Source organism: Rhinoderma darwinii, chromosome 11 (assembly GCF_050947455.1).
Source record: "Rhinoderma darwinii isolate aRhiDar2 chromosome 11, aRhiDar2.hap1, whole genome shotgun sequence".
NCBI classification, from domain to species: Eukaryota; Metazoa; Chordata; class Amphibia; order Anura; family Rhinodermatidae; genus Rhinoderma; species Rhinoderma darwinii.
In genome coordinates, this window is record NC_134697.1 from 80,562,439 (window position 1) to 80,634,527 (window position 72,089).

Sequence of the window (72,089 nt, forward strand, 5' to 3'; positions counted from 1 at the left end):
TCAATCAGCCAACTACCATTATCTAGGCACTAATAAAGTTTGAAAAAAAAACAAAGACAATTTTTTTTATTGAAATAAGAAATCCCCAACAAAACCCTCGTTAACCATTTTATTAAAATTTTCTAAAAACGTAGATCTACGAAGTAGTCCAACGAATCGAAGACGTAGTCCAATTGGTACATCAAAATCTGCAACAACATAAAAAAAAAGTTATCAATGTGAACAATACCGATACTTATACTCACCTACACACACACAAACAACCACACACAAACATATACACAAACACATATAAACACACACCCATATATTACACAAACACACACATAAACACACAAACACATACACACAAACATATAAACAAACACACACATATACACACAAACATATACACAAACACATGTACACAAACACCCATATATACACAAACATATACACACAAACATATACACAAACACACCCATATATACACAAACACACACACATATATACACAAACACACACATATACACAAACACACACGTATACAAAAACACACAAACATACACAAACCTATACACATATGCACAAACACACCCATATATACACAAACACACACATATACACACACACAAACATATACACAAACACACACATATACACACAAACATATACACAAACACATGTACACAAACAAACCCATATATACACAAGCATACACATATACAAACACACACACAAACATATACATAAACACACCTATATATACACAAACACACCCATATATACACAAACACACACACATAAACACACCAAAAAAAACACACACACACACACACACACACACACACACATATACACACAAACATGTACACAAACACACCCATATATACACATACACAAACCCACACATATACAAAAACACACACACACACAAACATATACACACAAACATATACACAAACACACCCATATATACACACACACACACATAAACACACAAACACACACACATATACACAAACACAAAAATATACACACAAATACACCCATATATATACACTCACACATAAACACACACACACAAATACACAAACATATATACACACAAACACACCCATATATACACAAACACACACACACACACACACACACACAAACACACAAACACACACACATATACACAAACACAAAAATATACACAAACTTATACACACAAATACACCCATATATACACTCACACATAAACACACACACACACACACACACACATATACACAAACATATATGCACAAACACACCCATATATACACAAACACAGACACACACACACACTTACCTTTAGCGGAGCGCAGACTTCTCGCGACGGGTGCCTTCCACTGCATCTCCTTGCATCTCCTGCGCATGCGCCGAGATGCGCCGAGATGCGCGTTCATGAGTAAATGACATCCTCTGCTCAGGACGCAGAGGATGTCATTACGCATGCGCGGCCACCGCTAAAGGTAAATAGCGGTGGCCGGGAACCTAGGCAACGAGCAGGATACAAAGAGGGACCGACCGCAACTTCAATCAACGATATCAAGAGAACGACATCGCTGCACGACGGACAGGTAATTAGAATTCTTCTTATTTTTACATGGGGGAGCTTTATAGCTCCATTTATCAACTTGGGACAACCCCTTTAAACAGTTGATAGCCTATTGTATTTAGGCCCCATGCACACAACCGTAAAAACGCCCGTAATTATGGGCCCATAGGTTTCTATTGGCCATGGGTACCTTCCCGTTTGCATACGGGAAGGTGCCCGGGACATTGAAAAATATAGAACATGTCCTATTTCAGGCCGTAGTTACGGCACAGGCAGGCCCATAGAAGTCTATGGGGCTCCCGTAATTACGGGTGGCTACGTGTGTGCACCCGTAATTACGGCAGCGTTGCTAGGCGATGTTAGTGGATTTCTTTTTCTGAATAAAGAGAAGCAGAGAAAATGGCGTCTGAGCGATCATGTGACATCATTTCCAGCCCCCTTTTTTTACGGGTCCGTAAATACAGGTTAAATATGGGTTAAAAACGTGTGACAACGGACCCATATTTACGGCGAGTATTTACGGCAGGGAAAAAATACGGTCGTGTGCATGCGGCCTAATCACACGACCGTAAAAACTCCCGTTATTACGGGTCGTAATTACGACCCGTAATAACGGGCTCATAGACTTCTATTGGCGACGGGTGCCTTCCCGTTTTCTCACGGGAAGGTGCCCGTGCCGTTGAAAAAGATAGAACATGTCCTATTTCAGGCCGTAATAACGGCACGGACAGTCCATAGAAGTCTATGGAGCTCTCGTAATGACGGGTGGCTACATGTGTGCACCCGTCATTACGGCAGCGTTGCTAAGCGACGTCAGTAAATAGTCACTGTCCAGGGAGCTGAAAGAGTTAACTGATCGGCAGTAACTTTCAGCACCCTGGACAGTGACTACCGATCAGTATAAACCTGTAAAAAATAAAAATAAAAGACTTTCATACTTACCGACAACTTCCTGCTTCCTCCAGTCTGGTCTCCCGCCCGTTGCCTTGGTGACGCGTCCCTCTCGACATCCGGCCCGACGTCCTGGATGACGTTTCAGGCCATGTGACCGCTGCAGGCAATCACAGGTCAATCACAGGCTGCAGCGGTCACATGGACTGCCGCGTCATCCAGGGATGTCGGGCTGGATGTGAAGAGAGGGACGCGTCACCAAGACAACGGCCGGGTAAGTATGAATTTCTTTAACTTTTATTACAGAAAGGGCTGCCCCTTCTCTCTATCCTGCACTGATAGAGAGAAGGGGCTGCCGATTAGTGCAGTGCTATTTTGCCGCCAAAAACGTGCCCGTAGATACGGGTGGAATACGGGTGACACCGGACCCATATTTACGGGCACGGGTTCGTAAATACTGGTGCAAAACGGGTGGAATACGTGTGACACCGGACCCGTATTTACGCCAGTATTTACGGGTGGGAAAAAATACGGTCGTGTGCATGAGGCCTAAGTGAGTAAAAAAGAAAAACAAAACAAAGGGGACTCCATATCGTAGCAAGGCATGTTACACGGGATATTAAGATGCAGTGATTAACTACATTCATCTTGTAAGAATATACTAATCCAGGCACATGAAAGCATAAAGGGAAGGGTTCCCTACTGCTGCTGCTCTCCCCTGGATTCACAGTTGTGTTTTCCAGCTGCTGGAAGTACTATACTCCATGTAAGGGCTTATTTAGACGAACGTGATATACGTCCGTGCAACGCGCGTGATTTTCACGCGCCTCGCACAGACCTATGTTAGTCTATGGGGCCGTGCAGACTGTCCACGAGTTTCACGCAGCGTGTGTCCGTTTGTCCACTGCGTAAAACTCACGACATGTACTATATTTGTGCGTTGTTCGCGAATCACGCACCCATTGAAGTCAATGGGTGCGTGAAAATCAAGCGCAGCACACAGAAGCACTTCCGTGTGACGCACGTGATTCGTGCAACAGCAGTAAAAAGTATGAACGAAAACAGAAAAGCACCACGTGCTTTTCTGTTTACAAACATACAAACAGAGTGTCATCATGATGGCGGCTGCGCGAAAAACACGCAGCCACGCATCATACGCGGCTGACACACGGAGCTGTTAAGTACCTTTTGCGCACGCAAAACGCTGCGTTTTTTGCACGCGCAAAACGCACACTCTTGTGTAAATCCGGCCTAAGGGTGAGAACAAACAGAGTGGCAGCCACCCATGGCCGAAACCACAACCCGCGTCCTGTGGCGAATGGCCACGCGATTTTTCCGGTAATACCACGGTTTTACTAGAAAAATCACGTGGCAATTCGCTGCCGTTCTGTTTGTTCTTAAAAAACAAAGCTCGAAATTGTCGACTTGCTGTTTTCCGCAAATGAGTTTTGCCTTTAACAATCAATTTGAAACCCGGGTTGGTTTGTGGTGAAACTACACGTTGGCACGGTTTTTGGCCGCACCTTAATCGCACTGTGGCCGCTACATGTTAATATCCTAAGGCCGGATTCATACGAGCGTGTTCGGTCCGTGATATACGGACCATATGGCGGCAGTATTTCCCAGACCGAACACAGTGCAGGGAGCCTGGCTACAGTATGGGTCAGTTTTCCCGCAGCGGGGCAGGTCCTCCTAGCGTCATAGATAACCATGACGCTAAGAGCCCAGCTCCCTGCAGTGTGTTCGGCCTGGGAAATACTGCCAGCATACGGTCCGTATATCATGGACCGAATACACTCGTATGTGTTCACATAGGCAGGCTTTGTGGCTTTTTTGTTATGATTATTGCAGAAGTTTTTACCAAAAGTGCACTGGTTTTGCAGTGATTTTGCACAACCACTGCGTTACGTTAGGGGTGTTTTGAGGATGTGTGGTCTCTATAAAAGGGCAGGGTATACTAGTCCTTCTTGATGAATTAGAATATCATCAAAAAGTTAATTTATTTCAGTATATATATATAATATATATATATATATATATATAAAATGGGACCACATATCTATAGCAATACGACCCTATAGTTATGGATAGGATTAGGATGAGACAGCATATCTATAGCAATACGACACTATAGCTATGGATAGGATTAGATACAGAGGCTCAGCAGACAGTATCACACATTATAGGATTAGATCCAGTGGCCCAGCAGACTGTATCACACATTATATTATTAGATATAGGGCCCAGCAGACTGTATCACACATGATAGGATTAGATGTAGGGCCCAGCAGACCGTATCACACATTATAGGATTAGATACAGTGGCTCAGCAGACAGTATCACACATGATAGGATTAGATATAGGGCCCAGCAGACCGTATCATACATTATAGGATTAGATACAGTGTCTCAGCAGACAGTATCACACCTGATAGGATTAGATACAGTGGCTCAGCAGACAGTATCACACCTGATAGGATTAGATATAGGGCCCAGCTCTCTGACACTGCAGCTTCAGCACTGGACCTAGGAAAGGTAAGTATAAGAATTATTTTCCTTTTTTATGTGTTACTAATTATTTTGTGTTTGTGTTTTTTTTACAAGTTTGGTTATTGGATGACTTCAGATTCGAGGATTACTTCGATAACTGCGTTTTTTTATTCTCAATAAACTGGATAACGAGGGTTGTGTGTGGGATTTTTATTTCAATAAGATATTTTATCTATATCTTTGTATTTTTTTTAACTTTTACTACCGCATTGGTAATGGCCGCTGGCTGATTGACAACGTCCATTACTAAGGCTGGTCTTAATGTTAGACATGAAGAGGCTAACACTAACCCCCATTATTACCCTGGTACCCATCGCCACCAGGGGTACCTGCAAGAGCCGGGTACGATCCAGTACCCGACCATCTGTAGTGACAGAGGGGCACTGGGGCGGCCGCAGGCTGGTATTATTAAGCTAAAAAATGCCCAAAATCATGCTGCTGCTGTGTTGTATCTGGCTGGTTATGAAAATGTGGGAACCCCACATCGTGCTGTCCAATTATTTATTAAAAAAAATGACGTGGGTTCCCCCCTATTTTTCATAACCAGCCAGATACAACGCAGCAGAAGCAGCAGTCTAGCATTACCAGGGCGGGAAGGGCCACTGTTTTTGGCCTTTCCCAACCTAAAAATACCAGCCTCCGGCCGCCCCAGTCCCCGACCATTACTACAGATGGTCAGGTACTGGATCGTACCCTGCTCTTCCTGGCACCCCTGGTGGCAGTGGGTGCCAGGGTAATAATGGGGGTTCGTGTTAGCCTTTTTTACCGGCTAACACTAAGCCCGCCTTAGTAATGGACGCCGTCAATCAGTCAGCGGCCATTAGTAAGGTGGTAGCGATAAAGTTTAAAAAAAATACAAAGACCTAGAAAAAATAGGTTTATTGAAATAAAAAAAAACACACAACCCTCATTAACCATTTTATTGAGAATAAAAAAGCAGTCATTGAAGTAGTCCTCGAATACGACGTAGTCCAACGACCGAATCTGTAAAACAACACAAAAAAACATTAGTAAGGGCCTGTTTACATCACCGCTGCCCTTCCGTTGAGAGGTTCCGTCGGGTTAACCCCTCAACAGAAAAGCAAACTGAAACCTCCGCTTCCAATTCCCTCACCATTGATCTCAATAGTTGCGGAAACGTTGCTAAAGGTTTACGTTTGTCACCGCTGTGGCAGGGTTCCGTTGTTTTGCATTGTCGACTGCGCTATTGATTCCGCCAAAACAACGGAACCCGTTCACAACGGTGACAAACGGAAACCATTAGCAAAGTTTCCATCACCATTGAGATCAATGGTGATGCAAACGGAAGCTAAGTTTCCATTTGCCTTTCCCTTGAGGAGTTAACCCAACAGGACCCCTCAACGGAAGGGCAGCGGTGATGTGAACAGGGCCTTAGATACAGGGCCCATGTGCATGTGTGATACTGTTTGTTGGACCCTATATCTAAGCCTAAGATAGGCTTAGATACAGTGTCCAGCAGACAGTAATCCTATACAGTATGAGATTACTGTCTGCTGGGGCCCTGTATCTAAGCCTAACACAAGTTAAAGGGGTTGACCAGTCCCTAAACATTGATGGCCTATCCTCAGGCCTATCTCTGGTCCTTGACGCTCTCAAATCGGATTCGCCCATGCTAGGGCATTGCCAGAAAGAAGCGAGATAATGAAAGCGATCCTTGCGCCATCAGAAGGGAATTTTAGAGCACTTCATGCTTCCCTCTGCTGACGAGCTTTATGGAGATACGGATTTCATTTTCGAGCAGGACTTGGCACCTGCTCACACTGCCAAAAGTACCAATACTTGGTTTAATAACCACAGTATCACTGTGCTTGACTGGCCAGCAAACTCGACTGACCTAAACGCCATAGAGAATAGGTAGTGCAGGTCTGATGAAAAGGGTTAGAGGGCTGTAGTGAGGCGCTTGAGTGTTTGGACACTAAAAGGGGTAAGACGCCTGGAGAAATGGACAGAACTGAGGAAAAGGCGGAAAAGAGGTAACACAACTCGGGTGTGGTCTCAGACAAAGTGCTAGTTGTAAAGAGCAAGTTATCTGGTCCATTTCTCAGTAACGTTGAAGCACTGTGCCAGTAGTGTTGTCACATTGGGTTCGTGGACCCACTGGGCCGTACTGGCTTGACGGTATGGCAGCTGGCCAACAGGACACAGGTCACAGTCTATAGTTCGTATAGTGTACCTGTGGCAGCTCAGACAGTAGCAAGACAGGCTTGGCTGGAACTAGGCAGCAGGTAGACATCAGGCGTGGAGAAGCAGGACAGCACGACTACAGCTCAGCACGGCACATGACCAGGATACAGGTACAGGAACGGGGAACACTGGGAACTGAAAAACACTAGGAGACCATTTGCATAGACAAACTTTGGGTACGACAACAACGCTCAGGCATGGGAGGAAGGGGCACAGCCCTTCTTAAAGCCCAGCGTGCTCTGGGAGCAATCAGCTCATTCTCCCACCTGCGTGTGCTTCAGCTCCTTGAGTCTGGACTGAGCTCGCAAGCGCACCCTGGTGGTCACTGTGGAACAGAATGGCCGTATGTGCAGACATCTCTGGAGAGAAGGGTGTCGACTGGATGGAAGGAGTTTGTGGTCAGCGACCACGGACGTTACAAGTGTAATAACCACTCAGCATTCAGTGCCTCTTAGGGTATGTTCACACGTAGTCAACAAAAACGTCTGAAAATCCAGAGCTGTTTTCAAGGGAAAACAGACCCTGCTTTTCAGACGTTTTTTTACCAACTCGCATTTTTCGCGGCGTTTTCACGCCGTTTTCGCAGCGTTTTTTACGTCCGTTTTTGGAGCTGTTTTCATTGGAGTCTATGAGAAAACAGCTCCAAAAACGTCCAAAGAAGTGTCCTGCACTTCTTTTGACGAGGCTGTATTTTTACGCGTCGTCGTTTGACAGCTGTCAAACGACGACGCGTAAATAACAGGTCGTCTGCACAGTACGTCGGCAAACCCATTCAAATGAATGGGCAGATGTTTGCCGACGTATTTGAGACGTATTTCCAGACGTAAAACGAGGCAAAATACGCCTCGTATACGTCTGAAATTTGGCCGTGTGAACATACATAAGAACTTACATAAGAAAGTAAGTATGTTTTTGTACCACTGTAAAATCAGTTGTGAATTCAGTAAAAGTGTTGTTCAACGTTTAGCGGCCTGTGATTGTTTTTTTTCTTAAAGGGGAACCACTCAAGTAAACCTCACATATACATATGTGGTACTAGCAGTAGTACACACATAGTGGTACCAATAGTAGTACCCACATACATTAGTGGCTACAGCAGTAGTACACACATAGTGGCATTAGCAGAAGTGCCACCAGCACAAGCATCAGTACACACATAGTGGCACCAGCTATCTGTAATTCACTGACTTAAAGTGATACAGTTAAATAGTATGGTTGAAAAAGACATATGTTCATCAAGATCAACCAAGGGATGGCGGAGGATGTAGATGAATGCAGTGTCAAACTGGAGTACCTTGGGCCCACCAGAGGAAATAATAATTCTTGGGGCCCACCCTTCAGCAATATAGAAATAACGTGACCATTCTTAATTGTGTAGTAAAGCAGAGACCAATATTAACACCATACAGTGACAATATAGTGTTAGATACCAGTCCTACGCAGGCGCTCTGCAGACCGTATAAGTTAATACAGTACAGTTCAATTCACTGACTCCCCAGTAACTTCTAAGATTGGAGTCGTTCACTTTAACCTTTCTTCTGCATCCGACCCAGACAGTAATGACGACTTCTTCCAGCCACGAATCACCTCTGCAGAATTTAACACAAACATCTTTGTCTCCTTACTTTTCCAGCACCCTCCCCACCTATTCCCCACCCTCTACAAAAACTCGCCATTTATAGTGCTCCTGATGGAAATAATGCACCCTCTTGGTGCACCACACTGTAATAGTATCCCCCTTTAGGCCCCACACAGTAATAGTGTTCCTCTTAGTGCCCCACACTGTCCCATAAACAGTAATAGTGCTCCCTTTAGTCCCCACACAGTAATAGTGCTGTAAAGGATATGGCAGACACAACTTCTGTGTCGACGCCCGTGGGTTATCAGTCTGCACCTGCTCCTAAGTCTCAGAGAGTGACACGATCTTCTACCAGTCAGGCTGGGAGGCTGAGGAGTGGGAGAGCCTATCACAGCCTGGCCAGACGGAGCTAGCTCCCGCCCTCTGTCTATTTATACCTGCATTTCCTGCTCCTCCTTTGCCTGTGATTCTGTTTGTGTCCTGGTGCTGCTGCTGCTTGAACATTTTGTCCTCTGCTTCATTTTGACCCTGGCTTTACTGACAATTCTCCTGCTCTGCGTTTGGTACCTCGTACACTCCCGGTTTGACTCGGCTCGTTCACTACTCTCGTTGCTCATGGTGCTGCCGTGGGCAACTGCCCCATTTCCCTAACTTCTGTGTATCCTTGTCTGTTTGTCTGTCGTGCACTTATTGAGCATAGTTGTACGCCGTCGCCTAGGACGGGCCGTTGCAAGTAGGCAGGGACTGAGTGGCGGGTAGATTAGGGCTCACCTGTCTGTCTCCCTACCCCATCATTACAAGTGCCCCTTTGTACTCCCCACAAAGGAATACCTCCGTATGTGCTCCCACACAGTAGCACTGTCCCCCCCCATATAGTAATTGGGTCCCTTTTGGTGCTCCATATAGTAGCTGGGTATCATAGTTTGGACCCTTTTCTGCCCCCATGTAGTAGTTTGGATCACTTTGTGCCCCCATATAGTAGTTTGGACCCCTTTGTGCCCCCATATAGTAGTTTGGACCCCTTTGTGCCCCTATATAGTAGTTAGGTCCCCCTTTGTGCCCCATATAGTAGATAGCACCCCTGTGTTCCCCACTATAGTAGTTACATAGTACAGTTGAAAAAAAGACAAATGTCCATCAAGTTCAACCAAGGGATGGGAAAAAGGGATGGGATGAAACAAAAATTCTACACATTGACATAGGAGCTGATATTATTTTGTCTATGAAATTATGAAAGCCTTTTTTAAAGCCATCTACTGTCGCTGCTGTGACTAGCTACTGTGGTAGGCTATTCCACAGATTGACAGTTCTCACAGTAAAGAAGGCTTGTTGCTTCTGCAGATTGAACCTTTTCTTTCTCCAGATGGACAGAATGTCCCCTTGTCTTTTGAGGGGATTTTACATTGAACAGCTTTTCATTATATTTATTGTATGGGCCATTCATGTATTTATGTAAGTCAATCATGTCCCCCCTTAGTCGTCTCTTTTCAAGGCCAAATAAGGTTAATTATTTTTAATCTTTCAACATAATTTAGATTCTAAATGCTCCTTATTAGCTTTGTTGCTCTTCTTTGTATTTTTTCCAACTCCAGGGCATCCTTTCTATGAACTGGAGCCCAGAACTGAACTGCATATTCTAGATGAGGCCTCACTAATGCTTTGTAAAGTGGTAATATTATATCCCTGTCCCACGAGTCCATGCCACTTTTAATACACAACAATATTTTGCTGGCCTTAGACATTGCATTCTGTTGTTTAGTTTATGATCTACAAGTACACCCAGATCCTTCTCAACATGTGACTCTCCCAGTTTAGCTCCCTCTAGGACATATGATAAATGCAAATTGTTGGTACCCAGATGCATCACTTTACATTTATGAGAAGTGGATGCCTAAACGCTCAGTGTGTCTAAATCGGCTTGTAATTTATGAACATCTTTCATAGACTGAACTATAATACATAGCTAATTAAGTTGAATAATAGTGGTCCCAGCACAGAACCCTGGGGTACACCACTTATAAACCGGTGATTATTCAGAGTTGGAATCATTGACCACAACTTTCTAGATACAGCTCTTGAGACAATTTTCAATCCAATTACAAACAATAGTTTCTAGCCTTATATACTCTAATTTACCCATCGATCGTCTGTGAGGGACAGTGTCAAATGCATTTGCAAAGTTAAAAAATAAAATATCCACAGCGGCCCCTCTGTCTAGGCTTCTGCTTACCTCTTCATAAAAACAAATCAGGTTGGATAAACAACTTTTGACCTAAGTAAATCGGTTCTGGCTGTCACTCATAATAAAAAATGTATGTCACATACTCCTGTATATAGTCCCTTAATAGCCCTTCAAACATGTTCCCCACGATGGATGTTAAGCTTACTTTTCTATAATTACCCAGGGAATACCTAGAGCCCTTTTTGAAAATCGGCACCACATTTGCCCCGCGCCAGTCCCTTGGAACTACACCAGTTACTAGAGAATCTCTAAATATATAAAATATTATATAAAGAGGGGGACAGAAATACATGAACTAAGTTCTTAAAGATATGGACTGTGATTTCAGGTGCCACCTCCAGGAGCGGAATCCCTGGCCAGAGCGTCGGCAACGCTCTGGCCGAGAATTCCGTTCCTGGAGGAGCCCTTGATGGGAAAGTGACATCAGGGGCTCCTCCAGGAGATGAATCCCTGGCCAGAACATCAGCAAAGCTCTGACTGGGAATTCCACTCCTAGAGGGAGCCCCAATGGAGCTATCTACAGTGAGGGGGGGGGGGGGTGTAGCACTGTCGATATGGTGGCATGTCTGGGGCATTATCTACAAGGGGAGTGGCACTAGCTACAGGGGGCATGAGGGGCGCTATCTACAGGCGGATGCCACTTTCTACAGGGGGAGTGTGTGGCACTTTTTTATTACAGGGTGTGTGTGTTTGGCCCTGCTGTCCCGAGTGTGTCTCGGGAGCTTCGGTGCACAACTGGCCGAAGATGACAGCTTCAGGGGCCACATGTTTGAGACCCCTAATCTAGAGCATATGTAGTTAAAGACTTTTCTCCCAGCATTTTCCGTAAAAATTGTGAGAAAATATTTTTCTGTAATTTTTATAAATATGTAGCAAGAATTTGCAAAGGAAATGCAACTAATAAACATATGCTTTGTGCAAGTTCCCCTGTTTTCCTATGTTCCTGAAAGGCAAACCTGCAAAGCTAGAGCAAGATTTGGGGGCAGAAAATGTTCAGCAACATGTGGATTTTTTTAAATCTCATACACTTGCCTGCAACATTTTTCCGCTGCAGATTTTCCACCCGCAAATCTGGAAGGAAAAATCTGCAACAAATCTGCAAATTTGCACATTTGTTGTAGATTTTGATTCCGATTTTAGCTTAAGCCATTAGTGATTTCAAAATAAATATGCAGGGCCATCCTTAGCCATTTTAGGGCCCAGGGTAATGGTTAATGGTGGGGCCCCCCTGCACATTGCAAGGATCTGTCACTCCGGCCCATGTTTTTTCTTAACTTACCTAGTCTTCACTGAATTACTAGTTTATCCTTCTATTCTCTTCAGGCGCCAGCCAGGTCCCAGTGATCACATCACATGGCACTTGCTGTCTGTATCTAGTAACATGATTAGCGGCGGTGTAAGATGGCATTGCTCTTTCCTCAGGGCCCCAGCAGACTGTATCATACATGGTATGCCTAGATACAGGCCCCCGGCAGACAGTCTCACACATGATAGGCTTAGATACAGACCCCAGCATACAGTTTCAGATATCATAGGCTAATATACAGCGTCCCAGTACATCGTATCACACATAATAGGATTAGATACAGTACCCTAGCAGACAGTATTACACTGTGGGATATTCAGAAAAATGAAGAAAGGAAGGAGGCTGGCACTACCTGATTCAGACAGAGCAATCGTCCTGTATAGAGGTTTTGACTGGCGTGTGATAATGTATGGAGTCGGCTATGTGATTGCCCCCGACAAGTACGGCACGTTTTTTTTAAATAGATAAAATAGAAAAATCGAGGCACTCCCCGATGGTTGCAATAAACTTATTTTATTGACTGATCATGGTTTGAGAGATGTGGAGTAAGCCTACGGCCGTTTCGCCTTAGCACACGATTTTTCAAGGCCCTTGAAAAAGCGTGTGCTAACGCGAAACGGCCATAGGCTTACTCCACATCTCTCAAACCATGATCAGTCAATAACAGAAGTTTATTGCAACCATCGGGGAGTGACTCGATTTTTCTACTTTATCTATTACACTGTGATACTCTCTGCTGGGGTCCTGTATTTAAGACTATCATGTGTGATAATCTCTGCTGGGGTCCTGTACCTAAGCGGCCTAGATACAGTGCCCAAGCAGACAGTATCACACATGATGGGCTTAGATACAGACCTCAGAAGGCAATATCACACATGATAGGCTTAGATACAGGGCCCCAGCAGACCGTATCACACTGTGTGATACTGTATGTTGGTGCCCTGTTTCTAAGCATATTATGTGTAATACTCTCTAAGCCCCTCATGATTCTTCTCAAATCTGTGTCCATATTTAAATTTAGCTGTGATCTCCTTTCTTCTTTCCTCTTTCTCATTCCTCTTCCTGCATCACTGAATTTAATGCTTTTGACTGTAAACACCATTTTTTATTTTTTGCATAGAAGAATGCAAGTGTAGTATAGTGCAAGATGTATAGCATAAGGATGCTTGTGCTGCGTACTATACAATTCGGCTAAGCACAGCAAATAAACATTTATTACAAATTCTTCCAAGCCTGCGTTGCGTCACATCACACTGTATGTTTGGCCTTGGTGTCTGTCAATAAAGCGATTTTTAAGGAAAAAAATTAGCCTCTGTGCCATGACAAAGCAGGTCAGCTGCATTTCAATGAAGTGCTGAACAATATTTTTAAAAAATATTTTTTGCCCATAATGTGCCGCAATACCGCCGGTTAATACCAAATGTTGCTCTCAAGCTAATGCAAAGTTTGCACGCCAAAGCCAAAATTAAACCCAGACATGAAAAATTTTAATTGGGAAAGTTTTAATTTTATTGCAACTCCAAGATTAACTATGTTAAACTGATTGATTGTTATTCATTTTTTATGCTAATATGTTAGAGAGAGATTAGTGCATTAGTGATAGAGTCCCCTCCAATCATCCCCAAAAAATAAGCCCCTACCCAAATAATATCCTAAACTCACTGACTTCCCACCTAACCCTTCACTCTATAAACTCACTGCTGAGCTGCGCCTAGCTCTCTTTTGCCCTTTTCTGCCTCCTTTAGAGCATTGATGACTGGTAGCCAGGGGGATGGCAAGTCTGGGAGGGTCTTCTTGGCCTGTGTTATGGCCGTGTAGAGAGCACCTCGTGGTCCGGCTTCTTGTTGTGAATAATACATTTCCAGATCTGTTGGAGAGCAGTGCTTGTGCTGTAAGAACAAATGCGCAGTTAAATGAAACAATATTTTATTACAATTTTTCCATTCATATACAACAATAATCATAAACTCATTGACGTTATATAATGACAAAATATAAAAAAATGCTAACAATAATTGTGCAAGTTTAATATAAGGGATTTAATTCGTAAACCCACCCCCCTCTCCAACTGCTACCTACAATAAGCATCATGACCCAACTGGACCTTCCCAAATCTAATAATTTTAGGGGGGCTGATTTAGGATCTGATAAATCTAGGGGTCTAATCTAAGGTCTGATTAATTTAGGGAGTCACTGTGTAGTCCAGGACTAACTGGGTGTTACCATTCCCCTTGTCAATAGGATGTGACAATCAAATACTGATCGGAATGATTGGAAAGTGACCTTTCTCCTTTGACAAGGAGAATGGTAACACCCAGTTGTCAAATTATTCATACATTTCTAGTAAGAATAACAGAGGAAAGGCACAATGGAGAGTTCTAAGACAAGCTGCTTCAGAATTGTTGTAATAATTTACGGCCGACTACGCTAATGTTTCCATGAAAAAACGGAAACCTAATGGAACGGAGGCAATCTGAAACAAAAAAATACCATTGAAATCAATGGTGATGCAAATGGAAGTGATACTTTCAGTTCATCTTTTCTTCTGACGGAACAGATGAACGGAAAGGCCCAACGAAAGGCAAACGTGATGTGAACAGGCCCTACCGGTTGACATCCTTTAAGAAATCCGAATATCATCACTTCAGAGAAACTGCGGAATTTACACCCAGACTTCTACTTCACGGACCAGGAATATAATATGATCACAGGAGCGATCAATTTATATTTACCGGACTACTGATTCCATTATGGAGAATATTATGAATCTATTTCCAAATTTACTCCAATAAACCATGCTATATCGAACATACATAAATTGTTAACAAGTGAAGGAGAGAAACCCTCCTTTATTATAAAATGGGAAAAATAATTCGATATTAAATTCCACCCATTACAAATTAAAAAGATTTGAAAAATGTCCATTTTTTCTCCATATCAAACAGAATATAAGAGATGATTTGTGGTATCACGCTGGTACAAAATTCCAGAACTGTTACGCAGGATAGACACGAATTTCTCCCTGAACTGCTGGAGATGTAATTCAAACATAGGCAACATATCACACTTATGGTTTACTTGTGATTTGATTAGACCCTTTTTGGATAAGATCGGTAAAATCATACATTTCTGGAGTCCCAAACCTTGTTCTGACCACCGAATTGATTCTCCTTAATTTGAAAAACTCATAAAATTTTAAATCATAAATGGATAATACCACATCTACAGTAATCAATGCAGCGAAAGCACTAATACCCAAATATTGGAGGGACGCTACCATACCTTCGATGAAAGAATGGTTAGCAGAAGTCAATACAATAAAAACATATGAAAGAATTGATGGAATATAAAAATAGCTACAATTATTATCTTAGAATCTGGAATAACTGGACGGAGATATTAAAATCTAATAGAATAGACCCTTTCCTGTAAAACACAATTTATGTTTTCAGGAACAATTTGGAATTTAATGCTAATATATGATGTAGATGGAAATTTGTTATTTTTTTTAATTATATGAATATCTGTATGCACAATGTAACTTTTAGTATTCAAAAACATAACATTTTCATCTACATCATATATTAACATTAGATTCCACATAGTTCACACAGGGCGGATACGATGCGTAAAAGCACACAGCGTATACACTCTGGATGTCGCAGGGAATTCCGTACGAAAAAAATCTATAATTTTCCGTAGCCATGGCAACGCGTCCCCCTGATGTCTTGCCGCCCGGCCTCCTGGGATGATGTTTCATCCCATGTGACCGCTACAGCCTGTAATTGGATGCAGCAGTCACATGGGATGAAACGTCATTCCTGGAGTTCGAGCTGGACGCAGGAGCAGAGAGTTCTGGGTAAGTACGAGATTGTATTTTTTTTTTAGCTGCGATTTTTGCGGCGGAATCACAGCTTTTCCGCCACAAAAATCACAACACCTGCAACAGACGTTTTCTCAGCTATTTTTTAGGCAGCGTGTGGATGAGATTTGTTCAAATCTCATCCACTTTGCTGCTACTTTAATATGCTGCGGATTTTATGCAGTATTTATGCTACGTGTGAATACGCCTTATAGTTATGGAACAGAGAGATTTTATGTTTACCCTCCCCTCATGTTATTTCTCGCATTTTCTTTTATTTGAAAATATAAATAAAGAATTTACTAAATGAATTTGCCGCATCACACGCCGCTATTTTTCCGCACCCCCTAGGATTCAATTCTGTATCCGCTCCGTCCCCAAAGCAAGTCTCTAAGGTGCTCTGTACAATATTGGTCCTTAAAACCCCAGGTAACTGCATTTAGCTGCATGTTACTGTTAAAAACTATGCTCCCTTCTCTGATATCACTCAGTGCTCTGTAGCTATTAGCTGAAGCTGCATCACACAGACCTCCCGCTACCTGCCACCTGTATGCACTGTGCACATGATACTGTTAATACTGGGAGCTCTCTGCCCCCTTTTAGGTGTTTTTTTCTGCACCTAGACCAGAAAGCAGTGGAAATCAGACACCTGTCGACTTTATACGTAACTTTTAGCATGTGTTTGCTAAATTACCTAAAATTTTACCATTTAGACAATTTTTTCAACCCCTTAAGGATTGTACCATTTTTGGGTTCAAGGACGATTTTGTTATTTTGTCTCAGTATTCCGAATTGTATAACTTTTTTATTTTCATACCCCGATGTGTATTTTTTCTTTATTTATACAAAATTTTAATTTTATTGTCCTATATTGAACTTTTAACTTTACACTTTTATTAACAATTATGAACAATATACTGGCATATTTCTGCATGCCAGCATATGGATTACTGTAAGTATTTAAAAAAAATTTGACTGAGTTTCTGCTGAAGCTTGGTGAAAAACAAAATTAACTGTTTATTGCTATATAACACTTGGTTTTCTACTTGTCTTCATTAAGTTTATATTTCATCTTACAGTTGCTATAAGAAAATAAGCATTGTCCAACAATACCTTAAAAATGAATCCTTCAGGACAGGTGAGTTGTTCATACCACAAAGCTTTGTACATCACCAACATCAATAGGCAAGCGAGGAACACCATGGTGATCAGGATCAGGCCAGTCAGCTGATGGAGAGCCAAAGATTGCATAATTCATTAGTATTTTTGGAAGCAACTAATGAGAATATTAATATGTTTGATAGAGGTGTTAAAGGGTAACTAAATGTTCATCAAACTTCTGACATGTCATAGTGACATGTCAGAAGTTTTGATTGGTGGGGGTCCGAGCACTGAGACACCTACCAATCGCTAGAACGAAGCGGCAGAAGTGCTCGTGTGAGTGATCAGCTGCTTCATTTCTGTTCGGCTTTTTCCGGAAAGCCGATGTAGCGGAGTACAGGCTCATAGACTTTGCATTGAGTCCGTACACCGATATATGGATTTCCGGATAAAGTCGAACAGAAGTGAAGCAGATGAGCGCTCACACAAGCATTTCTGCTGCTTCGTTTTAGCGATTGGTGGGGGTCCCAGTGCTCGGACCCCCACCAATCAAAACTTCTGACATGTCACTATGACATTTCAGAAGTTTGTTGAACGTTGAGTTATCATTTTAAGGGATGTGGTACCACTTAATGTTGGGCAATGAGCTAAAAGGGAGGGATAGAAAAGTAAAACATTACTACAAGGGGTTGACATTTTAGAGCTGGTGATGGGATAGAGCTGTCAAACATATAATATACAAATAGTATATGCAAATGCTGCCGATTTTGCGCTTGCTGCAAAAACATCCCCAATCAGATAAATGCAAAAATATATGCAGCGTGTGCAGGGGACCTAAAGGAAACAAAATCACTTTGTAAGTTTGCAGACTTTTGTCACATTTATAAATTCGACATAGTTTTCTTTTCTAGGTACCTCTCAGCAGTAGATCATAATAATAGTACTTTGTTATCAACATACTTATTACTTATACTCACATTACTTATATCGTGCCTACAAATTCAATGGTGAGGGACAGCAAAACCTTTTTTGACAGGTAGGGTATGCTGCAGAATGCTTTAAAAATTGTACAGATTTTTTTTTGCATTGTGTAAATGGGATTTTTTTTCAGTTCTCAGGTGGGTGAACATACCTTGATAGAGAATGCTGCCCAGCACTTTCATCTATCAAGGTTTCTATATTTCATTGCAATCTTTTCTTCACTGCCAGTCAGAAGTTTGGCTTTATTTCCATCCCTGTGTCTCAAAATATCCCTGCTGAGCCCAGGGAAGGAATTCAATGGATGTTTGGTTAGCTACTCCAGTACCTGCTTACTAAACTATGATTGAAGATATCCTTTGTTTGATGGACATGTAAAAACATATAGTAGATATTAGTAGAACCACTCCTGGTAAGAATTTACAAAATAACCATAATATTGCACACAAAATTTGACATTCTTTCCTTTTATGAGACTAAATTGCAGTTAATGACACCAAACACCGTTTTGTAAACTAGTCCATTTTGTAACATTGAAATTTATTCTTTGATAGATAATTTAATATTGTGAAATAGGGATTTTATTTTGTCCATTCTTTTGTTTGCAAACCAATCGACATCTATCTGTCAGAATCTTTTCATATATAGAAAAATGTACTGAATGCTACATAAAAACACTCTGACTGTAGCTGTTCAGACGATGCTGGCTGTGAATCCGGATCCTACCAGGTTCTTCCAAAAAATATTTTTTATTAAAGAAATGTAGCGCGTTTCGCACTAGTCCTCCGACCTTCACCAGACAGGTCATCCATATTTGTATAAAAAATGGTGAGCGATTCTCATAAACCCGGTATATATCCTAATTTATAAACATTTCATAAAAGGATTCTACTTATGGTAAAAAAAAAAACCCTGAACAAAGAAAAGAGAGTTTAGAGGTGTTTATCGCCATTACATTTGTATTTAAAGGTTGCTATAGCAAGCAACGCGATTCTCTAACTGCCGTGGTCTACTAGAGACAAAAAGCGTCTTTGCTTCATCCCTTAGATATCAATATGTCTGCAGCGATATTTAAGTGTCCAACAATGCGAAAATCGCGGTGATGTTGCTCGCCCTAGACCACAGAAGTGTCAATCACCAACAGATGCGAGATATTTATTAGCAAATAACGACAAAGGTTACTATATTAGTCCGAAGTATATAGTATATAACTGCCATAGATTTATTGGGACAAAGCGATAGCACTGCTGTTTCATGTTTCAGAGGACACTAAATTGTTTTGGCTAATCTTTCTGGTCTAGAGTCTTATTACATTTGCAACAAATGTCTGTTATTTCGGTAAAATATATAATAATGTGTCTACATTAGTGTTGCCAACCTCAAATTTTGTCAGCTTTCTAACAATTCTCTTTTACTACGTAGTATTTGGGTGCACATGCACTAAAACGTTAAGTTAAAAAAAAAATTGCATTTTTCCATTTAAAATCTTGGACCAGTGACCAAACAAAACGCGTGAGAAAATCACCTGTATAAAATTAAATAACAGGGTCAACATGTTCTGTAGCAACATTTTTTTAAAGGAAGAATATGAAGCATTGATTTTAAAATACATTGGAAAAAGTAATTTTAACTTGTCCATGAAAAATATTATTACCCGCAACTCTATGTATTTGTTGAGACCATCAGGATAGATGATCAAACTTTTTCTGTAATGAACCCTTTTCTTATATATATGAACAAACTTTCCTCCAATCAAAAGGAATGTACCCTAGCGGATCATGACAGCTGCTCTCTGCTACTCGGCCTATGGAGGAAAATAATGGTTTTATTTTACTAGTGTTGAATTTGTTAAAAAAAAATATTTCTCTTGTAACTTTTTCCTCAAGCCTAAAACATTTATGAAACTTTTTTTTTTCCAGTTTTTCATATTTTTTCATTGTGCATGTAACCTAAAGAGTCTTACTTTCTCTTATGTTTTTTTTTTAGGTGAAGTGAAGAAGGACAAAATTTATTTTTACTTACCTTGACTTTCTCGGAAACCTCATCATAAAGGTTGATGTTCAGTCTCTTTATGCCTGGAACATGAATCTTCCTCTTCTTCTGCTGAAGCAGATACTCAGTTCTTGTCTTTACAATGAGCTAATGGAAGAAAGTCCAAAATCATTTAGCAAGAATTTACCAAACGATCACAATTCTTAGGACAACATGGGTTTTTGTATTGGTCACAGTATATAAATTATTTCTTTATCTTTATTTCCTTACCTGTGAAATAAAAGCATCTACCAATTCTAACTTCTGTTTGCCAGGGTAAAAGCAATTGTGCATTCTTTCTAAAAAGACTTCCCACAAATACTTAGAGCAGTGCCAAGGTGGAACTGCCACAAACATTGACGTATTAGTTTGTACCTTGTGCTATTTCTATTCCTCAATAATATTTATTTAGTTTTGTGTTAAATTCTCTAGCAGTTTTGTCCAGAGTCTGTATTAACTTTTTTTTTTTTCCTGCGGATTAAACGGTACAATTGGAAAAGGAAGATCAGACTCAAACTGTAGACTAAAACCATCAGCAGAAGTCTTATTCAGAGGGGCATGGACTGAGCTCAGAGCGAGTGGACGTACTACAGAGGAGCTCCACAGCTCATCTGTGGTAATCCTCCTTCCCAGCGATATCCATCCACCACTCGACCCCTGGGTTGTTGCTGGCCAGCAGTGAGGACTATTTTGAGACCATTCTTGATCGGTTTGGCAGTCATCGCAGTTGCAGCCTACCTCCCCTGGTAGCCTAAATTTACACCTGGTGGAGCACGGTCATGGCCGACACCACAGCTTCCTGGATACCTTGGAGGCCCTACAGATCATATCTACTGCCTCCTGCAAGCCTCTCACCTGCGGCCTGTGCATTTGGCCTGACGCAGCTTGCTGGGGCCTACGGCTCCTGGTAAGCCGCGGTCTCTGTGTTGCTCCCTGGCCTCCTGCTCCTGTACTCACCTGTCACTACGAGCTGCAGCCCACGTTACCACTGTCTGTTTTGAACCCCTCCTCCACCCCTGAGGGCCTGAGCTTACAGTTAACCTCTGGTGAGGTTGCCTATCCCCTGGGGGCTGACTGTTGGAGAAATACAGACTTGGCCCAGTGTGCAACTTTGTAGCCTAGTGTGGCCTACTCAGTAACTGAAGGTGCGGCCTAAATTTTGGTGGCTCCATCGCTGCTAAGCCAATGTACTGTTTATTCTGGACCCTCTGGGGGTCAAAAATACAAATGTAGCCATCTTTATCTTGACCAATAAGGCATTAAATACACAGTGGCAAGAAATTTGACTTTTTCAATTACTTTTCAATAGCTTTTGTTGTGTGATATCACGCTGCAGCAAGTTATCAGAGTCCAGATAAACTTGGCTACATCTGTACGTTGTTTGAATACTGCAGCCTACGTACCTTTTGGACTCCTTGTTTATTTCTTACACCCCTGCCTGACGGTGTTCCTGCTCTCTGGCTGTTTGTATAAATTCCCGTGGGGAACTGGTCATGTTTCTCTGAATATGCCGTAATTCCTGGAGGACTCTCTCCCCATGCTGGTGTTCCTTTGATTATACTTATTTGTGCACTAGTCTTAATTCCTTCTACTGCTTTTACATCTACATGATTGTTTTGTCTAGACCTATGATGACTCCTTCAAAGCAGTCTAAAATCACTAACAAACTGGAGAAGACTGTTCTTCAAGCTGTTGCTGCGACTGGAACCTGCAACGTCCAGACCTCCTGATACCTCTACTCCTCCTCCTCATACCTCCGCTGAGTCACCTGCGGAACTGCCCATGCTGGATGTTCTTAGAGCTATTACTGAGTCTTGTACTGTGCACAGGAAAGACAGACACTCTCTAGATGGACTTTGGCATCCTCAGGGCAGGTGTCCATACCCTTCATAAAAGGGCTACTGAATCTGAATGTAGCATATCTGATTTGGAAGATGTGGTTGCCCCCATTAGATCCAAAGTTGACAATTTGGAATGTAAACAATCTGCATTGCGATGATATGGAGAATCATTTGCAATATCTGCTTTGTTGGTCTCCCTGTAGGGTTGGAGGGGCCTGATCCTGCTGCCTTTTTGGAGGGTTCACTCAAGACGGCTTTTGGGCATAATGCTTCCTCTCCTAGATCTGTGTGGAACAGGCACACCGCATCCCAACTCGAGCCCCTCCACTTGGTGCGCCTCTGCGACCGTTCATAGCTAAGTTTCTAAACTATATGGACAGGGACAAACTGCTAGAATTGGCGAGGAAGCAAAGCACTCTAAAGCATGCTGCTTAGGATTTTTGAGTCTTTCCGGAGTACATTCTGGAAGTGCAGAAAAAGCGACAGAAATTTACGGAAGCCAAAAGACGTCTGAGGGCCATACAAATCCCCTAATCCGTGGTCTACCCTGCAAAACTCAGATTGGTGCATAATGGCTCTACAGTATTCCTTGACAAGCTGGAAGATGTCTTCCCCCTAGATGGAATCAAATGGGATTTAGTCCCTTTTGTCACCAACATCTCATAAATCCTTCTCAAGTGATGTAGACGGAGTGTCTCTAATATATTGTATATTGCTATAATACACAGTCGAGTCACATTATAATGCGACCCTGTCATGGGCTGGCTTGGTGGGTATATAAGGTGTGCAATAGGCTGTCTGATCACATATCACTCATTGATGCCATGGGTAAAAAGGGTGATTTATCAGAGTTGCAAAAAGGGATGATTATTGGCTTTCAGGCCAAGGGAGGCAGTATTTCTCACACAGCGCAGTTTGTGACCTGTTCGCATGCTGTTGTGGTGAAAGTGTATCGTGAGTGGACTAACCGACCCGGAATCTGCGGAGCACCACGTGCCATTGATGTGAGAGGTGAACATCGGCTACGAACATGCGCAAGGGCCGAACGATACGCTACAGTGGAAAAGCTCACTGTGAAAATCAAGCAGGGGGCTACCAGACGTGTGTCTAAAACAACAGTTCAGCGAACCCTACTGCATATGGGGCTTTGAAGCAGATGGGTTGCCACTGCTCCCATGCTAAAAAAGGTGCATCGGAATAAGAGGCTTCAATTTGCACAACAGTATCGGAATTGGACAACCAATGATTAGCAAAGGGTTGCCTTCTCCGATCAGTCACATTTTCTGCTTCCTCGAATGGATGAATGTTGGCGTGTCAGGCGAGAAACATCAGAGAGCAAACATCCTGCAACCATTGCTGGAAGAACACAAGCGAATGGCGGCAGTGTGATGGTCTGGAGAATTTTTTCATGGCATTCTCTTGGCCCACTCATCCAAGTAGAAGGCACTCTGAACCAATTTGGGTATGAATCCATCATTGCAGATCACATCCACCCATACATGCTGTTTGTCGTCCCTGGGGTAGATGGAATCTTCCAGCAAGACAATGCGACATGTCACAAGGCTAGAAATGTCTGACAGTAGTTGGAAGAGCACGACCAAGACTTCCAAGTACTTCCGTGGCCCCCTAATTTGCCAGACTTGAACCCAATTGAGCATCTTTCTGACTATTTTGATTGTCTTGTTCGCTCTATGGATACTCCACCACGCACCCGCCAGCAAATGTGGGATGCACTGCAGTCAGCGTGGCTCCAGATACCGGAGAAAACCTACCAACACCTTATTGAGTCACTCCCAGCCCATTTGGCTTCTGTCCGTGCTGCACACGGCGGTTACTCTGGATATTAGCTGGTGGTCATAACGATGTGACTCGACTGTGTATGATAGCCATGTCTTTCAGTCTATCCTCTAAAAAGCATTGTGTGTGTGTGTGTGTGTGTGTGTGTGTGTGTGTGTGTGTGTGTGTGTGTGTGCGTGTGTGTGTGTGCGTGTGTATGTGGTTTCCCATAAGCATCTTTGGACCCTTATGGATCAGCAGATTGACCTCTAGGGCCACTGGACAACCAGTTTTTTTATGTTTTTTATCTTTATACTTGAGGGTTGCATGTAAGGGGCCTTAATGATAAATTCAAAAGGATACAATATAGTATCCCACACAAAAGCGCCCATATAGTATTCTTCAGGAAACGCATCTGCTAGGTCTCGAAGTTTGAGCCGTTAAAGGCCCATAGGTGGGACATAGCGATCACTCAATGATATATATATATATATATATATATATATATATATAGTAAACAGTCAGTAGGAAGACTGGTAGAGGGTAGGTATGTGCCACTGAGACTTCTTATCTCAGTGGTGTAAATCTCAGAGAAGTTTGTTGCTCAGCAAAGTTAGTTGGTGAGCAGGGGTTTTTAAACTGGATTTCAGGGTCCAGGATTTAGGAATGGCTACAGAGAATCTGGGTGGGATGGCCATTCCCATACCTCCACTCCAGGTTTTGGTTCTAGAAGTTCTGAGTGTCAGCTTGCCCTGATTAAAAGGGAAGCTGACAGTGTGATAGGGAGAAGTGTGGTTTTCCTCCAGGGAGACTCTGCTTCCAACGAACACCTAACAAAGGACACTTGCACGGTTAGGTGGGGGCTGCTACTGGGTGAGGACTTTCCATATTGTTTTTCCATAAGTTATATTGTTTTGTTTGTTGCTTTACCCGGTGGAGAGAAGCCCTGTGCAGAAGAATCTGTTTATTTGGTGCAAATAAAAAGTACCCGCTGCTGATCTTTATTCCGTTTCCGTGTGCGTTACTGCCCAAAACAGCAGCCCAAGTGGGACGCCGACTCACAATATTTATATTTATATATATATATATATATATATATATATATATATATACACTACTGTTCAAAAGTTTAGGGTCACTTAGAAATGTCCTTATTTTTGAAAGAAAAGCAGTTTTTTTCAATGAAGATAACATGAAATTAATCAGAAATACACTCTATACATTGTTAATGTGCTAAATGACTATTCTAGCTGCAAACGTCTGGTTTTTAATGCAATATCTACATAGGTGTATAGAGGCCCATTTCCAGCAACCATCACTTCAGTGTTCTAATGGTACATTGTGTTTGCTAACTGTGTTAGAAGGCTAATGGATGATTAGAAAACACTTGAAAACCCTTGTGCAATTATGTTAGCACCGCTGTAAACAGTTTTGCTGTTTAGAGGAGCTATAACACTGACCTTCCTTTGAGCAAGTTGAGAATCTGGAGCATTACCTTTGTGGGTTCAATTAAACTCTCAAAATGGCTAGCAAAAGAGAGCTTTCATGTGAAACTCGACAGTCTATTCTTGTTCTTAGAAATGAAGGCTATTCCATGCGAGAAATTGCCAAGAAACTGAAGATTTCCTACAACGGTGTGTACTACTCCCTTCAGAGGACAGCACACACAGGCTCTAACCAGAGTGGGAGGCCCCGCTGCACAACTGAGCAACAAGACAAGTACATTAAAGTCTCTAGTTTGAGAAATAGACGCCTCACAGGTCCTCAACTGGCAGCTTCATTAAATAGTACCCGCAAAACGCCAGTGTCAACATCTACAGTGAAGAGGCGACTCCGGGATGCTGGCCTTTAAGGCAGAGTGGAAAAGAACAAGCCATATCTGAGACTGGCTAATAAAAGGAAAAGATTAATATGGGCAAAAGCACACAGACATTGGACAGAGGAAGATTGGAAAAAAGTGTTATGGACAGACGAATCGAAGTTTGAGGTGTTTGGATCACACAGAAGAACATTTGTGAGACGCAGAACAACTGAAAAGATGCTGGAAGAGTGCCTGACACCATCTGTCAAGCATGGTGGAGGTAATGTGATGGTCTGGGGTTGCTTTGGTGCTGGTAAAGTGGGATATTTGTACAAGGTAAAAGGGATTTTGAATAAGGAAGGCTATCACTCCATTTTGCAATGCCATGCCATACCCTGTGGACAGCGCTTGATTGGAGCCAATTTCATCCTACAACAGGACAATGACCCAAAGCACACCTCCAAATTATGCAAGAACTATTTAGGGAAGAAGCAGGCAGCTGGTATTCTATCTGTAATGGAGTGGCCAGCGCAGTCACCAGATCTCAACCCCATAGAGCTGTTGTGGGAGCAGCTTGACCGTATGGCACACAAGAAGTGCCCATCAAGCCAATCCAACTTGTGGGAGGGCCTTCTGGAAGCATGGGGTGAAATTTCTCCCGATTACCTCAGCAAATTAACAGCTAGAATGCCAAAGGTCTGCAATGCTGTAATTGCTGCAAATGGAGCATTCTTTGACGAAAGCAAAGTTTGAAGGAGAAAATTATTATTTCAAATAAAAATCATTATTTCTAACCTTGTCAATGTCTTTACTATATTTTCTAGTCATTTTGCAACTCATTTGATAAATATAAGTGTGAGTTTTCATGGAAAACACAAAATTGTCTGGGTGACCCCAAACTTTTGAACGGTAGTGTGTATATATATATATATTAGACCCCCCTCCAGGTTACTTCTCAACTCCAATGAACACTACTTTGAAAGTTTGGCAGATGTATTTTCTGCTATTCCGCAATGACTGGGTAATGTGATCACCTGCGACACTGTTCTGGTATAATCCAGTTTCTAGCACATGTACGAAGACTCCATGATCCTGGTGTTTGGGAAGCTCTAGGAGTTCGGACGCTGGCTGATGTAGTTGTGAATGACAACGTAGTCACTTTCGCACAAATTAGCTCTAAATACGAAGTTCCTTCCCACATGCGGTTTAGATACTTTCAACTTAGGCATGCTCTTTGGTCTTTGCGGGATATAATGTGGGACTATGTACATCCCCTCTGGAGGATTGGATGACACAGGACACACTGCTGAAACCCATGTCACTGTTTTATGCAGGACTAGCATCTTCCTCAGGCCTTCCAGGAAGGCCTGAGGAAGATGCTAGTCCTGCATTGAAACACGTTGCCACTGTTATCAATAAATCATTTTTTCGTTACGTGACTCCATTCCACGGTTTTATCTGCTTTGAAGTGTAGCAGTGCCACAACAAGATCTGTTTTCTTCCTCTCACTCTAGTAAATCTAAATGGTAACTTTAGATTTATAACACCTGTAAAGTACAAACAATGAGAGTGCAAAAAGAACCAAACAACTATGTGTAAGCACCAAGGACAAGCCTTGGCTTCAACAATGTGACATCATGAGAGCTTGTAGAAGTTTCCAGAAAAAAAAGGTATTTTTTGGACCGAGGGGGTTTACAAAAAATATACATATGACCAAAAGTAATAGAAAAATAATGTATGTAGATATATACTACATATAAGCAATAGTATTCATGACTTGAGAGGACTGCAGCCTGGAATCTGCCCCACGTGTATTGTTGCGTCCTAGCACAGCTTAATCAGGGGTAAGCGGGTACAGCATGGCATGGCAGCGCCTCACTGTCATTTATGGAAAGATGGTGTGAGGGAAGTGGCAGAAAGGAGGTGAATTGCCGTTGTGAACTAGGAGCAGGTCTGCTAAGTCATCTGTGGAGACCTCACCAGCTCAGTTCCCTTGTGTTTGTGGAGCAAACTGTACCTTTGGCTGGTGTACACCGGCACTAGATTGATCCATGTGGCTGTAACAGACATACTGTCCCTGTCCACAGTCCCATCTCTATGGGTCACAGGTGATCTGCATCTGGGCAGAGAACAAATCCAGCGATTACCTCACGGCTGCAACATGGTTGATTATAGAAATAGCGGCATTGTGAGGATCTTCCACCCTGGCTCAACTAGTGCTATGAACTTGTGGAAAGTGTCAGAATCCACTAGCTGGAACTGAAAGTAAGGTGTCACCAATAATCTAGCTTGGTGAATATTAAGTTGATACAACAGCGGTGTATTGCATTTTGCAGGACAGGAATTTCTGCCTTGCACCAGCACTTACACTTGCATGAGCCAAAGTTCCTCTGGCAACCATAGTTCGTACGGTTGAAAAAAAGACACATGTCCATCAAGTTCAACCAAGGGACGGGAAAAGGGAAGTAAAACATTTCTACACATAAGAACTTATACTTTTTTGTTCTAGGAAACTATCTAAGCCTTTTTTAAAGCCATCTAGGATGGGGAGGAAGAATTGCTAGTCCCAAGGATCTGTGAACCAAAAATGACGTGATCCTTCTTGTGCAGGGGTAGCAAGATTTGGAGCTGGGAGCCTTTTTATTCTATTGTGTGTGTGTTTCACAATCAACAATGAGATCATAATGCATGGCCGTACTGTCTACATGGCCTTGACTGACCTGCTGTGTGGATAGCCTGTGGATTGGGAAGAATGGGTAGTCTGGAGGGGTGAAAAAGAAATGCCACACTGGGGACATATCTACCTGGGCACCTGTACTCCCTGGCCACACTTTTTTGGAGGGAATACGGAAAGCCTTAGGATGCTTTAAGAACAGGTGATTTTTCTCATGCCATTAAAAATTTGTGCTTTGGAGCTTCCCCAGGGCCAAAAACCACGGGAAGAGCACTTCCGATGCTCTGGACAGGGACTCTGTCCATATATATATAGACAGTGATGTCAGGCTTCCATAATTTAAAAAAACGTATACCATGCAGTATACCTTTTTTGGGGGGATCCTTCAGGATGGAATAGCATAGTCTACTATGCTATTTGATGCTTCAAAAAAAAAGGTATACTGACGTATATTAGCTTTACGGAGACCAATGTACACATTAAACGTAGGGCACAAACGTGATGTGTACCGGCTCTAAACCAGGTGTTTCTGGAATTTAGAGAGAGTAGGGAGGTTGGCAACAGGGCAATAGTTGGCAGAACAGAATGGTTTAAGGGAATAAATCATGAGCAAAACCAGTATTATTTTTACTTATTTGTTAGTGATAAATAAAACAACATTTAGTTTAAGAATTTTATGTTTAAACGTGAATCTTTAAGGGGAAAGAAGAGTAGTACAGAAAATAAAGCAATCCATGTATAACTAACCTTGTCAGGAAAAGGTTGCTCCAGTTGGTTGACATCTAAAGGTGCTATCAAAGGTACCTTGTCCTCACCCAGGCCTTGTTCATTGTCCCCTTTCTCTGTCAAGCGGGTTCCCAGTTGTACCATGGTCCCTGGTACAGCTAAAAAGAAACAAAAAACTATAATAGTATTTCTATGTTCACATACACATTGAAATAATAAAACAAAACCCTATTCTCTAGAATATACTATGACCGCATCTTCCATTATCATTACAACAGTGTTATATCTTCTGACATTTCAACAGTGGGACTAGCTTTAGAGGGATCTATATAGTAAAGACCTCCTGATGTTCTTATCGATGCTATCTAAGTCTACTTTTCTCCAATATTGTCTGATCCCCTGATAAACCCAAGGTTGCAAGGCGAAACACATTGGGACTGTTTGTTGGTTTCTATGTCTTGTCATATATTGTATGTTCTTATATATACATACATACTGTATACACACAAAGAGGATGAGCCATAACATTTATACCACCTGCATAACATTGTCCCACCAAAACAGCTCTGATTCTTCGAGACATGAACTCCACAAGACCTCTAAAGGTGTGCTGTGGTATCTGTCACCAACACGTTAGCAGCAGATTCTTTAGGTCCTGTAAATTGCGAAGTGGGGTCTCCGTGGGCCGGACATTCCTGAATTTTTTTTTGCAGTGTGGCAGGCCGATTATCCTGCTGAAAGAGGCCACTGACATTAGGAAATACCATAGTCGGCCCAGTCATCACCCTCTAACCCCTATACATTGATCTGGTCTTCGCTGCGGGTAGGCTACCAGGTCGCTACTTCTTGAGGTGGTCGCGGCAGAGTAGCTGCTGTCCCAGCAGATCAGGAACAGGCACTGGCAGATGGTATGTTGATGGTTGGCAGCTTCAGGCTTGTCACCTACACTAGGAGGTAGACTGGCAGCTGGTAGATGGATAGCGGCTGACAGCGGATCGCTGGACACATGTGAATAGCGGATAGCTGGACACAGGCAGACAGCAGGTGGCTGGACACAGGCAGGTATTGGATAGCTAGACACAGGCACGGAGCGAGTAGCTGGAGACAGGCTGACAATAGACGGCAATAGTGGACTGGATGCAGGCTGTTAGCAGATAACTGGATACAGGGTGACAACATAGCAATAGCAGTCTGTATACAGACTGGTAATGGATAACTGGGTATAGGCTGACAACAGATCGCAATAGCGGACTGGTATTAGATGCACACAAGATCCTTTGCAGGATACAACTAGGTTGTTCCAATGTTTCTCAAGCACCTGGTGGATAGTGGTGGAGAGGAATCTGCGGCTTGTCCTCTCTGAAGTGGTGAAAATCGGTAAAGGAGTTCTGTCATCCTGGTTATCCACGCAGAAGGGGGGGCAATGATCTACATATTTATACTCTTATGCGCTCTGACATGAAGAGATTTTCTTTGGAGTGTCTACATTTCCCAGGGGCCCCGGAATGGTATCGGGAATGGTACTAGTATGGTTTAAGATCATCCCCTGCGTGGTGTGGCAGAGTGTAATGTCCGTGGCTGCGGGCTGTCAGCTCCAACCTCCCCCTGACAGCCGCAGCCACGAGTCGGCAAGCGCTGGCTCCAGCCTCCTCCTCAGGAGATGCCAGCGCTCGCGTCCACTCACCTCTGCCGGATCCCGTAGGGTGCGCGCGCACGCTCGTGCCCCCTCTTAAAGGGGCCTCACGTGCACCGGACCTCATGGACGAACTTTGACCCGTGAGTACCCTGCACTATAAGAGGGGTCCAGCCACCTAGTTCTATGCCTGAGCGTTGTTGTGTTCCCTATAGTTTGTCTATGTGATGGCCTCCTAGTGTGTTTCCTGTTCTAGTCCCTGTCCCTGTACCTATACTTGTTTCCAGTTCCTTTTCCTAGCAATCCATACCTTCCTGGTCGAGCACGGAGCTGTGCCAAAATCGTGCTGCGCTACATCCACGTCTGACCTGCTTCACCTCGCCTGACGTCTGCCTGCTACCTAAGTCCCAGCCGAGCCTGCCCTGCTGCTGTCTGAGCTGCCACAGGTACCTATGGAACTATAGACAATCACCTGGTCCCTGTTGGCTAGCTGCCTTACCGCCAAGGCGGTACGGCCTAGTGGGTCCACAGACCCTTCGTGACACAGGGTGCTCGGGAAGGGGAAGCAGTGAGGAAAGCCAGACGTACCACTAACAGTTGTATCTCCAGATTTGTCCGATCTCGTTCCGGGGTGGTTCTACGTCATCGCCAACTTGAAGGCGACAACAGCAGTTGATGAGGCCTGACAGTGTGCATTTCAATGATACTGGGACTGATATATTTCTCTCTGGTCTTCAGGACAGAGTTGACCAGGCACTATTTTTACTGGGTGGGGGTCTGAGCATGTGTAGGTATACAATGGTTCCTTGTTGTAAAGCCGGCGGCAGGTCCCGCTCCTGCCAGCTATTGCTACCACTTATCAGCCCTTTATCCAGTTGTTTGTCCTGTTTAGTGTTGTTATCCGCTACCAGCCAGCAGCCAGAATCCACACAAGCCCATATTGTCACCTACACTGAGGCCACCACATCTAACTTCTTTACTTCTCACAACCATCTCAACACAGTTATTGATTGACTGGAAAACCAAGACAACAGAGGACGACAAAACAATCTGAGATTAAAGGGAGAACCTGAATCCCTTGCCTAAACTGTTTAGCTGATTTTTATCAAAATCCTAGAAAATAACTACCCTAAGCCTTAGGCTACATTCAGACGAACGTAGCCAACCTCAGACGTGCTGCCCGCGTTATCACGCATCACCCATAGACTAGAGTCTTTGGAGGGATGCATGCAGCGCAAAAACATAGGACATCCTATTTTTTTTCACGGACTCTTCACACGCTCCGTTGAAACAATGGTCGTGTGAACGGCCCCATTGAAGTACATGAGTCCGTGTGACGTCCGTTGTTTCAACACAGGAAAAGGAAACAAAAGCCGCAAGAGATCTATATGAAGCTCACATGTAAGAGGACTAACATGGACGCTACCCGATCCTGGCTTCTGCGTATGTAATTATTGTCTGCCATAGGAGATGCTTGTTTAGACTTACCATGGTGGTTGCTTATTTAGACCCTTTAACTTGAGCACACACCTACCACATGCTCATTGAGTGGTTGGTTTTGTTTTTCCTACCAACTGACACAGGTTCTCAGCCGTAATACTCTCATCTGTGAAGATTTTAACCCCCGTGTGCCAACGTTTAACCTACACGGTCTCCTACCTATGCTCTAGCATTTCTGTATCCCTGCGGTTCTCCTTTTTCGTCCAGATTCATGTGGCCTAGGTGGTTCTCCCGCATGGAGTACGATGAATCTGGACAATCCACTGCAAATGTATAATATATTTCAATTATATTACAATTGAGGTTTTCCACCTTCCCTCTCCTCGCTGATAACCAGGAACATTTGCCACATTCCCGGGTATGACTGGAGACAATCCAAGTTTCAGCATTATGATCTGACGCTATTTGTTCAAACTGGTATATATGTCATGTGTCTGGCAAGATTTAAAGTGAACCAAAGCCGCAGCGAGATGGTGCCTTTTCTATTAGACTTGGAGAATCAAACAGAAAAAAAGAAATGGGAGGAATAAAGACCCTTTGCTGGATGTACATAAAAATCAATGGAGCCCCATAAAGATATCTTCAAATAGATGAGTATATTTTATCTGCCATCTATGTGCACAAACTGCATCTATACATGGAACATTTTTGTTAAAACATTTAGTGGGACATTTTGGGTCGTTATTGTCATCCTGGATTTATGATAGACATTTACCTAAATTTTATGTCTCTTGCACTGCAGCTATAAAGCTCCAATTAATGGGGTTTCACAATGCAATGTCGTTTATATTGGAGGATTTAATTCCAATGCAATTGCTAGCATGTATATCAGTGGTATTCGTGATTCTTTAGAATTAGCTGGCCAGGTGACTTACGCAGTCCTTTTTAATAATGCACTGTTTTTTTTTGTATAACTAGTTTATGGAATTAGCCAGGAAATGGTATTTATATGAAATTCCTATTAAATGTATACCATATTTTCCATCTTAGTGTGTGCTGGTTATGTCCTGGAATTGTTTTTCTTTTTGTTATTCTTTATTCTCTTCTCTTGGATGGCACCTTGTGATACTTGTTACTTAATTGGGTGTTGTTTTTTTTTTTACTATCCTTCACCCTGTTAGGGCTTCCATTTAACGTATACGTCATGAAAAGCAATTGAAAAGCACGCTGTATGGCATGCGTCACAGACATCGGTCACCCATAGGCTACCGTTCAGTATACTTTTGCATGGATCCTGTTGCATGGAATAGCCCTTAGAAAAGGGGACATGACACCACTGAATTGTTGCGCTTTTGTTTTCTGCTCCAAAGCTTATGAAAGGCTACAAGATATCTGTGCTAGACTTTACTGTCTATGAGCAACGATCGCATGCTAAAAGATATGTGAATGAATATGTAACGTGGTCATGCAAGTCATTAAAAACTAAGGACTTTGGTCTGTGATTTTTATTCATCCTGAATATATGCAAATTTGCAACACATAACTCCCATTAATGAACGGAAGGTTAATTCTTAGTGTCAAGACCAGAAAGTCAGACGGAAACCACAATAGACCCCATTACCAGTGAACAGAGCCTTAGTTTATAATAAAATATGTTTGTTTTCAAGGCATTGCAAAGGCATACATTTAAAAAAAATAATTTATGTTATATTATGAATTCATATAAGTTGTGCATAATGGTGAACTACAGTAAGCAACTAATCAGCTATGATCCAACAAGCCAAAGACTATGAGAGAATTAACTAACTTTTCTACGCCAATCTACGGAAGCCCCTGATTGGAGTAGATATCACACAGTGTCGTACGGACAGCCGAAGATGCGACAAATTAATTAATAGGCGTGCACATCTTAATAAATTTGTTGCATCTTACTCCAGCAGATAGAAATCTAAGATTGGCGTATGAACCGCTAGTCTTAGTAAATCTGCCCCAATATTATTTTCTCGAGTCAGTAAATGCCATTTTACATGGGCCGATGTTCGGGCGAATGAGCGCTCGTACGAACACTTCTTCCTAATCATTAACCTGCGTAAACAGGACAGTCAGCTGCCAAACAAGCAAACGTTTGTTTGTCCGCTGATTGGATCTTTTATGTGACCCCAAAATAATGGTCACTTGTCGGCAGCACATCTCCCTGTGTAAACCGAGGATGTGCTGCCATCAAGATGCAAATGTATGGGGACGAACAATTATAATAACGATCATTCGTCCACATACGTTCCCGTCATTGCTCTGTTTAAATGGAGGAAACGAGTGTCGACTGACTTGCTGTATTGTCTATCAGTGCTCGCTTACCTGGAAAAAAATGTGCCCGTGTAAAAGGGCCTTAACACATATTTGAAGTGATCTAAACCAATTGCCATGTTCCGTGTTCTATTTGTCCTGCGTTCAGCAAATTATTGCAACATAATTACATTTGACAACAATAGATATTTTGTGGCCGTAGAAAACTGGAAAATGAGGCGTGCCTGTTATGGCACTAGTAAAAGGCATACCTGATTTAGGATGACGTCATGATATATAGAACTATGTAAACACTGCAGATAGAGACAATGCCAACGCAAACAAAACCACAGCTACCAATATCCCCTATCGTGCCCTCCCATATAATGTCGTGTTATCACATAGACATTCTGTTCATATTATATAATTCTTTGCTTCCTCATCTATAACCCATATTTTGCATATAAAATAACATTGTCAAACCCCAGCTTCCATATCTCAGCATAAATTTACATAAAGCCATTACCTCTTCTCAAAAAGAGAAGGGTATAAGAATAACGCTAAAATGTATTTAGTGCATATGGAGGGGGCTTACCCACATCAGAAATACCGGTAAACATAAATAAGATAGGGTTAATGCCAACACCTAAGCACCAGGTCAAACTCACAAAAGGCAATCTATGAATTCCCTAATCAAGCTAGGCAACGTCTTTGCATAGGGAAAAAAAACAAAACGGATACTTTATAACATGACTGGCAGGGAAAGGGTTATAGCAGACCACCCCGACCCAATGATTACCTCTCACTCCGGAATGATGAGAGAGCCGCTGTGGAGGTTCGGATGCTCCTGTTAGTATTTATGTATATATGTATGTATGTATGTGTGTGTGTGTGTCTGTGCAGAATCTGACGAAGCCTGGTTTCCTAGGTGACGCTTTCTCAGACTGTCTCCCAAAGGGTGGGCTTAGAGAAAATGGTTTCCGTAATCCTGACATAGATAGCAAAGCCTGCATGAGAAATAAAAATGTGCAGCCTTATTTATGCAGCAAATTTGCAGTGTCACGTAACATGCTACTGTATAATTATGTAATAAAATGCTCGATCATATCTTGCAAGCAGTCAATAGATTCCCAGTTGGGTCACAGAGTAAATACAAAGGCAAAAACAAACAAACAATAATATTGCTGGTAAATGCTTGAAAGATCTGAATCTCTTCATATGTAGATATTACATTATTCATATGTAGGCACAACTGACCACAATTACTGGAGGTTGGGGAGGGGACCAAATAGCTAGAGGGATGGCCATTTGTGTTTTTTTCAGTCTCGGTAACGAACCACAGAGCTGGTCAGAGATACCTTCTGCTGAACTGCTGGTTATGAGTGTTATTGTCACCCTACTTACCCTAACACGATCATTGAAAGATTGTCTCGCTTTATTAATCAGACGGTGCGTTTTTTTATGCAGTTCTCGGCAACGCAGCAAAAAAAGCGGCAAAACGATACCGTGTAAATACACCCTTAGGCATCTTTAAATGAGACCTACCTGGAGTTATAGCATTTGGACTATTTAATTTGCTGTCACATGTGGCGTACTTGCTTTGTATTTCCGCAGCGTAAACATACACTGCAGAAAACTTTACAATGTATGTCTATGGGGAAAATTATTTCGCAACGAAGAACTAGAGGAATCTGTCTCAGTTGGGGAACATTTTTCACATAGGCATACAATGTAGTTTTTACAAGGCAGCGTGTGAGTGCATTTTAAAGGGGTTGTACCAGTATCGTCAATTGTGACCTATCCACAGAGTAGGGGAAAATGTCATAATTGCTAGGGGCCCCACTACTTGGCTATTGAACTTCCCATTCCTCCTTACTGTACCTTCCGCGGTAAGGAGGAGCTTGAATGGAGTAGCGGTTGAGCATGCGCCCACCGCTCAATTCAATGTCTATCCTTACCTCCCAACTTTCAAGCATCGAGTAGAGGCGCAACTGATGTGGCGCGTGTATCACAGCAATTTTCCCTTTTAAGCCACACCTCTAACCACGCCCATTCCCCAACGATACACACCCGGTTCAGCCCACACAGTATCATGCTCCCATAGTGCCTCCCCTCAGTAAAATGCCCCCACAGAACCCCCACACACAGTATAATGCCCCTACAGCTGCCCTCCCACATATAATGCCCCATAGTGCCTCCCATACTGTATGCCAAATAGCTTCCCCCACACAGTATAATGCCCCTATAGCTGCCCCCATACAGTATAATGCCCCCCATAGATGTACCCATGCAGTATAATGCCCACAAATTCCCTCATACATTATAATGCCCCATAGCTGCCCCTATACAGCATAATGCCCACATAGATGCCCCTATAGCTGCCCATAAACAGTATAATGCCCACACAGATGCCCTCATACAGTATAATGACCACACAGATGCCCCATACAGTATAATGCACAACATAGCTGCCCCCAGACAATATAATGCCCTCATAGCTGCCCCATACAGTATAATGTCCACACAGATGCCCCTATAGCTGCCCCCATACAGTGTAATGCACACACAGGTGCCCTTATACAGTATAATGACCACACAGATGCCCTGATACAGTATAATGCCCCCATAGCTGCCCCAGACCGTATAATGCCCCCATAGCTGCCCCATACAGTATAATGCCCACACAGCTGCCCTCATGCAGTATAATGGCCCCATACAGTATAATTCCAACACAGATGCCCCATACAGTATAATGCCCACACAGGCCTCATACAGTATAATGCCCTCATAGCTGCCCCCATACAGTATAATGCCCCCATAGCTGCCTCCATACAGTAGAATGCCTCATAGTTGTCCACATACAGTATAATGCCCCCACAGCTGCCCCATACAGTATATTGCCCCATAGATGCCCCATACAGTATAATGCCCCCATAGATGCCCCATACATTATAACGCCTCCATAGCTGCCACCATACAGTATAATGCCCCATAGCTGTTCCATACAGTATAATGCTGCCTTAGCTGCCTCATATAGTATAATGCCTCCTTTGCTGCCCCCATACATTATAATGCCTCTTTAGCTGCCCCTTGAAGATAGCACCACCCCATGTAGATAGGGTCATTGGGGCTCCCTTTAGGAGGAGATCCCCAGCCAGAACATCGGCCACGCTGTGGCCAGGGATTCCGCTCCAGTGATGTCAGGAGTGGAATCCCCGGCAACTCTCTGGCTGGGGATTCTGCTCCAGGAGGAGCCCCTGGCGCTCCAGGAGGAGCCCATATATGGACAGTGACATTCCCCGGGCTCAGCTCTTAAAGTAGACTTGCGTCCGGGGGGGCTTCGACGAGTGGAAGAGTATGTGTAATCGACACATACAGAGATTAAAAAAAATGGCAGCCCCCATAGAGAAGTAAAAGTAAGAAAAAAGAAAATAGTACAACACAAAAACACAAATAAAATTTATTTTAATACCATACTAAAAGCAAAAACATATAAAAAAATATTTTTTCGTGACACCTTCCCTTTAAGCCTATCTGTAAGTGGACACTGATCAGACAGACAGATAGCAAGGGGGCGGGTGGATGAGGTCGACTGCCTCTGTATAATCAAACAAGAACCAAGCTGCAGAGAAGAAGCAGTGCTTCCTCTCATCTGGAGAGAGCCCGCTTACCAGAACAGCATCAATTTTAGTTTACTGTTTAGTCTGTGGTGGTGGTGGTGGTGGTGGTGGCACAGCACCAGCAGATTTCACAGAACGCATTAGATAAAAGAAAGTACAGTATGTACAGTCTATGGAGGTATTATTTATGTATACAGTATATATGGCGGCATTATGTATGTGTACAGTAAATGGTGATCTTTTGAGCTCAGCCAGAGTGATCATTGGGATCTTGGTCACCTCTCTTACCAAGGCCCTTATCCCCCGATTACATAATTTGGTGGGGCAGCCAGCTCTAGGAAGAGTCCTGGTAGTTCCAATCTTCTTCCATTTAAGAACTATGGAGGCCATTGTGCTCTTTGAAACTTTCAGTGCATCAGAATTTTTTTTGTACCCTTCTCCTGATCTGTGCTTCCACACAATCCTGTCTCTGAGCTCTACAGGCAGTTCTTTCCTCTTCATGGCTTGGTTTTTGCTCTGATATGCATTGTCAGCTGTGAGACCTTATATAGTCAGGGGTGTGTCTTTCCAAATCATGTCCAATCAAATGAATTTACCACAGGTGGACTCCAATCAAGGTGTAGAAACATTTCAAAGATAATCTAGAGAAACGGGAGGCCCCCAGAGCTAAATTTCAAGTGCCATAGCAAAGGGTCTGAATACTTATATATCCATGCGAAATGTTTTTTTTATTTTTAATAAATTGGCAGATATTTCTAACATTCTGTTTTCACTTTCTCATTATAGGGTATTTGGTGCAAAATGATGGGGAAAAACGTGTATTTTTTTTATTTTACCACAATTCCTCAACATAACAAATGTGAAAAAAGTGTGAAGGTCTGAAGACTTTCCGAATGCACTATATATATATATATATATATATATATATATATATATATATATATATATATATATATTTCAAAAAGAGATCCTGCAGCACTCCGGTAGGCAATAAAAAAGTGTCAGCATCAAGAAAAAATAGCAGGAAGTTTAATAAAAGCAAATAAAGCTCAAAATCATTATAATAACTTTTATTTGCCTAAATGCTAATGCACTGGAAATACTACACATTCAATTCCAAATCAAAACAACCATATTTATCCCGTTTGTGTTAATCCTTTACAGAAAGTAAAGAAAATGCTGTTAAAAAAAGTAGCAGTGCTAGCATTTTTCTTTAAAAACTCAAAAATGTAATGTTTAAACTGATTTTTTTTTTCAGATTTTACTTTGCTGAACTAATATTTAGTGGCATAACCATTGTTTCTGTTTGACATCTGGAGTCGACCAACTTCTGATCCCTCTGAACAGGTATTTATTCCAGTCCAGGAAGATTGGACGACATTCCACAGTTCTTCTGCATTTTTGGGCTTTGCCTCATAAACCACATTTTTTATGTCACCCCACAAGTTCTCTATGGGATTGAGGTCGGGGGATTGTCTGGCCACTCCATTACCTCAATCCTGTTTGTCTGTAACCAAGATGTTGTTCGCTTACTGGTGTGTTTTGGGTCATTGTCGTGTTGAAACACCCATTTCAAGGGAATTTATTTTTCGGCATAGGGCAACGTGATCTCCTCAAGTATTTTGATATATTCAATCTGATCCATGATCCATTGTATGCGATAAATAGGCCCAACACCGTGGTAAGAGAAACCTCCCCATATCATGATTTTTGCAGCACCTTGCTTTACTGTCTTCACAGTGTACTGTGGCTTGTATTCAGTGCTCAGGGGTCGCCTGACATACTGTCTGCGGCCACTAGACCCAAAAAGAACAATTCTGCTTTTATCAGTCCACAAAATGTTGGGCCATTTCTCTTTGGGCCAATCAATGTGTTCCTTGGCAAATTCTAACCTATTCAACAACGGGATTTGCGGGGAGTTCTTGCTGGTAACTTGACTTCACTTATTCATCTTCTGATTGTAGCAGAACTCACTGGTAACTTCAGATCTTCTTTGATCTTTCTGGAGGTGATCATTGGTCGAGCCTTTGCCATTTTGGCTATTCGTCAATCCATTCGAACAGTAGTTCCCTAATTTGCTGCACTTCTTTTTTTCCCTCTCCAAACAACTTTTTAATCAAAGTAGGTTTTTCATCAGAACAATGTCTGGAATGACCCGTTTTCGCCAGTATTTCAGAAGGAAATGCACTATCACCAACGTGCAACATTTGTCACCCTACTACCTTAAATAAGCGCCACAATTGACACCTGTTATTCCACAGAATGAATGACTTCACCAATTGAACTCCTCACTGCTATTATTTTGAACAAACCCCTGTCAATTAATGATTCAATTACTCAGAATGAGCGGCACGCATGTCCTAATTGTTGGCTCTGTCCTTTTTTTCTACTACACATACAAGTAAATTATTTCCTATGTAGAAATATCACTTCTACCAAAAACATTGATTTATCAGGTTAATGATGTTGGACTGCTATTTATTTTAATACTACTGTGTATATGTATGTGTATGTGTGTGTATATATATATATATATATATATATATGTGTGTGTGTGTGTGTATACATATATATATATATATATATATTCCATAAAAAGATGACCACGCCACAGAAACCATATAAAAAGTAACAGCACCAGAACTTCAGAATCAATAAAAAAGTTGGTTAATTACGTGAACGACGTTTCGATTCACATCTGAACCTACGTATCTCATGCAAATACAATGTGCAAAGTGCCAAGTATAGATAGGAGGTACATACAGTGATCAATAAATTAATAATTGACTCACATTTCATAATATATTCAACTTATCAGCTATATGCATATATAGAATACGTACACATCTTAAGGTGTATCTATATAGAAAATACAATGAAGTGTATTATTTCAAAAACATAATGAATAAATGTAAAAAAAAAGTACTAAACCTAATAATCTTGAATGCCGCAGAACAGCACAGTTATGGTTTTCTGATGCCATGTCATACCCCTCAAGGAATTCATCTGGGTGTGTAGTGAGCATTTTGATGCATGGCTACGCGTTTCAACACAGAACCCGTGCCTTCATCAGGCAAGAGAAAACATACATCAAACATGGCGTATTTATACACATACTGGGCAGGATCACAGAATTCAAAATCAACCAAAAAGACCCGCCAAAAAACATGGCAAGTCATGATAGAAGTCTGATGAATAATTCTGGTGAATAATAGAAAAAAAGAACGACCAGATTCTGGCAAGACATCACCTGTGAGTGACTGAATGTAAATGTTTATTGTCTGACTGCATTGTATCAGTACTGCAGTCAATGTATGATCTGAAGCGAGAATATAGATGGTAGCATTCCATTTTGTGCAACTTCCAGCATATTCCTACAGTTGTTCAGGTCAAACTGGAAGCTGCCGTTTTATGCCGTAGAAACCTATATGGCAGGGTTTAAACTGAATTTGAAAATGATATCTCTACTGAGCTGCATTTGTGCTGGTGTTACATATATATACTGAGCTTGGTTCTGTGCTGTATATATGTACTAAGCTTGGTTTTGGTACTGTATGTACTGAGCTTTGTTCTGGTACTGTATGTACATACTGAGCTTGGTTCTGGTACTGTATATATGTACTGAGCTTGGTTCTGGCACTGTGTGTATATATATATACATATATACTGGTTCTGGTACTGTGTTTATCTAGTAAGCTTGATTCTGTATATATGTACTGAGCTTGTTTCTGGATATATCTACTGTGCCTGGTTCTAGTGTTGTATTTATTGACTGAGCTTGTTCTGGTGCTGTATTTATGTAATGAGCTTGGTTCTGGCACCATATCTGTGCACTACCCGGGGGATTTGGCACGCCGTACTGTCCTCCACCCTTCTCACAGTGCACAGCCTATCTAAATGGGCTGAGCACGCTGAGGATATTGAATGTGCACATATAGTCCTACACATAATGGGTGAGTTTAATATAAATAGTGTGCATAGATATGTATGCTTATGTCATTATATACATAGTGTGGCAATCTAGTTAAACATTCTTAACAGGAGCCGCACAATTGGAATTTTCTAAGATATTACTGATAGAAAAAAAATATGTATTTAGAGTCCACTTTAATATTCGGTGTATTTGGAATATTGTTATTGTTTAATTTAATTATTAGAATAATTTTCCATGATGTTACACAAGGCGACACACCCCTCGGGGGCATGTATGTCTTTGTCGGCAAAACAGAGAACCTGTTGAAATTTTGACTCCCACCCCTGGTGCCACTCATAGAGCGCCCCCTGTAGATAGTGCCAGTCACAATGCACCATGTAGATAGTGTCCCTCATGGAGCCCCCTGTAGATAGTGGCCCTCATGGAGTCCCCTGTAGATAGTGCCCCTCATAGAGGCCCCTGTAGATAGTGCCACGAATACTGCCCACTAAAAAAAAAATACATACTCACCTGCCCGCATTCTCACGCCCTTATCCAGCGATGCAGGCCTGGTCCCTTCTGACCAGGTCTGCTCCAGCTAAATGACGCAGGTGTTGCAATGACGTCATTGTGCCGCCTGCAACCTTGGTAGAGCGCCAAATGGCAGAGCAGGAAACTGATAGTTCCGTTGCTTCGCCAGTACTAGACCGATCAATTGAGTCCAAAGGGACCAGTTCTGGCTCTCGTTTCCACAATCCAGCTGTAATTTTAACAAGTGGTTTCGGGAGATCCCATTCCTATGTCTGTATATCTATATATGGAACTTTTATGTATGTATTTGTGTTCCAGTATGTGTGTATAAATATGTCCATAAAGTTTTAATATTCTGAGGAATCTGAACTTCGCCTCGATAGAAGAGGAATCCAATCTGCATAATATTCTCACTAGGCTATTTTTATTGTGCTGTTATTGTGGAAGTTTCTCTAAAAATTTTATAAGCTGTTGGCAGATGAATAATGGTTAATGGTTGCTTCTAAACTGATCAAACATAATCATCCTCCCTGATGAATATTCATAACACTTCAGTGCTTTCTGTGATAGAAAATGTGTGAAAACACCTGCATGATAGCTCTACTTTTCTCTCCTGACAATGTCACTGTTTAACTAGAACTTCAAACCGTTAACCCACTCGTGTGATCAGTCTCTGCCAGTCCACTGTACTGTTTCCTCATGCAATGTTTAATCCTGTAGCCTCGTTCTTCAGGTGCAATTACAGTTCCCTTAGGAGTTTTCGTCAAGCTTTTCCCTGACTCCTGTGAGGCATGTCTTCCCAGTTACGCAGAGTAAAATACTGCATAACTAGTAGATTTGTCTGGAAAAGCTGTATGAAACAACCTCTGGGAACTGAAATTGCAGGTATCACGCAGCTTTCGCAACGGAAGTAACCGCGTATGGTTTTACTGCAGCGATGGTTTTTGGTTTTTGGATGTGTAGCATGTACATGTAAAGCATATAAAAGCAGGAGCTTCATATGTACATGCGGTGAGGTCAAATACTGCAGCAATTTGCGATAAACTACTTCGTTTGAAACACTGTTACGAGCTCTCCAGCTCTCACCGATTTTGCTCTGCGAGTTTGCGTGGTCTATTGCTTTGAGGCCAAGTTGTTGTTACTCCTATGCTTCTACTTCACAATAACAGAATTTACAGTTGACCAGAGCAGATTTAGCAGATAAGAAATGTCAAAAATAACGTGACAAAGCTAGCTATCCTATGACAGTGCCACTTTTAAAGTCACTGAGCTTTTCAGTATGACCCATGCTACAACCAATATTTGCCACTGGAGATCGCATGGATGCGTGCTTGATTTTATGTAAAAGTTTGCAATGGATGTGGCTGAAACACCTGAACTCAATAATTAGGAGGTATGCTTACACACTTTTGGGCATATAGTGTACAATTCTCATACCTCATTGTGAGAACTAGGAAAGGACTAATGATGAGAAAAAAAAAGGACAAGAACAGGAAACAAAAAAGTGGGCTAAGGGGGTGAATCCATCCAATACCTAAGAATTTTTATATTCCGGATACATTAACCTCTTCCCGCCATTTCACGTACAGTTACGTCATGGGAGATGGCTTTTTCCCGCATCTCCACGTAACTGTACGTGATGGAGATGAAGCTGGCTCAGGAGCTGAGCCAGCGACATCACCGCCGGGTGACAGCTGTATGTTACAGCTGGCACCCTGAGGTATCGGCCAGGACCGGAGCTAGCCTCCGATCCGACCGATTAACCCCTTACATGCTGCGTTCAATAGAGATCGCAGCATGTGAGGAGTTTATAGCCACCGGCGCCCCAGCAACGTGATCGCTGGGTTGCCGGTGGCTGCAAAGGCGATCGGAGGGCTAATACTTACCTCCCGGTCCGCCAGTAACGGAATCCTCCTATGCCCCGTCGTCGGCGGGGCCCAGGAGGCTTCCGGTACCATCGGCAAGATGGCGCCGGCTCAGCTTCCGGCTCAGAATCTGAGCCGGCGTCATCAGCAGTGGGTGTCCGCTGTATGTTACAGCGGACACCCCGATCTATCGGCAGGAACCGGAGCTAGCTCCGATTCCTGCCATTAACCCCTTCAATGCAGCGATTCAATGCAATCGCTGCATCAAAGTGGTTTGTATGCAATCGGCAGCCTTGCCATGCGATGGCAAGGCTGGCGACTGCTACTATGGCAACAGGATGCCTAACAATGGCTTCCTATCTGCCATTACGTTAGCCGATTAGGCCCCGCCTGGAGGCGGAGCCTGATCGGCTTGCTGTCAGTGAACAACTGACAGTTCTAATACATTGCACTACATAGGTAGTGCAATGTATTAGAACATCAAAAAAACAGTTGGACCTTCAAGTCCCCTAGTGGGACTAAAGAAAAGTGTAAAAAAAAGTAAAAATAAAAGTTGTAAAAAATACAATAAAAGTTTCAAATAATAACACAAAACACAATCGCCCTTTTTCCCTTATCAAGTCATTTATTATTGAAAAAAATAATAAAGCCATACATATTTGGTATCGCTGCGACCGTAACGACCTTAACTATAAAAATATTATGTTATTTATTCCGCACAGTGAACGCCGTAAATAAAATAACTAAAAAATACTGACGTAATTGCTATTTTTTGGTCACTTTGTCTTCCAAAAATTGAAATAAAAAGTGATCAAAAAGTCGCATGTACCCAAAAATGGTACCTATAAAAACTATAACTCGTCTCGCTAAAAACAAGCCTTCATACAGCTCCGTCGACGAAAAATTTAAAACCGTTATGGCTCTCACAACATGGCGACAGAAAAAAATCCATTCTCTTTACAAAAGTTATTTTATTGTGCAAAAAGTTGTAAAACATAAAAAGTGCTATAAATTAGGTATCTGGTATTAGGTATCTGACTGACCCGCAGAATAAAGGTAACATGTAATTTATAACGCATGGTGAACGCTGTATAAAAAGAACTAAAAAAATATGCCAGAATTGCTGTTTTTTGGTCACCTTGCCTCCCAAAAAAAAAAGGATAACAAGTGATTAAAAAGTCGCATGTACCCCAAAATGGTACCAATAAAAACTACAGCTCGTCACACAAAAAAAAAACAGCCCTCATACCACTACGTCTATGAAAAAATAAAATTAGTCAAGGCACCAATAAGCCAGGAAATAAAAATATGCAGTTGTGCCGGCCCGAGGGGAACGTTTCTTCTGTTTCAAGTGGCGAATTATCAAGGCCCCTAAAATTAGGGAACCAGGAAGGGGAGGGCCCAAACATATCTGCTGGAAGTGAGGGTGCCCGTATTATACCAGGACAACACTTTCCCAGCAAAATTCCCCAAACTTCAAAGGTGCGGACCAAAAGGGGAATAAGTAAAGACCATTTATTAGTGCGACACCGGCCTGTGCAGAAAGGATTGTGTCACAGCATAACACAAATCCATGGATTATTTTATTGTTTTTTTTTACCCCACTATACCACCTGACTATGCCCCTTATATACTCCGCCCGCCTTACATGTACCCCCACATTATAAACGGAAACACCAGTAAGACTCAAAACAAAACTACTACAAGCAAAATCCACGCTCCAAAAGCCAAATGGCGCTACCTCCCTTCTGAACCCTACAGTGTGCCCAAACAGCAGTTTACTTCCACATATATGGCATCGCCATACCCGGGAGAACCCTTTTAACAATTTTTGGGGTGTGTGTCTCCAGTGGCACAAGCTGTGCGCCACATATTGGCATATCTATTGAAAAAACATTTTCACTCTGCAACATCGCGTGCACACCAATTTCTGCCAATCACCTGTGGGGTTAATATGCTCACTACACCCCTAGGTGAATACCTTGAGGGGTGTAGTTTCCAAAATGGGGTCACTTCTGGGGGGGATCCACTGTTTTGGTCCCACAGGGACTTTGCAAATGCGACATAGCGACCAGAAACCAATCCAGCAAAATCTGTACTCCAAAAGCCAAATGGTGCTCCTTCCCTTCTGAGCCCTACTCTGTGCCTAAACAGCAATTTATGACCACATATGTGGTATTGCCGTACACAGGAGAAGTTGCTTCACAAGTGTTGGGGTGCTTTTTTTCATTTATTTGTTGAGAATATGAAACATTTTCAGCTAAAACTACGTCTTATTGAAGAAAAAGGATTTTTTTTATTTTCACTGCCCAATTCTAATAAAATCTATGAAACACCTGTGGATTCTTCAAGGGGTGTAGTTTCCTGAATGGAGTCACTTTTTTGGTGAATTCACTGTTTTGGTCCCTTAGTGGCTTTGCAAAAGCGACGTGGTCTCCGCAAACCATTCCTGCTAAATTCGAGCTCCAAAAGCCAAATGTCGCTCTTTCCCTTCTATGCTCCGCCGTGTGTCCAAACAGCCGTTTATGACCACATGCAGGGTATTGTTTTACTCGGGAGAAATTGCTTTACAAAAGTAGTAGTGCATTTTCTCCTTTTAGTCCTTGTGGAAATTAGAAAAAATTTGCTAAACTTACATTTTCTTTGAAAGAATGTAGATTTTCATTTTCACGGCTACTTCCAATAATTTCTGCAAAAAACCTGCGGGGTCAAAATGCTCACTATACCCTTAGATAATTTCCTCAAGGGGTATAGTTTCCAAAATGGGGTCACTTTTGGGGGATTTCCACTGTTTTGGTGCCGCAAGAGCCTTTCAGACCCGACATGGAGCCTAAAATATTTTCTAATAAAAAGGAGGCCCCAAAATCCTCTAGGTGCTCCTTTGTTTCTGAGGCCGGTGCTTCAATCAATAAGTGCACTAGGGCCACATGTGGGGTATTTCTAAAAACTGCAGAATATCGGCAATAGATATTGAGTTGCTTTTCTCTGGTAAAACTTTCTGTGTTACAAAAAAATTAGATGAAAAATTAATTTCTGCAAAAAAAAAAAAGACATTTGAACATTTCACATCTACTTTGCCTTAATTCCTGTGAAACATCTAAAGGGTTAAGAAACTTTCTAAATGCTGTTTTGAATACTTTGAGGGGTGAAGTTTTTAAAATGGGGTGACTTATCGAGGGTTTCTAATATATAAGGCCCTAAAATCCACTTCACAACTGAACTGGCCCCTGTAAAAATAGCCTTTTGAAATTTTCTTGAAAATGTGAGAAATTGCTGCTAAAGTTCTAAGCCTTGTGATGTCATAGAAAAATAAAAGGATGTTCAAAAAACGATGCCAATCTAAAGTAGACATATGGGTGATGTTAATTAGCAACAATTTTGTGTGGTATTACTATCTGTCTTACAAGCAGATACATATAAATTTAAATTTTTCGCTAAATTTTGGTGTTTTTCACAATTAAATACTTAATGTATCGAGCAAATTTTGCCAGTAACATAAAGTCCAATGTGTCACGAGAAAACAATCTCAGAATCGCTTGGATAGGTAAAAGCATTCCGAAGTTATTACCACATAAAGTGAAACATGTCAGATTTGAAAAAATTGGCTGTGTCCTGAAGGCCAAAACAGGCTGTGTCTTGAAGGGGTTAACCAAGTGCACACAAATTTGTTCTGGGAATCAAAGACTTCTTCCATAGATAGGATGTAATGCAAAATAAAACTAAATGGTAGTAACGTTTCAGCAATATCAGATCAACTTTGATTTGATCAGAAGGGCTTAGAAGATCGCTCAGGAGCACACAGAAGCTGCTGCACACCAAGTCGTCAGACCAGACTAGCTCATTGGCTGATTCGGCTGACAGCGGAGTTCTGGAGCTTCCATGTACAGTGATGCAGTGAACAACATTTTTAAGAAACGTATATTACAAAAGCTATTTTTATGCTAAAAACATACATTTGATTAAAAAAAAAAGTCACCAGAGAGGTCTCCATCCACTTAAACATGCCCTACAAATGTGCAAGGAAAAAATTGTGACAATTGTTTTTTAATTTACTATTATTTAAGAGGTTAGTTTTTTGTTTTTGCCTTAAAGGAATGTGTTGCAAATTAAAAACATTTTTTAAGTAAGTTACTTATTTTTTATTATATTTTTTACGTTTTTTTCTGTATTGTTTTTTTTCTTCCACAAGGTGGAAAGTAATAAAAATTAATAATTTGACAGGTATTCCTATGTTGGCCACCAGAGGGTGCACTTTCCAGAATTACAGCAAGGTGAATCAGGCAAAGCAGCCTGACTTACAGTTGCTGTAAATGTGGGAGGGAGATTCGCCCCCACTCTCTATTTTTTGGCTACAAGTCAGTTAAAGGTGTCTTTAAATTGCTTAGCAGTGTCCAGCTCCCATTTTGGGAGTATTTTTAGCAGAAGATACAGGACACACCAAAAGGCTAAGGCCTCCGACATACGAGCGTGTTTGGTCCGTGATATACGGTCCGTACGACGGCCACATTTCCCGGACCGCACACACTGCAGGGAGCCGTGCTCCTAGCATCATAGTTATCTATGATGCTAGGTGTCACTGCCTCGCTGCGAGACAACTGTCCCATACTGTAATCATGTTTTCACAGTAGGAGCAAGAAACGAAGGAACAGCGGTGCTCGTCGCTGATCCTTCAAAACAGCCGCCAATCCATCACTGCTCCGTCGAGTGCCCCCCCACCCCGTAAACACACACACATCCCCCCAAACATGCAACCTCGCCACACACACAAACCCCCACACACAAATCCATGCACGCACACACCTTACCTGCATGTTTGGGGGTGTTTGTGTGTGGCATGGGGCACTCGATGGAGCAGCGGTGCTAATCGCTGATCATTCAAAACAGCTTGCTGTGAAGGATCAGTGGCGCTCGTGTGCCGCTGATCCTTCATAGCCACCAATCAGCTATTTTGAAGGAACAGCAGCAAGCACCGCTGCTCCGTCGAGTCCCCCCCACACACACCCCCACACACAAACCCCCCCAAACATGCAACTGCGCCACACACAGACCCCCACACACAACCCCCCCAACGCGCACGCGCACGTACACACCTTACCTGGAGCCGGTCTTCTCCAAAATGGCGCCGGCTTTACCCCTACAAACCAGCAGGGTCACTGGGTCACTCTGAACTGCCCATGTGCAGTACAGAGCTAGACGACAGAGGATGTGACGAACGGCTCCCGTTCGTTATGTCCTATGCCCTGTAGCTGCCATATTTAATCTGTGTATATGTCTTTAAGAGACACATACACAGATGAAATAAAACATGGCAGCCCCCAGTGAATTAAAAAAGTGTTAATAAAAAAAAACATTTTATGTGAAAAAATAAAGTACGTATAAAATTTTATTAAATAAAAACACTAATTAATAAAAAGAAAACTTCATGACACCTGTCCTTAAAATATTTTTTATGATATAACAAGACAAGAAACAACAATAGACAACAAGAATAAAACACACATCATTTAACATAATACATAAATCAGATCATTTTACACCAATCAGGTTCCCTGATCAGAAGGACTCTGGACAAAAAAAAGGAAGGTGGTGTGAGGGCATTTAAAATGTTTGCATCCATTCCGCCATCTCTGTGCTCTCTCTAAATTGCGCCCAAACACTCCAACGCTGAGTAAACTCCACGGTTCTGTCATTATCTCGCACCACCAGGTTCTCTAAATACAAACAATTATTTACTTCTGTGACCCATTCTTTTAGGGATGGAACCGCTATCCAATTCCAGTGGCGAGGAATAATCATTCTTACTGTTATTAGGAAGTGATGTAATATATCTTTCTTAACTGATGATCGAGATCCCGGTATTACGGAGAATAAGCCTATTTGTGATGAGGTATTAATATGATTATTTGTCAGCTTGTTAAACAACGAAATTATCCTTTTTCAAATATATATAATGGGACATTCCCACCAGATATGTATCATGGATCCAACCACATTGCCACATCGCCAACCCATTTCTGACACGGAAGAGGAGAACTAATGTAACGAAGTAGGACAGCGATACCCCCTAGTAACGATCTTATAGCTTTTTTCCTGCTCATGGCATGCCAAAGGTAGCTTATGTGTAAATTTTAAGGTTTCGTACCACTCTTCTTTGGAAAGTTTTATTTCAAGATCTTTTCCCCATAAACCCATAAACGGAACTTGTGCCTTCTTTGCGCAATCTTGTAAAAGGCCATATATATACATTTTCATCCGATTTAAAAAAAACATCGGATAAATTCAAAGGTGAACAAGAGGAAGTAAAAAGGAGGAAATGGCAGCGCGATAGCGAGGATTATCGCAGAGGTCATGTCTACAATTGGAACGATGACCAACGAGGAAAATATTCAAATCAATTGTTTGACAACAAGAAACAACGAAGGAGACCTCAAGATTTGAAACAACAAACCACGGATAACCTATCCTCACCTTTTTTAGGAACCCCCACACGGGCTCCAAAACCATCAGGAGAGGCGGGAGGAGACATCACCGACTCAAGAGGAATCAAGATTCCAAAAGCACAACCATTGATGACATGAGGAGCTATACAGAAGAAGAAGACCTAGTGGTCAATATATCATCCCGAATCCTGAGTCCTGCGGAAAAATCAGTTCTCAACAAGGGACTCTCATTTTGTCCGTCATCTCACACGGATTGGATCCAATTGGATAGCGATCTGAGCCAGTTTTTTAGCTCTATTAAATTAAAGTGTTGGTTCGCTGAGCAAGTACCTGTCACTAGGGTAAGGAATTCTGAGATATGTTTGGATGATGTAAAATTGTATAACAAAAGTAATTTTGTACCAAATAACTATATTCCTGCTCTTGATGCCTTTATTTCTGCTGTTAGGAGAGATGTTGAATATCTAAAAAATACTAGTAAGAATATTTATTTCAAACATCCTAATATGACTGGGGATGATATAACTGCACTACAGGCTCTGGTCCATGATGACCACATCACCATCAAGCCCGCAGACAAGGGTGGTGCTGTGGTCATCATGGACACGACCCAATATGAAGCTGAAATAAATAGACAGCTGAGTGACATTGATGTGTATAAAAAATTGAGCTGTGATCCCAAATTTCGGATTAAGAGACGTATACAAAATATTGTGGATGAGGCCCTACAAAATAATGTGATTGATAAAAAAAAACCTTGATTATTTAAATATTGAGAATCCTAGGACTCCAGTATTATATACGTTACCTAAAATACACAAGTCCTTGGTTGATCCCCCAGGACGACCTATAGTCTCGGGCACTGATTCTATCTTTAGCCATATAGCCACTTTCTTGGATAGAATTCTGAGGACCTTTTCCACAGAGGCCCTCTCATATATCCAAGATACGTCAGACTTCTTGAACAAACTCAAAGAGGTACATATACCACAGGATCAACAGGTCATTTTAGCATCATTTGATGTTGTTAGTTTGTACACGTCAATTACACATGAAAAGGGGTTACACGCTATGAGCCTATGTTTACAACAGACTAGTTACACTACAGTGGCAAAAAAATTATTTCTTGACTTATTAGAGATTGTCCTGACTGAGAATTATTTCTTGTTCCGAGACAGTTTTTATGTTCAAATTCAGGGCACGGCGATGGGGTCCAATGTGGCCCCAACGTACGCGAACACGTATATGCGATACCTTGAGGAGTCGTTCGTCTATGTTTCCCACCACTTCGGCCATGTGCTGAGGTGGTGGCGATACATAGACGACGTCTTCCTCATATGGGACGGCAGCAGTGGTGAACTACAGGACTTCCATATGTTTTTAAATACGATTGACCCTACAGTCAAATTCACTCTAGTCAGCTCAGTTTCGTCCATCCAATTTTTGGATGTGACGGTTGGAATCCATGAAGGTACCCTTACTACAGAAATGTTTGTTAAGAAAACGGATAAAAACAATCTGTTAGTATTTAACAGTAACCATCCACGTTCTATGATTAAAAGTCTCCCGATAAGCCAATTTATGCGTGGTAAACGTATTACCAATGTGGAGGATAAACTGGAGGGTACTCTTCAAAAAATTGAGGATAAATTTGTTCAGAGAGGCTATCCATCAGTACCCCTTAGACAACAAAAAGCTAAGGTGGGAGTTATGGAAAGGGACACACTATTACAGACTAGAAAACGAGGGTTATTGCCTGCTCGCATACCGTTTGTGAGCACCTTTGCTGAAAATAGTGATAGTGTTAATAAAATCCTTTTAAAATACTGGCCCATCCTGAGACATAGTCTACCGCATATTCCTGAAATTAAGAGTAATCCTCTTTTTTCCTACCGTAGGTCACCTAATCTTCAGGACAGATTAGTACACTCTGATATAGGCCCTGGTAGAGCGCACAGACAAACGTATTTTACCAAAAGCAAAACAGGCTGTTTTCCGTGTCTTAATTGTGTCAATTGCCCTCTGATTCGAAAGGGCTCACAATTTATCCATCCCCAGACGAAACGAACATATGATATTAGGTTCTACTTAAATTGTAACTCAGACCATGTCATATATGTACTAGAATGTCCATGCCACCTCCTCCATGTTGGAGAAACTTCGCTCGAATTCAAAACACGGTTAAATCAACACCGCTACAAGATCCGCAAAAAACGTATGGACCTTCCTGTGTCGAAGCATTATATAGAAGCTGGACACACGGAAAAAGATATACGAGTATATTTGATAGACCATGTACCAATGTTACGTAGAGGTGGAGACCATATTAAATCTCTCAAATATAGAGAGCTTCAATGGATTGAGAGATTGCAAACATTGAGACCTAGGGGGCTCAATGTTGACTTCATAACGCACAGTGTAGTCTAGGGATCTGCTTACACTCCGTGGGGATGTATTGTTCATAGGTCTTCCTGTATATGAACCAGTGTAAAATCTACCAAATTTGTAACCTTATCTATTTCATTTCTTCCAGATCTCTGATAAACAGAAAATATCAAGTATCACCTGTGTTTTACCTTGGATCCACAATTTCGGGGTATCGGACCATCTTTATCACATTGTTATGATTTGCTTCTTATGGTATCTTATTCAATTGCATTAAATAATACTTTATATATGAATATATCTGCCCAAAAAAAAATTTGGGAGATAAAAAAATAAAAAATGTTTTTTTGCGAAAAATTATTTTTTTAAGGATATTGTGCACACCATGCGTTTTGTACAGCGTTTTTCATGCATTTTTAGAAATATTTTTTTTTTTTTTGCTATCTTCCCAGGGGTAACATTACCATAATCATCATAATCCTTTCTGGATATGTATGATGACTGTCTTCCCTTTTTATTTTGCCATTTTTTATCTATAAATGGCTACCTTAAGTCTCTATCAACTGCTCTCATTTATATGTGCATCTTCAACGCAACATATTTTTGACTCTTAAAGTTATTAGTCTATATCTCACAATGCAGTTATGATTGGTGACTGGGTGTATTCCCTGTCATCTCCATTAAATTGCATTTTTTTTTGGTATCTTCTAAGTTCCCTTTATGCTGTACATGGACGCAACCGACTGTGTGCACGGTTCCTAGAATAAAGTTTTCATTTTGACAATAAGATTATACAAACATGGCCGCTGTTGGCCTTGTATGCTGTACTAAGATGGCCGCCGCCTGCCTCATAGTGGTACTGCGCATGCACAAAAGTGCGCTGTAGCAAGAGACTACTCTGTCATAGATAGTCGCCACCCCACTTTTCAGGCGCCGGAACTACAACCCGAACACATGGATCCGAGGTAAACACAAGGCTCATGTTTTTAATTTGTTATATTATGTGCACCTGCACTTTTTTTAAGTTGTTCACCAATTAGCATTTTTCTGCTGTAAACCGGATGGCCCGGATTGATCTGAGGACCATCATATATACACAATGGCACTTCTTTGTATTTTATAACTTTTACTGATGCAACATGACTGTATCTTTGTACTTATTTATGTTTTATGCTAAATCACTTGCCTAATGAGACCAGTTGTGTGGTCTCCATATATAGCACATGCTTTTACACTGTTTGTATGCTTGAGAAAGGCTCCATGTAAAGAGCCGAAACGTCGCACAGGGGCTAATAAAAAGCCGTTTTTTCCTATCACAAATTGGAGTGCTGTCTCTTATTGGACGAATATTGAGGATCTGGGAGCAGTGATCGGGCTCCTGGGACGTGCACCCACCTATATTCCTGACTGGTGCTGCTGGATGGTGGACATTATATATATATATATATATATATATATATATATATATATATATGTATATATACGCCGTGTTCCAAATTATTATGCACATTGGATTTAAGTGTCAAGCATTTAAATATTAGTTTTTCAATTAAACTCATGGATGGTATTGTGTCTTAGGGCTCTTTGGATCATTGTAATCAATCTCAGACACCTGTGATAATTAGTTTGCCAGGTGTGCCCAATCAAAGGAAAACTACTTAAGAAGGATGTTCCACATTATTAAGCAGGCCACAGGTTTCAAGCAATATGGGAAAGAAAAAGGATCTTTCTGCTGTCGAAAAGCGTGAAATAGTGCAATACCTTGGACAAGGTATGAAAACATTGGATATTTCAAGAAAACTTAAGCGTGATCATCGTACTGTGAAAAGATTTGTGGCTGATTCAGAGCACAGATGGGTTTGTTCAGATAAAGGCATAATGAGGAAGGTTTCTGCCAGACAAATTAACAGGATTAGGAGAGCAGCTGCTAAAATGCCATTGCAGAGCAGCAAACAGGTATTTGAAGCCGCTGGTGCCTCATGAGTACCGCGAACCTCAAGGTGTAGGATCCTCCAGAGGTTTTCAAGTGTGCATAAAGCTATTATTCGGCCACCCCTAAACAATGCTCACAAGCAGAAACGGTTGCAGTGGGCTCAGAAATACATGAAGACTAATTTTCAAACCGTGTTGTTTACTGATGAGTGCCGTGAACCTTGGATGGTCCAGATGGATGAAGTAGTGGATGGTTGGTGAATGGCCACCATGTCCCAACAAGGCTGCGACATCAGCAAGGAGGTGGCGGAGTCATGTTTTGGGCTGGAATCATGGGGAGAGAGCCAGTAGGCCCCTTTAGGGTCCCTGATGGTGTGAAAATGACCTCTGCAAAGTACGTAGAGTTTATGACTGACCACTTTCTTCCGTGGTACAAAAAGAAGAACCGTGCCTTCCGTAGCACAATTATCTTCATGCATGACAATGCACCATCTCATGCTGCAAAGAATACCTCTGTGTCATTGGCTGCTATGGGCTTAAAAGGAGAGAAACTCATGGTGTGGCCCCCATTTTCCCCTGACCTCAACCCTATTGAGAACCTTTGGAGCATCCTCAAGCAAAATATCTATGAGGGTGGGAGGCAGTTCACATCAAAACAGAAGCTCTGGGAGGCTATTCTGACATCCTGCAAAGATATTCAAGCAGAAGCTGTCCAAATACTCACAAATTCAATGGATGCAAGAATTGTGAAGGTGATATCAAAGAAGGGGTCCTATGTTAACAAGTAAATTGGCATGCTAAGTTTTTCTTGATTTCTGTAAATATGACCTCCTGATGCTGCAAATTCAATAAATTACCGTTTTAGTTCTCTTTATAACCTTTAAAATGTTTTGATCTCTGTTGTGCATAATAATTTGAAACAGTGAATTTTGAGTTTTTTACTTCTAAAAAAAAAATCTGTTATCATTAGATTTGTTCAATAAAATTCGCATTATACTCCAACGGTTGATGGCTTGAACATTATACTGACTGTCATTTGCATCGACTATTTAGGAAAATCAGCGAAAAATAACATTTGCATAATAATTTGGAACGCGGTGTATATACATAGTACACAAACTATACCATCGAGAGGGCAGGCCGATAATGTCCCCCAGGTATCAGGGCAAGTTACCCCCTACTGCTTTAAATATGTGGGCCGCAAGGGTATTCTATGTTTAACCCCTTTGGAGACATAGTTTCCAGCCTATATATCCACTCTAGCACTTTTCTTTTAAGAGCCAAACCTCTATCCCCACCGCGTCTCAATTGAGGTACTGAATCAATGATTCTGAATATCAATTGTGACAAACTATGCTTTTTTTCAATGAAATGTCTTGACACTGGTAAATCCTGTTGATGTTGGATTTATGGTTTCTCATCATGAGGCGCACGTCTGTTGTAGTCTCACCCACATAGTGTAGACCACAGGGACAGCTCAGAAGATAAATAACAAATGATGATTGACATGTGAAGAATCCCTTAATATGCATTACTCTACCAGTTTGTGGATGGATAAAAGAACCCCCCTTGATCATATTGTCACAGATATTACATCCTAAACATGGATAACAACCATGCTTAGAGGGGCGAAAAACATTTGACTCTTTCCATTTGACCCAATGTCAGCCTTGACCACACTATTTTTGATTGTTTTACCTCTTCTATAGGCCATCATGGGTCTCTCCTGAAATTCGACTATCTTCACAAAGGCTCTACACAATACATTCCAGTCTTTCCTCAGAATCCCACCAATTTGTGAGCTTAAGGTGGAGAAAGTAGAAATAAAAGGTAACCGAACCTTCTTTTCTTTAATTAGCTTCCCACTTAGAAGGTCCTGTCTGTCCAGCAATTCAACCTTCCGTCTATTCATCTCTAGAAAATGATTTGGGTAACCCCTATCAAAAAAATTTTTTGCACATTTTGTCAAGCCGTGAGGATAGTTTGTCTTCTTGACTTACCACCCTCTTGACTTTGATCAACTGGCTATAGGGCAGTGATTTCAACATTGTCCTCGGATATATTAATCTTTGTTTGTCTTTTTCTTACACTTTTCAGACACAAATTTATGTGAAGCAATATGAGGGATGTTGGAAAGCAGCAGAGGCCTATTCACTGGGATCATAAAGTCCCGAATTGAAATATGCATCAGCGTTATCTATAATAATATGTCTAGTTCAGAACACAGCGATGTAGTGTTTTAAATGTCTTCATATTCCTGATTGTAAAGCTGAAGTGAAGTCTACTGTAGAGTTTCTCCTCCATTTTTTGAACCATGTTATTTTCAAAAAAAAAGTGAGCTCCTCTTTAACCCCTTCCCAACATGCGCCGTACATGTACGGCGCTGTCGGGAGGTGCTTCCCGCAAAGCGCCGTACATGTACGGCGCAGTGATTGTGCGGGCTCAGAAGCAGAGCCGGCACCATCACCGCGGGGTGACAGCTGTATTATACAGCTGGCACCCTCCTGTAACTGCCAGGACCGGAGCTACTCTCCGATCCGGCAGATTAACCCCTCAGATGCTGCGCTCAATAGAGCGCAGGATCTGATAGGTTTTCACCCGATCGGCAACCCAGTGATGCAATCGCTGGGTTGCTGTGGCAATCGGACGCCAGAAAATGGCGTCCGAGTCTGCCTTGTACGGGAGCCGATGAGGACCCGCCTTCGGCGTGTCCTCATAGGCTTGCTGTCAGTGAATAACTGACAGCGCTAATACACTGCCCTACGTATGTAGTGCAGTGTATTAGAGTAGCGATCGGGGCATCAGGCCCTCATGTCCCCTAGTGGGACAAGTCAGAAAAGTAAAAAAAAAGTTAATAAAAATGTGGTAAAACAATAAAAACACACACATTTCAAATAAAAATAAAGCTAAACTGACTTTTTTCCCATAGTAAGTCTTTTATTATGGGAAAAACCGTAAAAATGTAAAAAACTATACATAATTTGTATCACCGCGTCCGTAACGACCCAAACTACAAAATTATTATGTAATTTATCCCGCACGGTGAACGCCGTAAAAAAAAACCATGAAAAACAACGCCAGAATCTTTGTTTTTAGGTCACATCTCCTTCCAAAAAATGCTATAAAAAGTGATCAAAAAGTCACATTTACTCCAAAATAGTACCAATAAAAACGGCAATCCGTCCCGCAAAAAATAATCCCTGACACCGCTTTGTGCACGCAAAAATAATAACGTTATGTGTCTTAGAATATGGCGACACAGAAAACAAATGATTTTATAAAAAAAGTGATTTTGTTGTGCAAAAGCCGCAATACATAAAAAAAACTATATAAATTTGGTATCGCCGTAATCGTATCGACCCGCAGAATAAAGCTAACATGTAATTTAGGGCGCACTGTGGATGCCGATAAAAAAAACAATAAAAAACGATTCCAGAATTGCTTGTTTTTGGTAATTTCCTTTACCAAAAAATGAAATAAAAAGTGATCAAAAAGTCGTATGTGTTCCAAAATGGTACCAATAAAATCTACAGCCCGTCTCGCAAAAAACAAGCCCACACACCGCTCAATCAACTGAAAAACAAAAAAGTTACGGCACTTGTAATGCGGTGATGAAATAACATCTCAATGCCCAGGCCGGAGGGGAACATTCCTGCAGTTTCAGGGCCCTAGTATTTAGGAACTAGAAAAGGGAAGGGACATAGCACATCCACTGGAAGCGAGGGCACCCGTATTATACCAGCGCAAAACTTTCCCAGCAATATTTCCCAAACTACGAAGGAGAAAAAGTCCCCAAAAGGTGCAGAGTGTTACACAAGGGGGATAAGAAAGAAAACCGTTTATCAGTGCGACACCGGCCTGTGCATAACGGATCGCTTCACAGCGTAACACACATCTATGGATAATTGTATTATTTACCCCATTATTATACCCTCTTATTATGCCCTGATGTACCCGCACAGATTACATATACCCTGATGTTCTCCGCACAGATTACATATACCCCTGATATACTCCGCACAGATTACATATGCCACCACATTATAAACTGAATACCAGCAAAACTCAAACAAAACTACCAAGCAAAATCCATGCTCAAAATGGCGGTCTTTCCCTTCTTAGCGCTACAGTGTGCCCAAACAGCAATTTATGGCCACAAGTAAGGCATTACCATACCCGGGAGAACCCGCTTAACAATTTATGGGGTAACATTCTCCAGGGGCACAACATCTTGTGTGGTGAATGGGCAGATCAGTGGAAAAATTGCAATTTTCACTTTGCACCATCCACTGCGTATTCATTTCTGAAAAACACCTATGGAGTCTAAATTCTCACTACATCCCTTGATAAATGCCTTTAGGGGTGTAGTTTCTAAAACGGGGTCACTTTTGTTGGGTACATCAGGGGTTTTGCAAATGCAACATGGCGTCCGCAAACCATTCCAGCAAAATCTACGCTCCAAAAGATAAATACCGCTCCTTTTCTTCTGAATGCTCCCATATATGTCAACAGCTGATTATAACCACATATGGGGTGTTACCGTACTAGGGAGAAATTACTTTACAAATGTTGGGGTGCTTTTTCTACTTTAGTTCTTTTGGAAATGAAAAAAAATTAGCTAAACCTACATTTTATTACAAATTATTTTTCATTTTCATGGCTTAATTCTAATTAATTCAGCAAAAAACCTTTGGGATCAAAATTTTCACTATACCCCTAGATGATTCCTCAGAGGGTGCAGTTTCCCAAATGGAGTCAATTTTGGGGTGTTTCCACTATACTAGTACTACAGGGGCTCAGCAAATGTGACATGGCGCCCAGACACTATCCAAAATCCAAATGGTGCTAGTTCCATTCTGAGCCCTACCGTGTGTCCAAACAGCCGTTTATGACCACATGTGGGGTATTGTTTTACTCGGGAGAAGTTGCTTTACTAATTTTATGGTGCTTTTTCTCCTTCAGTCCTTGTGGAAATGAAAAAAAAAACCTAAACCTACATTTTATTTAAAAAAATGTAGATTTTCATTTTTACGGCCTACTTCCAATAAGTTCTGTAAAACACCTGTGGGGTCAAACTGCTCACTGTACTCCTAGATAATTTCCTCATGGGGTGTAGTTTCCAAAATGGGGTCACTTGTTGGGGGTTTCCACTGTTTTGTCCCCTCAGGGGCTTTGTAAATGTGACATGGCCTCCGCAAACCATTCCTGCTAAATTTGAGTTCCAAAAGCCAAATGGCGCTCTTTCCCTTCTCAGCCTCGCCGTGTGTCCAAACAGCCTTTTATTACTACATGTGGGGTATTGTTTTACTCGGGAGAAATTTCTTTACAAATTTTATGGTGCTTTTTCTCCTTTAGTCCTTGTGGAAATGAAAAAAAATTAGCTAAACCTAAATTTTATTTGAAAAAATGTAGATTTTCATTTTCACAGCCTACTTCCAAAAATTTCTGCAAAAAACCTGTGGGGTCAAAATGCTCACTATACCCCTAGATAATTTCCTCAAGGGGTATAGTTTCCAAAATGGGGTCACTTGTTGGGGGTTTCCACTGTTTTGTCACCTTAGGGGCTTTGCAAATGCGACATGGCCTCCGCAAACCATTCCTGCTAAATTTGAGCTCCAAGAGCCAAATGGCGCTCTTTCCATTCTAAGCCCTGCTGTGTGTCCAAATAACCGTTTATTATGACATGTGGGGTATTGTTTTACTCGGGAGAAATTGCTCTACAAATGTTGTGGTGCTTTTTCTACTTTAGTTCTTTTGGAAATGAAAAAAAATTCGCTAAACCTACATTTTATTTTAAAAAATTTAGATTTTCATTTTCATGGCCTAGTTCCAAACATTTTTGCAAAAAAACTGGCCGGTCAAAATGCTTGCTACACCCCTATATAAATTCCTCGAGGGGTGTAGTTTCCCAAATGGGGTCACTTTTGGGGGGTTTCCACTGTTTTAGTTCCACAAGACCTGTTCAAAGCTGACATGGTGCCTAAAATATATTCTAATAAAAAGGAGACCCAAAATCCACCAGGTGCTCCTTTGCTTCTGAGGCCGGTGCTTCAGTCCAGTAGCACACTAGAGCCACATGTGGGATATTTCCTAAAACTGCAGAACCTGGGCAATAAATATTGAGTTGCATTTCTCTGGTAAAACCTTCTGTGGTACAAAAAAAATGGATTCAAAATGAATTTCTGGAAAAAAATAATGAACTTTGTAAATTTCACCTCTACTTTGCCTTAATTCCTGCGCAATGTCTAAAGGGTTAAGAAACTTTCTAAATGCTGTTTTGAATACTTTGAGGGGTGCATTTTTTAAAATGGGGTGACTTATTGGGGGTTTCTAATATCTAAGGACCTCAAACCCACTTCACAACTGAACTGGCCCCTGTAAAAATAGCATTTTGAAATTTTCTTGAAAATGTGAGAAATTGCTGCTAAAGTTCTAAGCCTTGTGAGGTCATAGAAAAATAAAAGGATGTTCAAAAAACGATGCCAATCTAAAGTAGACATATGGGGGATGTTAGTTAGCAACATTTTTGTGTGGTATAACTGCCTGTCTTACAAGCAGATACATTTAAATTGAGAAAAATGCAAATTTTTGCAATTTTTCGCTAAATTTTGGTGTTTTTCACAATTAAATACTGAATGTATCGGGCAAATTTTGCCAGTAACATAAAGTCCAATGTGTCACGAGAAAACATTCTCAGAATCACTTGGATAGGTAAAAGCATTCCGGAGTTATTACCATATAAAGTGAAACATGTCAGATTTGAAAAATGAGGCTCTGTCAGGAAGGTCAAAAGCGGCCAAAGAGGGAAGGGGTTAATAAAACAAGCATGCCTAATATATTTGGAGTATGCGTCCTTCCCTTGACAGGTCGTGTTGGATATATTGGATATCCCTGACTGGGATGATAATATTCCTACTAATTATGGCAGCTCTATTTTGTTCTAATGGTGACTATAGTCACATTAATATTTGATTAGGACATGATTGGTCTGAAATATAGTGGTTCTGGAGTTGAGTTATACTATTACTGACAGTCCTTTCACTCCTATTCTGATTTATGATGGATAATGTATTACAACATCCATTGGATTCATTGGATGATGTATTATAATATCCATTTAATTTTCTGGACTTTGTCCACTCAGAATTATCATATTCTTTATTATATATATGTTCTATTTTATCTCCGCCGATGCTGACGCATGCGCAATAGGATTGGAACGCAAGTTCCGTCTTCGCGCATGCGCAATAGCGATTCCTTTGCTCGATGCGTTCCACCGGATTGAATATCCGGTTTGGATGCCATCTTTGAGCATGCGCAGTAGATGCGCACGGATACTACACGCTGGTATGTCTGACATCGTAGATTGATAGCTAAATGTAAGTTTATCTGTATATATAAATACCTAATTGGCCTCTGCATCTCTCCAAATCATCCTAATTGCTCTTATATTCACTGTTTATGATGTGTATATACTTCACTTATATGTATAACTTACTGCCTATGTATGGTTTTATAAAGAAATATGTGCACTTTACAACCAACTTTTGATACATGCTAGGAAATATATGTTTATATGCATGTTATGGGAACTGTACATTTAATATGTTTATTGTAATGAATCGGGGTGGGGAGACGGACAGGTGAGCCCTAGTCTACCCGCAACTCTGTCCCTGCCTACTTGCACGGCTCGTCCTAAGTGACGGCGTACAACTGGGCAACGGTCCCTACGCTCAATAGGTGCAAGACAGACAACACAAGACAAGGGCACACAGAAGCAAAGGGAGAAGTCTCTGATCTCTGGACTGAAATGTATTTGTACTGAGCTTGGGTTTGGTGTTGTATTTATGTAGAGCTAGGTTGTGGTGCTGTATATATGTACTGAGCCTTGTTGTGGTGCTGTATATATATGTACTGAGCTTTGTTCTGGTGCTGTATGTATGTAGTGAGCCTGGTTGTGGTGCTGTATATATGTACTGAGCTTTGTTGTGGTGCTGTTTATATGTACTGAGCCTGGTTGTGGTGTTGTATACAGTGAAGGAAATAAGTATTTGATCCCTTGCTGATTTTGTAAGTTTGCCCACTGTCAAATACATGAACAGTCTAGAATTTTTAGGCTAGGTTAATTTTACCAGTGAGAGATAGATTATATAAAAAAAAAAAAAACTGAAAATCACATTGTCAAAATTATATATATTTATTTGCATTGTGCACAGAGAAATAAGTATTTGATCCCTTTGGCAAACAAGACTTAATACTTGGTGGCAAAACCCTTGTTGGCAAGCACAGCAGTCAGACATTTTTTGTAGTTGATGATGAGGTTTGCACAGATGTTAGATGGAATTTTGGCCCACTCCTCTTTGCTGATCATCTGTAAATCATTAAGATTTCGAGGCTGTCGTTTGGCAACTCGGATCTTCAGCTCCCTCCATAAGTTTTCGATGGGATTAAGGTCTGGAGACTGGCTAGGTCACTCCATGACCTTAATGTGCTTCTTTTTGAGCCACTCTTTTGTTGCCTTGGCTGTATGTTTCGGGTCATTGTCGTGCTGGAAGACCCAGCCACGAGCCATTTTTAATGTCCTGGTGGAGGGAAGGAGGTTGTCACTCAGAATTTGACGGTACATGGCTCCATCCATTCTCCCATTGATGCGGTGAAGTAGTCCTGTGCCCTTAGCAGAGAAACACCCCCAAAACATAATGTTTCCACCTCCATGCTTGACAGTGGGGATGGTGTTCTTTGGTTCATAGGCAGCATTTCTCTTCCTCCAAACACGGCAAGTTGAGTTAATGCCAAAGAGCTAAATTTTAGTCTCATCTGACCACAGCACCTTCTCCCAATCACTCTCAGAATCATCCAGATGTTCATTTGCAAACTTCAGACGGGCCTGTACATGTGCCTTCTTGAGCAGGGGGACCTTGCAGGCACTACAGGATTTTAATTCATTACGGCGTAATGTGTTACCAATGGTTTTCTTGGTGACTGTGGTCCCAGCTATCTTGAGATCATTAACAAGTTCCCCCCGTGTAGTTTTCGGCTGAGCTCTCACCTTCCTCAGGATCAAGGATACCCCACGAGGTGAGATTTTGCATGGAGCCCCAGATCGATGTCAATTGACAGTCATTTTGTATGTCTTCCATTTTCTTACTATTGCACCAACAGTTGTCTCCTTCTCACCCAGCGTCTTACTTATGGTTTTGTAGCCCATTCCAGCCTTGTGCAGGTCTATGATCTTGTCCCTGACATCCTTAGAAAGCTCTTTGGTCTTGCCCATGTTGTAGAGGTTAGAGTCAGACTGATTAATTGAGTCTGTGGACAGGAGTCTTTTATACAGGTGACCATTTAAGACAGCTGTCTTTAATGCAGGCACCAAGTTGATTTGGAGCGTGTAACTGGTCTGGAGGAGGCTGAAATGTTAATGGTTGGTAGGGGATCAAATACTTATTTCTCTGTGCACAATTCAAATAAATATATATAATTTCGACTATGTGATTTTCTTTTTTTTTTTTAATATATATAATCTATCTCTCACTGGTAAAATTAACCTAGCCTAAAAATTCTAGACTGTTCATGTCTTTGACAGTGGGCAAATTTACAAAATCAGCAAGGGATCAAATACTTATTTCCTTCACTGTATATGTACTGAGCTTGGTTCTGGTGTTGTGTGTGTGTCTGTGTATACATGTATGAGCTTCGTTCTGGTGGTGTGTGTGTGTGTGTGTGTGTGTGTGTGTGTGTGTGTGTATATACATGTATGAGCTTGGTTCTGGTGATGTATATATGTACTAAGCTTGGTTCCGGTACTGTATATATGTATGAGTTTTGTTCTGGTCCTGTAATTATATAGGATATATTTATAATACAAAATTGCAGAGCAGATGGCAATGTTGCAATTCATTGTATGTTTAATCGGAACCTGTCTGGTAGTTTTAACCCCTTAAACCGCCACCATGCACTAATACATGACCTGACAATATTTCCAAACATTCCCCTGTATGTTTGTTTCAGATACAGTAAAATCCATAAAATTATGCTAATTACTCTATTAACCCCTTCCCGCTCCTGGACGTACTATTACGTCATGGCAGCTGTATCGTTCGCGCTCCATGACCTAATAGTACGTCTCGGGAGTAACGGCCGTTTCGGCCGTCCTCCCGACACATACAGGAGCTGTGACAGCTGCTGTCTTGTTCAGCAGCTGTCACAGCTCCTACAGCGGGGACCGATCGCTGTGTCCCCGCTGATTAACCCCTTAAAAGCCGCGTTCTATAGAGATCGCGGCTTTTTAGGGGTTAAGCTGCCATCGCCGGCCTGCTACGCGATAGCGGCCGGCGATGGTGACTATGGCAACCGGACACCAAACAATGGCGTCCGGCTAAGCCATAGACGGAAGCCTAGTGCGTCCTGACAACGTCAGGACCCACTATGCTTGCTGTCAGTGAGTAGCTGACAGTTCTAATACACTGCACTACGCATGTAGTGCAGTGTATTAGAATAGCGATCAGGGCCTCCTACCCCCAGGTCCTCTAGTGGGACAAAGTAATACAGTAAAAAAAAAGTTAAAAGAAGTTGTGTAAAAATAAGAAAATAAAAGTTTTAAAAGTATTAAAAGTAAAAATCCCCCTTTTTCCCTTATCAGTCATTTATTATTAATAAAAATATATAAACAAACAAATAAACTATACAGAATTGGTATCGCCGCGTCCGTAACGGCCTGAACTACAAAATTATTTCGTTATTTATCCCGCACGGTGAACGCCGTAAAAGAAAATAATAATAAACCGAACCACAATCACAATTGTTTGGTCACTTCACCTCCCAAAAAATGGAATAAAAAGAGATCAAAAAGTTGCATGTACCGAAAAATGGTACTGATCGAAACTACAGTTCGTTACGCAAAAAATAAGTCCTCGCACGGCTTTATTGATTGAAAAATAAAAACTTTATGGCTCTCAGAATAAGGTAACACAAAAAGTGAATGATTGTTTACAAAACGGATTTTATTGTGCAAACGCCATAAGACATAAAAAAAAACTATAAACATCTGGTATCGCCGTAATCGTATCGCCCCGCAGAATAAAGTGAGTATGTCATTTATAGCGCACGGTGCACGCAGTAAAACAAAAAGAATAAAAAAAACAATAGTAGAATTGCTGTTTATTAGTCACCACGCCACCTAAAAATAGCATAAAAAATGATCAAAAAGCCGCATGCACCCCAAGAAAACTACAATGCATTCCTCAAGGGGTCTAGTTTCCAAATTGGGGTCACTTTTGGGGGGTTCCCAATGTTTTGGCACCACAAGACCTCTTCAAACCGAACATGGTGCCTAATAAAAAAGAGGCCTCAAAATCCACTAGGTGCTCCTTTGCTTCGGAGGCCGGGGCTTCAGTCCATTACCGCACTAGGGCCATATGTGGGATATTTCTCAAAACTGCAGAATCTGGGCAATACGTATGAAGTTGCGTTTCTCTGATAAATCCTTTTGTGTTATAAAAAAAATGGTATAAAGAGGATTTTCTGACAAAAAAAAATTTTACATTTCACCTCTACTTTGCTCTAAATTTCTGTGAAACACCTAAAGGGTTCATAAACTTTCTAAATGCTGTTGTGAATACTTTGAGGGGTCTAGTTTCTAAAATGGGGTGTTTGATAGGGGATTCTAATATATGGGCCCCTCAAAGCAACTTCAGAACTGAACTGGAACCTAAAAAAATAAATAAATGAGGCAATACTTCGCTTCTTACATTATACTGATAATGAGCCGTGCCCACCCCGAGATGACACCAGTTTTGACCGTTTGTATAAACGGAGACCCCTATTAGACCGTTTCAGTGCCCGGTTTTCCCAAGCATACACCCCCGAGAAGTGTATTTCTATTGATGAGTCCCTGGTACATTTTAAAGGGAGGATTCAATTCCGCGAGTACCTGCCGGGTAAGAGGGCAAGGTATGGCGTGAAGTTGTATAAGCTTCGAGAGTGCATCCGGGTATACCTACAGGTTTAGGCTATATGAAGGAAAGGCCACCCCCAAACCAGACTGCATCCTGGACTACAATAGGTACATGGGAGGGATGGACTTGTCAGATCAAATCCTGAAGCCCTACAGCGCCATGCGGTGTGGTATAAGAAGCTGGCCGGGCACATCATACAGATGGCATTGTACAATGCGTACGTGCTACGTCGATGAGCAGGCAAGACTGGAACTTTCCTGGAATTTCAAGAGGTGATTATCAAGAACCTAATCTTTAGGGACCAAGAAGGGGGGGCACCCAGTACTTCTGGAAGCGGGGCCACACGCATCGTACCAAGGCGGCAACACTTTCCAGGAGAAGTTCCCCAAACTGGCAAGAAGGGAAAAAGTCAAAAGAGGTGCAAAGTCTGCTATAAGGGATGACACAATATATCAATGTGACACGTGTCCCGAATAACCAGAGCTCTGTATGAAAGTCAGTTTTAAAATTTATCATACATCCCTTGGTTTATAATTTACCCCAATTTTACTTACCCTGATGCACTCCGCACAGCTTATACCCCCTCGTCTTTCCCCTCTGAGCCCTGCTGTGTGTCCAGGCAGCTGATAACAGCCACATGTAGGGTATTGCCATACCCGGGAGAATACCCCAGTTTATGGGGTGTAGGTCTCTGGTCAAAATGCTCACTACACCTCTAGATGAATCCATTAAGGGTGTAGTTATTAAAACGGGGTCACTTCTTGCGGGTTTCAACTGTACTGGTACCTCAGGTGCTTCTGCATACATGACTTCGCACTAGAAAATCCCGAGTAGGCCAAATGGTGGTCCTTTCCTTCTGAGCCCTCCCATGGGCCCAAACGGCAGTTTATCACAACAAATGGGGTATTGCGGCACTCAGAACAAATTGCGCAACAGAATGGGGTATTTTGTTTCTTGTGAAAATAAGAAATTTTCAGCCAAAACTACATATTATTTGAAAAAAATAATTTTGTTTTCATTCCCAGCCCAATTCAAATAAGTTCTGTCAAAAAACTATGGGGTCAAAGTGGTCACAACACCCATAAATGAATTCCTTGAGGGGTGTAGTTTCCAAAATGGGGTCATTTGTGGTGGGTTTCTATTGCTTTGATACCTCTGGGGCTCTGCAAATGCGACATGACACCCGAAAACCAATCCAGCTAAATCTGGACTCCAAAGAACGCACAGCGCTCCTTTCGTTCTGAGCCCTCCCATGGGCCCAAACGGCAGTTTATCACCACAAATGGGGTATTGCCGCACTCAGGACAAATTGGGCAACAAAATGGAGTATTTTATTTCTTGTGAAAATAAGAATTTTTGAGCTAAAATGACATATTATAGGAAAAAATATATTTTTTTTTAATTCCCAGCCCAATTCAAATAAGTTCTGTGAAGAAGCTATGGGGTCTAAAAGGTCACATTACCCATAAATGAATTCCTTGAGGGGTGTAGTTTCCAAAATGGGGTCACTTCTGATGGGTTTCCATTGCTTTGATACCTCTGGGGCTCTGCAAATGCGACATGGCACCCGAAAACCAAACCAGCAAAATCTGTACTCCAAAGAACACACAGCGCTCCTTCCCTTCTGAGTCCTCCCATGGACCCAAACGGCAGTTTATTGCCACAAGTGGGGTATTGCTGCACTCAGGAGAAATTGGGCAACAAAATTGAGTATTTTGTTCCCTGTGAAAATAAGAAATTTTGATAAAAAATTACATCTTATTGGAAAAAATGACATTTTTTTAATGTCACAGCCCAATTGAAATAGGTGCTGTGAAAAAACTGTGTGGTCAAAATGCTAACAACAACCATAAATGAATTCCTTGAGGGGTGTAGTTTCCAAAATGGGGTCACTTTTGCTGGGTTTCCATTGCTTTGATACCTCTGAGGCTCTGCAAATGCGACATGGCACCCGAAAACCAATCCAGCAAAATCTGGACTCCAACCAACATATAGAGCTCCTTTCCTTCTGAGCCCTCCCATGGGCCCAAACGGCAGTTTATCACCACAAATGGGGTATTGCCACACTAAGGACAAATTGGGCAACAAAATGGGGTATTTTGTTCCCTGTGAAAATAAGAAATTTTGATCACAAATGACATTTTATTGGAAAAAATGAAATTTTTTTCATTTCACAGCCCAATTCAAATACGTGCTGTGAAAAAACTGTGTGGTCAAAATGGTAACAACAACCATAAATGAATTCCTTGAGGTGTGTAGTTTCCAAAATGGGGTCACTATTGGGGGATTCCTACTGTTTTGGCACCTCAACACCTCTTCAAACCTGGCATGCTGCCTAAAATATATTCTAATAAAAAAGAGGACTCAAAATGCACTAGGTGCTTCTTTGCTTCTAGGGCTTGTGTTTTAGTCCACGAGCGCAGTAGGGCCACATGTGGGACATTTCTAAAAACTGCAGAATCTGGACAATACATATTTAGTAGTGTTTCTCTGGTAAAAGCTTCTGTGTTACAGAAAAAAAATGAATAAAATTGAAATTCAGCAAGAAAAATGAAATTTGCAAATTTCACCTCCGCTTTGCTTTAATTCCTGTGAAATGCCTGAAGGGTTAAAAAACTTTCTAAATGCTGTTTTGAATACTTTGAGGGGTCTAGTTTTTAAAATTGGGTGTTTTATCAGGGTTTCTAATACATAGGCCCCACAAAGCCACTTCAGAACTCAAGAGGTACCTTAAAAAAAAGGCTTTTGAAATTTTCTTAAAAATATGAGAAATTGCTGTTTAACATAAAGAACATCTAAGCCTTGTAACGTCCAAGAAAAATAAAATAATGTTCAAAAAACGATGCCAATCTAAAGTAGACATATGGGAAATGTGAACTAGTAACTATTTTGGGTGGTATAACCGTCTGTTTTACAAGCAGATGCATTTCAATTCTGAAAAATGCAATTTTTTCAAAATTTTCTCTAAATTTTGCAATTTTTCACCAATAAACACTGAATATATCGACCAAATTTTACCACGAACATGAAGCAGAATGTGTCACGAGAAAACACTCTCAGAATCGCTTGGGTAGGTTTAAGCATTCCGACGTTATTACCACATAAAGTGAAATATGTCAGATTTGAAAAATGGGCTCTGAGCCTTAAGGCCAAAACTAGGCTGCGTCCTTAAGGGGTTAAGGGTCATGGGTCAGTGCCGCTATCCTGCAGAGTCACACAGTTCTAACTGCAAACCCACCTTTCCATGCTTGGTTGACATCCCCGACTGTTATACATCACTACCAGTCTCCTTCAATTTTCTTAGATGCACCATTGCCTTGTATTCTATGAGTATGCACCATTCAATCACTGCACCGCGCATGCCAAGGGAGTACAAGGCAATGGAGAAAGCTGGTAGTAATGTAGAACAGTCAGGGAGATGCCAATCAAGATCTAGGGGGCACCATTTCAATTTTCGCCTCAGGCATCAGAAAAGCTGGAATCGGCCCTGAAGCCAGCCGCCGCCACCCCCTCCTGCACTAATTGTACCTGCCTTACAATGACTTGCCCCGCCAATCAGTGCCTTTCAATGATGCTAGTGGCGCGATGATGTCATGTGGGGCACCATCTACAGGGGTGCTATATGTGGGGCACTATATACAGGGGGCGCTATTTGTGGGGCACTATCTACATGGGGCTCTATGGGGGCACTATCTACATGGGGCTCTATGGGGGCACTATCTACGGGGAGCAGTCTGTGTGTGTGGCACACAGTGTATGGTGCTATTATAATCAGGGACACAGTGTATGGTGCGGTTATAATCAGGGACACAGTGTATGGTCCTTTTATAATCAGGGACACAGTATATGGTGCTATTATAATCGGGGACACAGTGTATGGTGCTATTATATTTAGGGGTACAGTGTGTGTGTTTATCTTCGTTTATAGGTGCAGAAATGTTTGAATAGTGAGCTACAAACTCTGCAGAAATGGGTCGTGGCTGGGAGAATTCATCATAGAGGTCTGGACCGGATGGAGAAGAAAAGAGAAAAAGAACAACTAGAATCTGAGATCGTCACTGGTGAGTCACTTAATATAAATGTTTATTCTGCCTCTAATCCGTACTGTAGTCCAGTATGATCTGCAGCAAGATGATGGGTGGTATGTTTTATTTTTTTGTGAAACAGCAACTCCCAGTATATCCTTACCATTGTTCGGTCCATGCCGGGAGCTGTAGTTTTACGCCGTACAAACCTAAACGGCAGGGGTTGCACTAAATTGAGCTGTATTTGTGCTGCTGCTGTAATTATGTCCTGAGCTTGGTTTTGATGCTGTATTTATGTACTGAGCTTTGTTCTGGTGCTGTATATATGTACTGATCTTGGTTCTGTTGCTGTATTTATTTACTGAGCTTGGTTCTGTTGCTGTATTTATTGAGCTTGGTTGTGGTGCTGTGTATATGTACTGAGCTTGGATCTGGTGTACTGCGCATGTGTCCTAGGTGTGAGTGGTGTGCGTGCACATGTGTCCTAGGAGTTGGAGCTATCAGGAACTATTCCTCTTTTTATTTACACCTGTTTTAATAAATTTCCCCGTGTCTTGTATAGCTGAAAGGTGGTCCCAGCCCAACACTGGCGGCTGCTTATGGCCTGCGGTGGGCCTATATGCTTAAAAATGCCAGAGCTGATTTTAAGTCCCAGTCCGGGCCTTTCGGGGACCCACGCCTATCTCTAGAACGGGGCACCCTAAACCCCATTCTTCCAATCTGTGATGCGGCTAATGCGTGTGATTTTAGACCATGAAGAAGTAAACAGCGTAGCTCGCTGAGCTACGCTTTTTCCGTAACTCCCATAGTAGTGAAAAGCAGTTACGTAAGCAGCGTACCATGCGAGCTACGCTGTTTCCATAACTACCATTCAGTTGTATGGGACTTACAGAAACCGCGTAGCTCAGCGAGATACACTGTTTTTGTAACTCAAGAAT

The 72,089-nt window shown here is 41.7% G+C and overlaps 1 protein-coding gene across 1 annotated transcript; it reads right to left on the reverse strand.

The window, feature by feature from the left end:
- Window positions 1-13,825: 13,825 nt before the first annotated feature.
- CALY (calcyon neuron specific vesicular protein) lies at window positions 13,826-35,451 on the reverse strand. The gene is made up of 5 exons (XM_075841822.1): window positions 35,286-35,451; window positions 29,152-29,288; window positions 20,304-20,420; window positions 17,316-17,429; window positions 13,826-14,229 (listed from the first exon to the last, which is right to left on the reverse strand). The coding sequence occupies exons 2-5, from the start codon at window positions 29,272-29,274 to the stop codon at window positions 14,035-14,037; spliced, it is 549 nt and encodes a 182-aa protein (XP_075697937.1). The 5' UTR covers window positions 29,275-29,288; window positions 35,286-35,451; the 3' UTR covers window positions 13,826-14,034.
- Between the last annotated feature and the right edge of the window lie 36,638 nt (window positions 35,452-72,089).

Bases quoted from the DNA above. Each gene is read 5' to 3' on its own strand.
- CALY (XM_075841822.1), bottom strand. From the start codon at position 29,274: ATGGTACAACTGGGAACCCGCTTGACAGAGAAAGGGGACAATGAACAA. The intron at 17,430-20,303 runs GTAAGTAAAAAT...GCTCTCCATCAG, and splicing joins AGGTTTCCGAGAAAGTCAAG to CTGACTGGCCTGATCCTGAT. The intron at 14,230-17,315 runs GTATTGTTGGAC...TTGTTCTTACAG, and splicing joins CTGAAGGATTCATTTTTAAG to CACAAGCACTGCTCTCCAAC.